The 69310-nt window shown below is 42.1% G+C and overlaps 1 protein-coding gene across 2 annotated transcripts; it reads left to right on the forward strand.

Annotated features, from left to right (window-relative positions):
• Positions 1-10909: 10909 nt before the first annotated feature.
• On the forward strand, positions 10910-54512 carry LOC101401560 (adhesion G protein-coupled receptor E2-like). Of its 2 annotated transcripts, XM_087425294.1 has the most exons (18): positions 10910-10979; positions 13737-13790; positions 14088-14222; positions 16653-16808; positions 20192-20338; positions 20426-20469; positions 20597-20674; positions 21094-21271; positions 30122-30229; positions 30416-30636; positions 30821-31000; positions 31880-32077; positions 32356-32591; positions 47417-47483; positions 47738-47829; positions 48738-48906; positions 48992-49102; positions 53955-54512. In XM_087425294.1, the coding sequence occupies exons 1-18, from the start codon at positions 10949-10951 to the stop codon at positions 53973-53975; spliced, it is 2226 nt and encodes a 741-aa protein (XP_087281420.1). In that variant the 5' UTR covers positions 10910-10948; the 3' UTR covers positions 53976-54512. The 2 variants fall into 2 exon arrangements, with proteins under 2 accessions (XP_087281420.1, XP_087281421.1); XM_087425295.1 differs by lacking the exon at positions 14088-14222.
• Positions 54513-69310: the final 14798 nt, after the last annotated feature.

Below are 69310 nucleotides of genomic sequence, written 5' to 3' on the forward strand. Positions count from 1 at the left end.
AGAAAAGAAAGAAAAACAGGTACAAGTACTTTAAAGAAACACACCAAGCAGTCATTATCTGCAGATGGCATGAATGCATACCAAGAGAACTTCAGAGAGTTCGAGAAATATTGAGAGTTCAGTAAGATACCCATAGCAAGATCAACATTCAAAATCAATGGGTTTTTTATCAAAAGAAAATGCAATTTTACAATACAATAAGAAAAACTGTTTAAAGTTTTGTAAAAACGTCAAAAATACCTAGGAATAATCCTACAAGAGATGCATGAAGTTCACAAGGAGTAAAGTGAAACTGGAAGGAATCATAACCTCCAGAGAGACAGAGTTTACTGGTGGGGTGGGGAATTCTTAATATTATGAGGAAGCCATTACCCCCAAATTCCTCTCCACAGTCCATGCAGTCATACAGTTCTAAGACATTTTTCGTGGAACTTAGGAAACTAACTATAAAGTTTACTGTACATAGGAGAAAAGATGTGAAAGAAGAGGCAGCACAGTTGTAAAGAATAATTAGTGATCAAGTGTTCCCATTTGTCCATTTCCTTCCCTCTGCTTTGTCTTAGCTAAACTTTAACCAGCTTCTCTCGTTCCCACAGGGCCCACAATTCTGCTTACGCTCAAGTTTGAAAAAAAACAAAAGAACTGGAACTTGCCCATCCCCCTTCAGCTTCTTCCGGGAATTGGCTGATGACAGGGAGACGCTCTCCTTGTCAGAAGTCATTGGTCATCTCCTCTTATTTGTCCAGCTTTCCCTCCAGATATTCTGATTTTCTCTGCCTGTCTCCTTCTTTACCCAATAAAAGATAACCCTTGTCTACACGATTATGAGAAGGTCACAGAGTTCAGAGGTCTGAGCATTCTCCCTGTTGCAATAGTCTTTCTGCTTAAAGTGTCTCCTTATCCAACCAGATTTGGTTTTATTTGACATAGACTAGAGAGATGTGCCTCATGAGATTTATAAAATCAACAAAAGTATAGAATTTTAAAAATGTGGAATTTTTCCAGAAATAAAAAGTGGATCAATGAAACACACTAAAGAAGACCTCAAATACAGCAATTTAGTGTTCAAAAGAAATGGAGTCTGAAGTCAATGTATGAAAAGTGTCATATGAAATCAATGTAGAAACGATTTTCTTTCCAATAGATGGTGTCAGGACAACAGGGTCTTCATTTAGGTAAAATTATTTACTAAACAAATTCCAAGTACATTAAAATCTACCAAAATTATAAAAATATTAGAAAATGAAGGACAATATCCTAGGCAAGAACTAAAGGAAAAATCCATACAGTAATTAATGAGAAAACTAGATCAAAATAAAATTAAGTTTATGGTGACACCACCCTCAATTTCCTCATTATCCCAATTGTCATGGGAATGACATTTATCCTACTTACATCAGTGTGAGCACGAACGTGCTGCATCGAGTGAGACTGAGTTCCAAGATACTCCTGTCCACGGCGGTCAGAAACTGTGCAGTGAACAGGGTGTGCACATCTTCCCGGACCCAGTGCCCAGCGTTCGACTCTGACTGGTGGCATACTTAGTATCCATCCTCCCTGACAGCACGGTTACTGCATCCAGTCCCTGGGGGAAGCCCTGGGCTAGGCCAGTCCATTAGCAATCAGATTCCGTTTGGGGGGCAGCTGGATTGTGTGTCTGGTTAGTAACACACATCCTCTTCAGGTTCTTGGGGCTTCTATTAGGGGTGGGAGAAGGGTTGAATCAAGAGAAAACAACTATGATTTGTTAAAGTAGTTTAATGTAAAAATCTGCCTTTGAAAGCAGTACCCTGGCCCTATATTCTGTGTTAAAACTCCAATTGGTGTTTTGGGCTTGTGGTCCTCCATTCTTTTAACCCAGCAAAAGTGGATGATCTTGCTCCAGGGGAATATTTATGTTTCAAACAAGGAAGTGCCAGCATTCCCATATGGATCAGAGGAACCTTAGAGACCTAAAATTGTTGAGACTGTTGTTTCCAGTTTAGCCGCTCCTCAAAGTCAAGTGAATATTTTCTCTTCTCCCCTTACCCTTCCCCAGAAGTAAAGGAGGTGACATGGTTTTCAAGTAGAGAAGTTTGTGACAAAAGACACCATAATCAGACTTTGCAGACATATGATAAGATAAAATGTTTTGCATATTTAACAAAACATGTACAGATATAGATCCATATGACACACACATACATACACGCACATATTGTTTACTCCTTAAAGTCAATAAGAAGAATGAATGAATAAAATAGACAGTGTGCAAGATATATAAGCAGATAATTCACAGAGAGAATCATCAATACAAAAATACATGAAATTTGTTGAAATTTACACTGATCAATGAGAAAAGTACAAATTGATGTGATAATAAGATAAGCTGTTTACCCATCAAATTGGGGAAAAATGAAAACATTTAATAACGTGTAATTTCAAGATTCCAAGACATCTGTAATCCCTAAGACTCCTAATGGTTAACAACTAAGCTGATAGAATCTTAGAATTGTAAAGTTGAAAGGCACTTCACAAATCACCTAGTCTGGTCTTGTCATTCTTTGGAGGAAGGAACCTGCACACCGTCAGAGAGGCTGGTTTATATTCTTGAAGTATCTGACTTTTTCCATCCACAAATATATAATGAACAGAACTTCTTGACATTTTAAAGTCCCTATATCTCTCTTCTTTCATTAATTTTCTTCTAAAAGAGATAAATGATTGACTAGAGCACAGAAACACCTAAGCCACAGGTCAACAAAATTTTTCATGTTAAAAATGAAAAATAGGACTTAAGATTTCTTTAGAGAAAGACGAAGTTAGGATTCCTAGGCTTGTCATTCCAGGAGTCTTTGGTTTACATTAGGTGCTATGATAGTTCAGAATACTATTTTAGGGAGGGGGGAGGTCAAGATGGTGGCGTAGGTAGACTCTGAACTCACCTGCTCCTGCGGACAGAGCCAATTTACAACTACTCATGGAAAAATTACCCCTGAGACAAAACTGAAAACTGGAAAAAAGGAACTCCTAAAACAAAGGACAAACCTGGTTGAGGTGGAAGAGACAGAAACTCCCTTCAGGAGAGAAAAAATGCCGCATTCACAAGCAGCCAGCTGCACGGCTTCCAGGGAGCATCCAACAGGTACACAGCCCTCCCTGGAGGAGGGGACTCTGAGCCAGGAGCACCCCCACTGTGGGCATTTTGTGGACCCAGCAAAACCAAGATGAGTGGCAGAATATCTGACTTTGCCTGCTACGAAAACATTGGGGAATAGCCCCAGAAAAGCTGGTTCACAAAGAAATTAAAACCAGCTCTTAAAGGGCCCACACACAAACTCACCCATTTCAGAAAACAACCAAAAACCACCAGAAAGAAATGTGCATAGTGTTTGGTGGGAAGAGACTCACCTGATAGGACCTGAGTGCATCTTGGTGAGAGGTGAGACCTCTCCAGGGACTGGGACAACGGTGGCAGCAATTGTTCTGGCCTGGTGTGAGCATGCTGACACGGACGCCATTGCAGTTCTCCCTGGGGCCTGCTAGCCCAGGTCTGTCCCACCCACTAGAGCACCGATTTAGTCCAGCTCAGCCAGGGCAGGCAGCCCACTCTAGGGACTGGCCCACCAAACAACAAGTCCTCAGGCAACTTGTGGGCCTGCACAGATTCGTGACTGGATTCTCTGCAGCCTAGCAACTAAGCCCACTTCAGTGAGGCAGGGCGTGCACAAGGAGTGGGTGGAGAGTGTGGGGCGGTTGTGGAGTGTGTGGGGCTACCACTGTGGAGAGACTGGGTCCACTTCAGGAGGTCGGCGTGCACACATGGGGCAGGACTGTGTGGCTGTGTGTGTGGACCTGTGGGCGGCAGGGCTTGTCAGCTGCAGAAGACTTGTGCTTCTCAAAGACCCACATACGGGGTTTGCCCCACCTTCCAAAGCCTGAAACATTTGGGTACTCCTGTGCCTGAGGCCAGCCCCACCCAGCTGCAATCCTCAGAGAGCTGACAAGAGACCTAAAGGCTGGAGGCTTATACCAATTGTAAGCCCCTGAGCCTAACAACCTGCCATGCTCGGGGCCTACTCACTTAAAAGAAATACTGCAACACAAATGTGGTATTAGAACTTACAGCCAACTGTGCTGGGGCTCCCCACACCTGATAAAGAGACTGAAGGGCCCACAACAACTACAAACAGCTGAGCATTACAACAGCTGACCAGGAGCAAAACTCAGCCTCCCTGGGTGCCTACGGGGAGAGCAAACAGGCCACAACAGAAAGACACATGTAGCCCACATAGGGGTCACCCCTGGAACATTGAGAACTGAGGGAAGCACACTGCAGACATTCTAAGGCATCACTTATATAAGGTCACCTATCCAAGAACAGGAGATGTAGCTGACCTACCTAATACATAGACACAAGCACAGGGAAAGAGGCAAAATGAGGTGGCAAAAGAATACATTCCAAGTAAGGGAGGGGGACAAAACCCCAGAAAAGGAACTAAGTGAAACAGAAATGAGCAATCTATCTGATACAGAGTTCAAACTAAGAGTGTGAAGGATGCTCACTGATCTGGGTAGAATAATAGAAGAACTCAGCAAGAATGTCAACAAAGAAATTGAAGATATGAAAAAGAACCAATCAGAAATGAAGAATACAATACTGGAAATGAAAAATTCAGTAGGGACTCAAAAGCAGAGTAGAGGATACAGAATAATGGATCTGCGAGCTGCACAAAAGACTAGAGGAAATTACCCAAGCTGAAGAGGTAAAAGAGAAAAGAATTAAAAAGAGTGAGGACAGTCTAAGGGACCTCTGGGACAACATCAAGGGCACTAACATCCGTGTTATAGGTGTCCCGGAAGTAGAAGAGTGAGACAAAGGGGCAAAGAATCTACTTCAAGAAATAATAACTGAAAACTTCCCTAACCTAAGGAAGGAAACAGACATCCAGGTACGGGAAGCACAGAGAGCCCCAAACAAGGTAAACCCAAAGAGGCCCACACCAAGACACATCATAATCAAAATGTCCAGAATTAAAGATAAAGAGAGAATCCTAAAAGCCGCAAGAGAATGTCAAGTTACATACAAAGGAAACCCCATAAGGCTATCAGCTGATTTCTCAGCAGAAACCTTACAGCCTAGAAGAGAGTGACATGATATATTTAAAGTGCTAAAACGAAAACACCTACAGCCAAGAGTACTCTACTCAGCACGGTTATCATTCAAAATGGAAGGAGAGATCAAAAATTTCCCAGACAAAAAAAAATTAAAGGAGTTTGTCACCAAGAAACCAGTGCTACAAGAAATGTTAAAGGGACTGATTTAAGGGGAAAAGAGAAGACCACAAATAGGAAAAATTATCTATTTCCATGATGAGAGGGTAATGGATACAAATGAACAAAAAAGAGGTTAGATATGTATCAAAAACATAAAATGAGTGAGGAGGGGAGTAAAAGAGTAGAGCTTTCAGACAGAGGTCAAACTAAAGAGACCATCAATTCTGTATAGAAGAAGAAAGGAACAGAGAAGGACTACTAAAACACTGAGAAAAAAAAGTTAAAAAATGGCAGTAAGTACATACTTATAAATAGCTACTTTAAACATCAATGGAATAAATGCTCCAATTAAAAGGCATAGGGTGGCTGATTGGATAAAACAACAACACCCATATATATGCTGCATACAAGAGACACACTTCAGACCTAAAGACACTCATAAACTGAAAGTGAAGGGATGGAAAAAGATACTCCACGCAAATGGCAATGAAAAGAAAGCTGGGGTAGCAGTACTCATATCAGACAAAAGACTTTAAAACAAAAACTGTAAAAAGTGACAAAGAAGGGCATTACATAATGATCAAGGGAACACTCCAACAAGAGGCTATAACACTTGTAAATATCTACGCACCCAAAGTAGGTGCACCTAAATATATAAAGCAATTATTAACAGACATAAAAAGAGAAATAGACAGTAACACAATAATAGTAGGGGACTTGAACACTCCACTTACACCAACGGATAGAACATCCAAACAGAAGATCAATAAGGAAACATTGGCCTTAAACGACACACTAGAACAGATGGACCAAGTAGATATATACAGAGCATTCCATCCAAAAACTGAAGAATGCGTGTTCTTTTCAAATGCACATGGAACATTCTCCAGGATTGATCACATATTAGGCCACAAAACAAGTCTCCATAAATTTCAGAAGATTGAAATAATACCAAGCATCTTTTCTGACCACAACGGTATGAAACTGGAAATCAACTATAGGAAGAAAATCAGAAAAGCCACAAATACGTGGAGATTAAACAAAATGCTACTGAACAACGACTGGGTTAACGAAGAAATCAAAGAAGAAATCAAAAAATACCTGGAGACAAATGAAAATGAAAATACGACATGCCAGAATTTATGGGATACAGCAAAAGCGGTTCTGAGATGGAAGTTTATAGCAATACAGGCCTATCTCAACAAACAACAAAAATCTGAAATAAACAATCAAACAATGCACCTAAAGGAACTGGAAAAGGAAGAACAAACAAAGCCCAAAATCAGTAAAAGAAGGGAAATAATAAAAATCAGAGCAGAAATAAATGAAATAGAGACCAAAAAAAAATAGAAAAAATTAATAAAACCAAGAGCTGGTTCTTTGAAAAGATAAACAAAAGTGACAGACCTTTAGCTAGACTCACCAAGAAAAAAAGAGAGAAGGCTCAAATAAGTAAAATTAGAAAGGAAAGAGGATAAGTTACAACAGACACCTCAGAAATACAAAATATTATAAGAGAATGCTATGAAAAGCTATATGCCAACCAATTCGACAATCTGGAAGAAATGGATAAATTCTTAGAATCATACAACTTTCCAAAACTGGATCAAGAAGAAGTAGAGAATTTGAATAGACCAATCACCAGTAAGGAGATCGAAACAGTAATCAAAAACCTCCCCAAAAATAAAAGTCCAGGACCAGATGGCTTCCCTGGTGAATTCTACCAAACATTCAAAGAAGACTTAATACCTATCCTTCTCAAACTCTTCCAAAAAATTGAGGAGGGGGGGAAGCTCCCTAACTCATTCTACGAAGCTGACATTACCCTGATACCAAAACCAGACAAGGACAACACAAAAAAGAAAATTACAGGCCAATATCACTGATGAACATCGATGCGAAAATCCTCAACAAAATACTAGCAAATCGCATACAACAATACGTTAAAAAGATTATACACCATGATCAAGTGGGATTTATTCCAGGTATGCAGGGATGGTTTAACATTCGCAAATCAATCAACGTAATACACCACATTAATAAAATGAAGAACAGAAATCACATGATCATCTCAATAGATGCAGAGAAAGCATTTGACAAGATCCAGCATCCATTTATGATAAAAACTCTGAATAAAATGGGTATAGAAGGAAAGTACCTCAACATAATAAAGACCATATATGAGAAACCCACAGCTAATATCATCCTTAATGGTGAAAAACTGAAAGCTATCCCTCTAAGAACAGGAACCAGACAAGGATGCTCACTGTCACCACTCCTATTTAACATAGTATTGGAAGTCCTAGCCAGAGCAATCAGGCAAGAGAAAGAAATAAAAGGGATCCAAATTGGAAAGGAAGAAGTGAAACTGTCACTATTTGCAGATGACATGATTTTATATATAGAAAACCCTAAAGAATCCACCAGAAAACTTTTAGAAGTAATAAACGAATATGGTAAAGTTGCAGGATACAAAATCAACATACAAAAATCAGTTGCATTTCTGTACACTAACAACGGAGTAGCAGAAAGAGAAATTAAGAATACCATCCCATTTACAATTGCAACAAAAAGAATAAAATACCTAGGAATACACTTAACCAAAGAGGTGAAAGATCTGTACACCAAAAACTATAAAACATTTCTGAAAGAAATTGAAGAAGACACAAAGAAATGGAAAGATATTCCATGCTCTTGGATTGGAAGAATTAACATAGTTAAGATGTCCATACTTCCTAAAGCCATCTATAGATTCAATGCAATCCCTATCAAAGTTCCAACAACATTTTTCACAGAAATAGAACAAAGAATCCTAAAATTTATATGGAACAACAAAAGACCCCGAATAGCTAAAGGAATCCTGAGAAAAAAGAACAAAGCTGGAGGTATCACACTCCCTGATTTCAAAATATACTACAAAGCTATAGTAACCAAAACAGCATGGTACTGGCACAAAAACAGACACACAGATCAATGGAATAGAATCGAAAGCCCAGAAATAAACCCACACATCTATGGACAGCTAATCTTTGACAAAGGAGCCAAGCACATACAATGGGGAAAAGAAAGTCTCTTCAACAAATGGTGTTGGGAAAACTGGATAGCCATATGCAAAAAAATGAAAGTAGATCCTTACCTTACACCATACACAAAAATTAACTCCAAATGGATTAAAGACTTGAATGTAAGACCTGAAACTGTGAAAGTTGTAGAAGAAAACATAGGCAGTACGCTCTTCGACATCGGTCTTAGCAACATCTTTTCAAACACCACATCTGACCGGGCAAGAGAAACAATAGAAAAAATAAACAAATGGGACTACATCAAACTAAAAAGCTTCTGCACAGCAAAGGAAACCATCAACAAAACGAAAAGACAACCTAACAATTGGGAGAAGATATTTGCAAACCATACATCTGATAAGGGCTTAATCTCCAAAATATATAAAGAACTCATGCATCTCAACAACAAAAGAACTACCAACCCAATTAAAAAATGGGCAAAAGACCTGAACAGACATTTCTCCAAAGAAGATATACAGATGGCCAACAGACACATAAAAAGATGTTCAAAATCACTAACTATCAGGGAAATGCAAATCAAAACTACAATGAGATATCACCTTACGCCCATCAGAATGGCTATAATTAACAAGACAGGAAACAACATGTGTTGGAGAGGATGTGGAGAGAAGGGAACTCTCATACACTGCTGGTGGGAGTGCAAACTGGTGCAGCCACTATGGAAAACAGTATGGAGATTCCTCAAAAAATCAACGATAGAACTACCATATGATCCAGCTATACCACTGTTGGGTATTTATCCAAAGAACTTGAAAACACCAATTTGCAAAGGTACATGCACCCCTTTCATTGTGTTCATTGCAGCCTTATTCACGATAGCCAAGACTTGGAAGCAACCTAAGTGCCCATCAAGGGATGAATGGATAAAGAAGCTGTGGTATATATACACAATGGAATACTACTCAGCCATAAGAAACAACGAAATCCAGCCATTTGTGACAACATGGATGGACATTGAGGGTATAATGCAAAGTGAAATAAGTCAGAGGGAGAAGGTCAAATACCGTATGATTTCCTTCATTAAGTAGTAGATAATAACAACAATAAACAAACACATAGGGACAGAGATCGGATTGGTGATTACCAGAGGGGAAGGGAGGAGGGAGGAGGGTGAAAGGGATAATTTGGTACATGTGTGTGGTGATGGGTTGTAATTAGTATTTTGGTGGTGAACATGATGTAGTCGATGCAGAAATAGAAGTACAATGATGTACACCTGAAATTTTTACAATGTTATAAACCAATAAAAAAAAAAAAGAAAAGATATCCTTCAGTAATTAAGGAGAAATCAAGACAGCTTTTTTTGATAAAATTTACTTTTTCCCAAAATATTAAATAAACATGATATAATGGACTAAGTTGTGTCCCCCTAAAATTTGTATGTGGAAGCCCTGGCCCCCATGGGTTTATGGAGTTAGGGGCTTTTAGGAGTGAATAAGGTTAAATGAGATCATGGGGTGGGGCCCTAAGCTCATAGGACTGATGTCCTTAAAGAAGAGGAAGAGACACCAGAGCTCTCACTCTTCTCATCCACCAACAGAGGAGAGGCCATGTGAGGACACAGTGAGAAGGCAGCCACGTGGAAGCCAGGAGGAGACCTCACCAGAAACCAACCCTGCCATCACCTAGATCTTAGACATCCAGCCTCCAGAACTGTGAGAGAATAAATTTCTTTTGTTTAAGCCACCCAGCCCATGCTATTTTGTTGTGCCAGCCCTAGCCAAATATCACACATGGACACGCAGAAAACAAAGAAAGTGTAGAATATGAAGACAAAGAAAATCACCATAATCGCACCACAGACACTACTGGAAAATTGGGGAAGAATGTTTCTGTCATCTTCTAAAACATATCACGAATATTTTTCTTTATCAATAAATACGAATCAAGGACTGTTTTGACATTGTTGAAGAGTAAAACAACTTAGTTTTAGACCTGCAAGGGTTTAGGGAAGTTGGGGTAGCATGAGGGAGATCTTTGTGGTGATGGAATATTACATATCATGATTGCAGTGACAGTTACAGGAATCTGCACATGTGGAAAAATGACATCGAACTGCAGACACGTTGTCCCGGTGTCAATTTCTTGGTTTAGATATTGGAGTATCATTACCTAAAAAGGTAAACTTTGCAGGAAACGGAGTGAAAGGTACACATGAACTCTTGGTATCGTTTTTGCAACTTCCTGCAAATCTATATTTATTTCAAAAAAGGAACTAAAAATTAAATAAATCTGTTAATAGATAGTAAACAGATAGGTCTTTTCACTTTGAAGCAACGTCCTTGTAGCGGCAAAAAGACCAGCAGCATGATTCTTCACATTTGGGAGGTCTTTTAAACACAGTATCACGCTTCCTATATCAAAAAGGTGTGAAAACCAGCCTCAGGCAGGCTTTCATAACAAATACTAGTGATGCTGTGAAAAAATTAAAAGCAGAACTGTGAGTTTCAGAGAAGTTAATCACTGGGAAGATTAGGAGGAAGACCAGATCAGTGGTTTCCTAAGTCATCCCTTGAAGACAGAAGTCATACTAAAAACTGGAAGTCGTTTTCACACGCACAGACCAAGATCAGACGTCCTCCGTGACTGGGCTTGCTGGCCTCTGCACCATGAGAAACAGATTTCTAAGGTTGCTGCCAGGTAGGAAGAACTATAACAACGGAGAGAGAAGACTAAAGCTATCTGGGAGCTGTCTGTCCAGTTTGAGAATATTCTCTGTTCTTTGCCTGATTTCTGACTTGTTTTTCCACTATCTCTGTAAGGAAGAGCAGGAAAGAAATTTTAGGAAGGATATTACCCAGATTATGTTCAGTGTTCAAAGGAGAAACTTATTCCTAGGGCAGACGTGGGGACCTAGAGATATTTCTCATTTTACCACCTGTATTAGTTCAGGTTCTCCAGAGAAACAGAACCAACAGCATGTATCTCTCTCTCTCTACCTATCTAGATTTATTTTAAAGAAGTGGCTCATGAGATTGTGGAGGTTGGAAAGTCCAAAATCTGCAGGGCAGGCCAGCAGGCGGGAAAGCCAGGGAAGATTTATTGTTGCATCTTAAGTCTGAAGCCAGTCTGGAAGTAGAATTCCCTCTTCCTTGGAGGTTGTCTGTCATTATTCTCTTAAAGCCTTCCACTGATTGGATGAGGCACACCCAGGTTGTGGAGGGTAATCTGCCTTCTCTAAGTCTACTGATTTAAATGTTGATATCGTCTAAAAAATACCTTCACGGCAACGTCGACACTGGTGTTTGATCCAATATCTGGGTACCGTGACCTAGCCAAATGGATACATAAAATTAACCATCACACCACCTATACTATTGTTTTTCAGAAGAGTAGAAAACCAAATGCTCATAAAAATCTAATATGCTAAGAAAAACATAGTCCTTTAGTCTATCAGCTTTGTGCGGGTTGTGGAATGATTTGAAGGACAATAACAGTGAATTAGTAAATACTGATATCAGTGAGGTAGGCTTAATTCTGGTTACTCTGTATTTCCTTCAATGCTTGGGATAGTACCTGTCACCTAGTAGGTTAGGTGTCCCTTGTATGTTGTCCTCATTGGTTGTAATTAGTTTCCAGGTTTTTATGAAAACAGCCACATTTCTTATCATCTGCTTTGTGGAACATGACTTTTTTTAAAAAACTGAGTACATTTTGGAGTAACCATTGTGCAAAATGCTGTGGGTATTTGAAAGCAATGGAGAGCAAAGCTAGTTTCCTCCAGATATTTACATTTTAAGGTGTCTACATATAATGTGCTCAGCAGACAAAATGACCTTATTCATATACATGGGACATTGGGACTCATCTGATCTTACTCTGGTGCCACACTTTAGAAAACAGAGGCGTGGTTGGTGGGGCATCTGAGGCATGGAATGCCTGCACCACTTTCCCAAGGGGCAGCTCCAGGCTGGTTTGGACTCAGGCGGTGTGGCCACGGATCCTGGTGCTCTGCAGCACTGGACAGAGCTGTAGGAGAAAAGGACATTTCGTGGGCAAGGAGGGAAGAGTAGGGATCTAGGACTCTGACCCCTGAGAGGACCAAGGTGAGCGTGTGATTCTTCCTGACCCTGGAGTCTGACATAGACACGGTGGGTCTCAGGTACCAGGAAGGTCATAGAGGAGCCAGAGAGAAACTCTGCTCTACGTTTTCTTCCTTCACTCTTTCCCTTTAGCTGATGTACGTTGTCTGTTTACTCTGTGTTAGCACTGTTTACACCGTGCTAACCCTTTGCTAGTCTTCGCTAATCTACAATCAGAATAAAGCTCCTCCTATTATGCTACCATCTCCCAATATTGCAATGGAGAAAGTGTGGCTCACAGATGGGTGGTGTTCCCAAAGCCACGCAGCCACCATGGGGACGTCTGGGATGCAGACTTGAGCACGTCCATCTCCAGATCCATCCTCCACCAGTGTCCTCTGTCACCTTTCACAGTGTTAACTGCCAGCAAAGCCTTAAGAGGAATTCATCTTTGTCTTTCCCTGGGAGGAAAGATCCTTCAAGACATACAGATCTGAAAAGATTTTCAGAAAGTTTTAAGCCACATGATTGGGATGACAGACCCAATAGGTAAACTGGTTATTGCCTGTAAAGTAGATTTCATTCCTTCAACTCATACTGGTTTTCACACCACAAAGCTTGTTGCTGTCAGTCACTCACTTCTCAGGACTTGACTGGGAGACAAATGGGGAAGGCTGTGCCCTCAGTGCACTACAGGAGGCCAGGAGCTCAGGTGGAGGAAGCACAGAAGCCATGGGCGCTGCACCTGGAGAGTCCACTCACCAGGAGAGGGTGGCTCCACCTGCAGCCTCCTTAGCTCTCACTTGTCACCTGTCACCAGCTCCCCCATCTTGATTTCAGGGCTCCACGCCCTGCTGAAATCACTGTGAGCTAGGGCTCACACTTCAGACTGTCTGACTCCAACCCCATGATCTTCTTGTGTGCCCTGAATCATGTACTCTAAACAGGGGGGTGATCCTGGAAGAGAAATCATTGAAGCAGATTTCTGCCATCTCCAGAGAACAAAGAACCTGGGTCTGGGCAAAGGCACTCCAATATGAGGACTTTCCCCTGCAAGATTTCCTCCCTCCACTGGGAGAGGTTGGAGTTCCTAAGCTGTGTCCCTGTCATCAGCTGTCTGCGTTTATTCTGTCCCCCCTCAGGCTCCACGAGGGCTGTGGCTGTCAGTGACTGATTCCTCGAGGAGTCCTTGAGATGGAGGGGAGAGGCTGAGTCCTCTATTCTGAGTCAAGTACAGCAGCCTCGGGGAGGCTGCTGGAAGGCTATGGGCTGCAGGACCACAGCCACCTCCCCAAGAGGCAACGGCTATCGAACAGGAGTTGAAGTTGAAGCTCGACTCTCCTCTCTTTGTCTTCTCTTGGTCGTTCTGTCACAGGACTCTCGCTCCTGCTGCTGTTGTCATTGGGACCTGCAGCCCGGAACCCTGGAGGTGAGTCTGCCCAGCAGCCCCACTAGTGACATAAGCTGGGAGCCCATGCTGGGGTCTGGGTTCTGTCCCCAACAAGGGGGGTAAGGAGGCTTATTCTGCATATGAGGCTCAGAGATGGTACTCTGAGGACAAGAGAAGCTGTCACTTCCTCCCTAAATGTCCAGTGTTTTCTGAGTTCTCCCTCTTCTGAGGGGAGCCATCCCTCTCTTCCCTCCTCTCTTCTACTCAGGGTCCTCCCAGTTGACAGTTGGCTTCCTCCATTTCTTGGGGTCTCTGACCCTGGTCTTTGTCCCACAGCCTCTGCCCCCACAGTCTGTGCTCGCTGGTGCCCTCGGAACTCCACATGTGTCAGTGCCACCGCCTGTCGCTGTGATCCAGGATTCAGCTCTTTGTCTGGGGAGATCATAACCAGCCCCGCAGAGAGCTGCGATGGTACAGGAACGTGGGTGTTACACAGGGGCATATGGAGATTGTGGGGGGAGAGTGTGGGGCATCCAGATCCCTCAGCCCTGAGAGCAGCACAGAAGCACTTTGTCAAGGATGAGAGAGGAGACAGGGCAGGGGAGGGTTGAGGGAAGTGAGCATCGGGTTTCATGATCAGTAGTGGAGTGTTGAGAGCTTACACAGTGGAGCTGGGCTACGTGGGTTCAAAGCCTAGCTCTGCCACTGGCTGGCTCTCTGACCTTTAGGAAATTATTTCTCCTCTCTGTGCCTCAGTTTGTTTGTCTGTATGTTAGGGGTAATCATTGTACCTGCCCCACACGGATGGTGTGAGATTTAATATTTAGACTAGTACAGAGCAAATTATCAACAAAGGTGAGTTATCATCATTCTTATTGCTGTTATTATTATTATTATTATTATTACTATTGTTCTCATGGCACAAAGAAAGGGGAAGAATAATGGCAGAAACAGGAGGAAGGAAGCACCCAGGGCCTGGAAGCTCAGGCTCTCCTACCAGAGGGAGCTCACCAGGAACTCCTGCCCGGCTCATGATCGTGGTCTCCCACCGCGTCCTCACAGCAGACCCGTGAGGCAAGCAGAGTCAGGACTGTGGGTTAAAGACCAAATTTGGGCTCAAAGAGATTGAGTGGCTTGTCTGAACTCCCACAACTAATAATGTGCTAGAATCTAACTCCAGGTGGAAAACGCAGGTGTTTTTATTATTCAACAATGCAGGATCACAAAAGGAAATTATACAACCTCAAAGTGGTGAAGATGGTAAATTTTATGTTATGTACATGTTACCACAATTTTAAAAAATGGGAAAAAAGGACATTCTATGACTTTTACCAAGAAACTTTCTTCATTGACTTGAAATAATCTTAGATGCATATTTACTGATAAGAAAGGAAAATATTCCTAATATGTTAGAAAATATAAGTAAAAAATACCTCTAAAATTTCCAGTAGTCTGTGTAGTGGACTTATGGGTCCATGATACTATATCGGGGAGATAGTAATTTCATCAGGGGAAAAAATGATGTTGTTTTGACACCTTCCCAGCCCACCCATGACCCTGGAGGTGTTCCTAAAATTTCCCTCGTGCGTTGGCACGTGTATGTCTCATGGAGATTTGTAGGCTGGGTGACCATGGAGAGGACGTCCTGCTGCTAACGTAGCTGGATCCCAGATCCTTTCTGGGAACACAAACATGGGATTGATAATTTCCCATCCTCATGTCTCCTCGCCTATGCACCTCATTCTGAACGGTCCCCCACTCAACTCACCCCATCCCATCAACCTTGAGGACAGGTCTCCAGCCATCGCCACCATCACAGAACAGGAGGGAAGCCCCGTTGCCCAGGTGGGGGCTGAAGACAAATCCCTCAGTGTGTGTCCCTGCTGCTCCTGTCCTGTCCTTGTGCTGACACCCACAGACTGGGTCGGGGGCCTTAGAGGGGAAATCTGCAGGCACAGAGAGGAGAGCTCTGATCTGGGGGAGACCAGTCACCTGTCCTGACTCGTTGTGATGCTGAGAGTCCTCTCAGGCTGTAATGTCTTTGGTCACCTGATGGAACGTACAGGAACCAAACATTTTGGTTACACAACAGTGTACAGACCCTGAGCTGCTCAAAGGGGACCTGTGTCATGGGCATCTTTCTTCTCCTGTTTAGAGAACACAGAGAGACGAGATGCCACAAAACACCCCCAGTGACTCAGCTGTAGCCATTTTGTGCTACTTTCTCATTTCATATCTGACTCAGGCTCTGATAAGGGGGGACTTCCCTCCGGGGTGTAGAGAGCAAGACTCCCCCAGAGGCATCCTGGGACATCTTGACAAGGCCTGATCCTGGGAGCTGGGGGAGTGCCTGATGTGGAGTGTGGGGTGTACTTGGGCCACTGTGAGTAAAGGGGGCTTGAAGCCAGCAGTGGGCAGGCTCCTGACCTCCTGGCTTCTCCCCAGGGGTCAGTGATGAGTGTGACCCTGGACAGGCACCGGCCATGAGTCCCTCCACTTCCTCAGCATCAAAGATGGCCTTCAATGCCAATGTCACCATGACTTCAGCGCACCCCAGGTCCCTGACAGTCCAGAGAACTCCACAGGGGAGGGTCTGGAGCTGAGTCAGTGCCTCAGTCTACCCCTCAAGGAGAGGGGGAGGCAGACGTCTCCCCAGCCCCTGTCATGGCATGGCAGAGTGTCTGAATCTAGGCGCCCTCAGGCTCAGCCAGAGAGCAGAGATTAGCAGAGAAGTAGCAGAATGTCTGGCGTAGATGGCTCCAGCCCAGCCCAGTCCCAGGAGTGCCACCTGGGAGTTGAGTTCAGTCCAGTCCCTGTGTCAGGGTCAGGCTGGAGGCCAGGGTCTCTGCTCTGTGGGTAATCACCAATTGAGAGGTGACCTTTTGTCCTGCTGTGTTCTAGACATCAACGAGTGTGGACCACCCTCAGCAGTGTCCTGTGGGAAATTTGCAGACTGCCAGAACACGGAAGGGAGCTACTACTGCACATGCAGCCCAGGATATGAGCTTGTTTCTGGAGGAAGAATGTTCAGGAACGAGAGTGAGAACACGTGTCAAGGTAAGAACCACCCCGCGTGTTCCATCTCCTCGTCCATGAGGGTTGGGGTCACTTGTACCACTTTCCCCAGGCAGCAGAGAGCCGTCCTGGGCACCTGCTTAGTCACTCACCCCCTCTTAACACCAAGACTCAGAAGCATACATACAGGGTCACTTCAGGGTCTTTGAAACATCGTCCTTGCCCGCCTGGCATCTTATTTTCAGAAAACAAAAGAGAGGGCTGGCATGAAGATACCTCATGTGCTCACAATGTGTTGCGCTCCAGCACAATATCCATCCTCCTCATCAGTCACTGCCAGAAGCCTACACGGGCTCGGCCAAGCCAGGAGCCCTCTCAGATCCCCAGGCCATGATGGACTCAGTATCCCCATCCAGACACATGGGATGGGGGAGATTCGAGGGCAGGTCCAACTTCCCCAGCCAACCTGTCCCTGGTCAACAACCTCACCTGGTGAAGATGCCTCCTGGCCCTGACTTGGCTTCTTGGCTGCTGAACCTCCATGTAATCTCTGAACAAAGCTCTGCTCTGACCCTTCACAATAATTTCAGTTCAAGGGCCTGTGGGCAACTTGGATGACTGGGACCGGGGAGGAAGCTGTTTTGACATGGGTTGACAGGGTGACATGGACCCCATGCACTCACACTCAGAGAGGCAGGTGAACAGAAGAGGCTCCTGTCTGGACCAAATGGCAAGAGAAGGTGCCATCAGGAAACATTTCCCCAGGCTGACCCTTTCCTGAGGCAGTCAACCCGGGCCCCATTTGGATCTGGAGCCCTTGGCAAGAGAAAATGGAGGCTGGACCCCACTCCAAGGGGCCCACAGGTCTGAGTCCCTGGTGGGAGGCCAAGGGCTGAGAAAATGAAACATCTGCCACCCCTCACCCCTCAGAAGCTGCTCCCCTCTCTGGCCACCCAGCCCTCACCCACCACGGGCCTTGCTCAGATGTGATTCTCTCCGCTTCCTGCCAGTCCAGAGGGTGTCTTCATGGGGATCAGAAAAAGGCACCTTCACCATCCCAAGGCCACCTGGCTGGACCTCAGCCTCCACTGGCCACCCAGCCTGGTGCCCGCTGTCTGGGTGGCCCTGGACGTTCAGCATCATCTTCATTCTCCCTTCTGCTGCCAAAAGCCTCCTTCTTGATGGGCCAGGCTCAAGGGAGGGTCTTGGTCCATCTTCATGGAGCTGGATTCTCAGAGTTAGTGTGGATGGGACAGCACTGTCCCGTCAGAACAACCGAGATTCTGAGGAGAACTCAGCGGGCGAGCAGCCACCCTGGGAAATGAGGACAAAGGCCATCCCTGGGAGCCAAGCTGGTCCTGCTCGGGGAATGCAGCATTTCCCCTGCACTCAGGCCCCAGTAAGGCCCAGCCTGGCTGCTGTCCAAATGCGCAGGCTGGGACACAGGTGGCCATGATGTACCCACCACAGCTGGAAGCTGCCCAGGGAGGCTGAGGGAGTCGGAGCTGGCAGACAGGGAAGACTCAGGCCATTTCCAGCCACATCTGGACAACAGAGCGTCTAGGCCACCACATGCACCCACAAGCCTCCACGTGAATAAGAAAAAGCACCCACTCACCCGGGAAGAGACAGTGGCCCCTTCCAGATGCTTCTCTGCTAGGAAACATGCCAGACTCTCAGCCCCGAAGGCTGCTCGCAGATGTAGGCATCCATCACCCTCTCTTCCCCTTGCATACGTGGATGAATGTCAGCAGAAACCCAGAATCTGTAAAGGCCGCAGCATCTGCATCAATACCCAAGGCAGCTACACGTGCAGGTGCCCGCCCGGCTTGGAGCTCAACCTGACGGACCCGAAGTTGTGCACAGGTAGAGGCCCCAGGAAGACACAGCCTGGGCCAGAGCTGGGGAAGGGGCGGAGGAGGTCCTGCAGCCCGAGGAGGAGGGAGAGGATCCTCAGGTTCCTGGAACAGCAAGGGCCTGCAGAGACCCTGCCCAGGGCTCACCTCCCAGAAAGGTCCCACCACAGAGCAAGGAGATGGCAGGGCCTCTGGGCCTGGGGATCCCTTGTGGAGCCCTTGCCCCTGTGAGCACCCCCACTAGACCTCGCCCTTTCCGCATCTGTCATGTGGGAGCAGAGGGAAGTGTCACTTCTGGTTCTGAGAAGGAGAAGCTAGGTCCAGGGCTAAGGAGGAAGTGGATAAGAAGAGCCTTGATCAGGAAGTCCAGCTCTCATGACTCAGTTTCCCTTTTTGCCTCTATTTTTGCCTGAAAAATGGGAACAGGTACCTGCTGATCCCATCTTAAGGGAAGCTGCCAGAGCTAGCTTTCTCAGGAGCATTGCGTCTTCAGCGCAGGTAGTGAGGAGACGGGGGACCTGGGCAGGGAAAGGCTGACCCTCTGGGTTCTGCTCTAACAAGGGAAGAGTTGTGGCACTGGGTGGCAGTGATGCCATAGCCCCACCCCCTGTGTCAACAGGTGCATAGCCATGGTGTCGCAGCCTCCCTGGTTAGAGGCCCGTCACAGGGCCCTGCAGTCCACCCTGCACTGTGTGTGAGGGCCTTGGTGTGTCTGGGCTCACACTTGCACGCACAGTTGTACCCCGCCCACCTCACAGGTGCACATAAGCTCTGAGCTTACGGAGTCTTTACAATGGAAAATGCCGTCACACAGTTGTGTCCTGACAGGCTAGGTGTGGGAAGGTGGGGCATGGGGGTGTCTTCAGTGTGAATTGCTGAGGAACTTGAGAAAAGGGGCAGTGAGAGGTGGGGCAGTGAGAGGAAGGCAGAGCTGACCCTCCGGCTTTGTCCTCAGACATGAACGAATCCACCTTGGCACACAGTCTGTGTCACAATTCCACCCACTGCCTCAATGTCGTGAGTGGCTATGAGTGCCACTGCCACCTTGGGTGGACGCCGGTTCCTGGGTCCCCTGATGGCCCCAACAACACCGTCTGTGAAGGTCCTGAGCTCAGACACTGCCCTCCTGGAGACCCACACTCAGAGCATCTGATCACAGATCAGTGGCACCCACACAAACCAAGCAGATTGAGCATGGGTGGTACCCTGCTGTGCCAGGCGTTAAGCCTTTGGAGACTAGATGTGAACAGATCTGGGTGTCCCGGGGAAGGAGCTGGGGTACCAAGGGGAAGGCTCCCGGAGCCCCCAGGCAGCATTAATCACTGACTGGGGTGAAGGTGTCCCACTGTTTCACAACCTGTACGTGTGTCCCGGCTCACCTGCTGCTGTGTCACCTCTGCACCTCCCATAACCTCAGGTCACCCACTCAGGGGTGTGCCCTCACCAGGTGGCATCACTTCCCACCAAGGGGGCGAGGGGACACAAACACAGAGAAAGGGATGGGGCGTGGAGAGGAGAGGGGCCTGATCCAGGCTGTGACCTGGCCTGACCCCATCTTCGTGTCCACAGATGAGGACGAGTGCAGCTCCGGGCGGCATCAGTGTCACAGCTCCACTGTCTGCGTCAACACCGTGGGCTCCTACAGGTGCCACTGCCTCCCAGGGTGGACGCTGGTTCCTGGGTCCCCCGATGGCCCCAACAGCACCGTCTGCGAAGGTACCTGTCCTGACCTGACCCCAGACTCCACTCCCAGCACACACAGACACGCTCACACCTAGTGACCCGCTGTTCTGTCTCCTGCAGAGATCTTCCCCCCCTGGACTCCACCTCCTGGAAACAAGAGCCAGGTGAGTGGCCCCAGCAGTGACCAGGGGGCAGGAATCCCTCTGTGCAGCCCACTCTGCCCACCCCATTTCCCCAAGCTCCCCGCCCACCCTTGAGGCTCCCTGACCCCCTCATCTCCCCTCTCCCCAGCATCTCTCCCGCTTCTTTGAAAGAGTCCAGCATCTGCGCAGAGACTTCAAGTCAGCTTCGGTCCAGGACACCATCCAGGTGAGGGCAGGACCCAGGGGAGGCAGGGGGAGGCACCCATAGAGGCCAGGGGAAGCTGTGGTCTGGGAGGAGGCAGACCCCAACACAAGGGTGCCCTGCTCAGAGGACCCCCCTCTGCCGGTGGGTGGGACGAGCTGACAGCAGGTATTTGTACTCACTGTTGGACACCCACGAGCACCTGCTGACACCTGCCCTCTTGCTTTCCTGGACTTTGGGTTTGTGTCATGGTTGGCACTCATGAACAGGGTTGAAGTCTGAGTGGCTGGATTCCAGGGGCAAAGACCCTGGGAATCCCATCCAGTACCACCTTTATCCCAAAATAGATAGTCTCTGGAGTCTGTTCTCGGTGCTAAGTGGGCAGGGTCGTCACACAGACCCTAAGGCTCTTGGCCCATTGGTTCTGTATCTCCATCCCCCAGAACCTCATGCAGGAGATGGATGTTCTGCTGGAGACCCCAGGGGACCTGGAGACCCTGCCCCACTCAGAGCAGCACTGTGTGGCCTCTAACCTGCTCTTTGGCCTGGAGGATGTCCTGAGAGGGCTGAGCAAGGCCCTGCCCGATGAGTCATTTACCTTCAATTCATCTGCAGGCACAGGTAAGTACCCGGGTCTTCCCAGGCTCCTGCTCTGCCTGTCCTCCACCTCACTCCTCCCCAACCTCACTGGAGCCGAGTGACCACGCTTGTATCTCAGTGTTACTCTCATTAAAAGAATTAAAATACGAGGTTAAAAAGAAATGAAGAAAAACTGTATTACTAGCCATTCTTATTATGATATAAGTTATCAGCAAATGAAATAATTATAATGAAGAATATAAGATAAAACAGATTTTCTTTGCAAGAAAACAGATTATTAAATTTGCAAGATTGTAAATTTAATATTATTTGATATTTAAGTATCATTTGTTTTATTGAGATAAAATTCACATAACGTAGAATTCACCATGTTAATCAAAGTGTACAAGTCAGTGGCATTTAGTACATTCACAGAGTTGTGAGCCATCGCCTCTATTTCTGAAACATCTTCATCACCCAGAAGTAAGCACTGCACCCACTAGCCAGTCACTCCTCATTCCTCCCCTCCCCCATCCGTGGCAACCATGAATCTGCTTTCTGTCTCTATGGATTTGCATATCCTGGACATGTCACAAACATAAAATCATACAACATATGACCCTATAGTCCAGCTTCTGTCGCCTAGCATAATGTTTTCGAGGTTCATCCATGCAGTAACATGTATCAGTATTTCTTTCCTTTTTATGGTTGAATAATATTCCATTGTAAGGATATACCACTCTGTTTATCCATTCATCCACTGATGGAAATTTGAGTTGTTGCTGCCTTTTGACTATTGTGAGTAGGTTACTATGAATATAGGTGTGCAAGTTTTTGTTTGAATATCTGTTTTCAGTTCTTTGCATACATATGTAAAGTGGAATGACTAAGTGATATGCTAATTCTATGTTCACCAAACTATTTTTTCAAAATGGTTGTACTATTTTCCTTTCCCACCAGCAATGTACAAAGGTTCCACTCTCCTCATCCTCAGAGACACTTGTTACTTCCCTTTTGTTTTTTTATTATAGCCTTTCTAGTGTCTGTGAGGTGATATCTCATTATGGTTGTGACTTGCATTTCCCTGATGATTAATGATATTTAACATCTTTCCATGCAATTGTTGAATATTTCTGTCTGTTTTTTGGAGAAATGTCTACTCAAGTCCTTTGCCCATTTTTTAACGTGGTTGTTTGATGTTTGGTTGTTGAGCTGTAAGAGTACTTTATATATTCTGATAGTAGACCCCATGAGACATGTGATTTGCAAATATGTTCTCCCGTTCCACAGACTGTCTTTTCACTTTCTTCATGGTCTTTTCACTTCAATGAACAGATGTTTCAATTTTGATGAAGTCCTTTTCATTTATTTTTTCTTCAGTTGCCTGTGCATTTGGTGTCCTATCTAAGAATCTATTTCCAAATCCAAGGTCATGAACATTTATCTCCTAATTTTCTCCTAATTTTGTTAGTGTTAGCTCGTAAATTTAGGTCTCTAACCCGTTTTGAGGGTTTTCTTGTGTGTGTCTTGTGTGAGGTAGGGGTCAACTTCCTTCTTTTGCTAGTGGATATCCAGATGTCCCAGCACTATTTGTTGAAGAAACTATTCTTTCTCCATTGAAGAGTCTTGGCATTCCTTGTTGAAAATCAGTGCACCGTAGATGAATGGGTTTATTTCTGGACTCTCAATTGTATTTTGTTGGTCTATATGTCTATTCTAATGCTGGTACCATAGTGTTTTGATTACTGTAGGTTAGTATTAAGTTTGAAATGAGAAGGTCTGAGTACTCCAAATTTGTCTTTCATTTTCAAGATTGTTTTGGGTGTTTGGGCCTCTTGCAATGCCATATAAGTTTCAGGATGAGCTTTTCCATGTCTACAAAAAAATAATAAAATGTTGTTGGGACATTGATTATGTTGCGTTGAATCTGTAGGTCATTTTGAGGGGTATTGCCATCTTAAGAATATTAAGTCTTCCAATTCATGAACAAAGGAGGTCTTTCCATTTATTTAGAGTTTTTCATTTCTTTCAACTATCTTTTGTAGTCTACTGTGTACAAATATTGAGCCTCCTTGGATAAATTTATTCCTAATATTTCATTGAAGATTTTTTTGAATTTACACATTTATCTTTATTTAGTTTTTATTTATTTTATTTTATTGAGGTCATAGTAGTTTATACCATTGTGAAATTTCAGTTGTACATTATTATTCGTCAGTCACCATATAAATGTGCCCTTTACCCCTTAGGCCCACCCCCACAACCAGATTCCCATCTGGCAACCACTAATCTGTTCTCTTTGTCAATGAGTTAATTTATCTCCTCATATGAATAAAATCATGTGATGTTTGTCTTTCCCTGTCTGGTGTATTTCGCTTAATTAATACCCTAAGGATCCATCAATATTGTTGTGAATGGACCAATTTTGCCTTTTTTATGGCTATTATTCCATTGTGTGTGTGTGTGTGTGTATATATATATATATACACCATGCCTTCTTTATCCAATCATCAGTCGATGGGCACTTGGGTTGCTTCCATGTCTTTGCTATTGTGAATAATGCTGCAATGAACATAGGGGTGCATAAGACTCTTTGAATTGTCGATTTCAAGATCTTTGGATAAATACCCAGTAGTAGGATAGCTGGGTCATATGGTATTTCTATTTTTATTTTTTTTGAGAAATATCCATACTGTTTTCCACAGTGGCTGGACTAGTTTGCATTCCCAACAGCAAGTGTATGAGGGTTCCCTTTCCTCCACATCCTCTCCAACATTTGTTATTTTTTGTCTTGGTGATAATAGCCATTCTAATGGGTGTGAGATGATATCTTAGTGAAGTTTTGATTTGCATTTCCCTGATGATTAGTGATGTTGAACATCTTTTCATGTGCCTGTTGGCAATCTGTATCTCTTCTTTGGAAAAATGTCTGTTCATATCCTCTGCCCATTTTTTTATTGGGTTGTTTGTTTCTTAGTTTTTGAGTTGTGTGTGGTCTTTATATATTTTGGGGGTTAATCCCTTGTTGGATGTATGATTTGCAAATATTTACTCCCAGTTGATGGGTTGTCTTTTTGTTTTGTTCCTGGTTTCCTTTTCCTTGCAGAAGCTCATTAATCTGATGAAGCTTCATGAGTTTATTTTTTTCTTTTGTTTCCCTTGCCCGTGTAGATATGGTATTTTAAAAGATCCTTCTGAGGCCGATGTCAAAGAATGTACTGCCTATATTTTCTTCTAGCAGTTTTATGGTTTCATGTCTTACCTTCAAGTCTTTGATCCATTTTGAGTTAATTTTTAGGTATGGTAAAAGATAATGGTCAACTTTCATTCTTTTGTATGTGGCTGTCCACTTTTCCCAACACCATTTATCAAAGAGACTTTCCTTTCTCCATTGTATGTTCTTAGCTCCTTTGTCGAAGATTAGCTGTCCATAACTGTGTAGTTTTGTTTCTTGACTTTCAATTCTATTCCATTGATCTGTGTGTCTGTTTTTGTACCAGTACAATGCTGTTTTGATTACTATCGCTTTGTAGTATGCTTTGAAGTCAGAGACTGTGATGCCTCCAGCTTTGTTCTTTTTTCTCAAGATTGCTTTGGCTATTCCAGGGCCTTTTGTTGCCCCATATGAATTTCAGGATTCTTTGTTCTATTTCCATGAAGAACGTCATTGGGATTCTGATTGGGATTGCATTGACTCTGTAGATTGCTTTAGGTAGTATGAGCATTTTAACATTATTTATTTTTCTAATCCATGTGCATGGAATACCTCTCCATTTCTTTATGCCATCATCGGTTTCTTTCAATAGATTCTTAGAGTTTTCATTGAATAGGTCTTTCACCTCCTTGGTAAATTTATTTCTAGATATTTTATTCTTTTTGTTGTGATTGTAAATGGGATTGTATTCTCGAGTTCTCTTTTTGTTAGTTCATTATTAGATTATCGAAATGCAACTGATTTTTGTAAGTTGATTTTGTACCCTGCAACTTTCCTGCTGTTCTTGATGATTTCTAATAGTTTCTGATGGATTTTTTAGCATTTTCTACATATAAGATCACGTGATCTTCAAACAGCAAGACTTTCACTTCTTCCTTGCCTGGTTGGATTCCTTTTTCTTGCCTAATTGCTCCGGTCAAAATCTCTAGTACTATGTTGAATAAGAGTGGCAAGAGTGGGTACGCTTGTCTTGTTCCTGTTCTCAGAGGGATGGATTTCAGTTTTATCCCCATTGAGTATGATGTTGGCTGTGAGTTTGTAATATATGGCCTTTATTATGTAGAGGTGCTTTCCGTCTATATCCATTTTATTGAGAGTTTTTAATCATAAATGGATGTTGGATCTTGTCAAATGCTTTCTCTGCATCTATTGAGATGATCATGCGGTATTTATTCCTCATTTTGTTAATATGGTGTATCACATTGATTGATTTGTAGATGTTGAACTAGCCTTGCGTCCCTGCTAAAAATCCCACTTGATCATGGTGTATGATCCTTTTAATGTATTGCTGTATTTGGTTTGCCTATATTTTGTTGAGGATTTTGGCTTCTATGTTCATCAGTGATATTGGCCTGTAATTTTCCTTCTTTGTGTTGTCCTTGTCTGGCTTTGGGATCAGGGTGATGTTGGCCTCATAAAATGTGTCAGGAAGTTTTCTGTATTCTCCAATTTTTTGGAATAGTTTGAGAAGGATAGGCATTAAATCTTCTTTGAAAGTTTCACAGAATTCTCTAGAGAAGCCTTCTGGTCTTGGACTTTTACTTTTTGGGAGGTTTTTGATTACTGCTTCAATCTCTTTACTTGTGATTGGTCTATTCCGATTCTCTATTTCTTCTGGATTCAGTTTTGGGAGGTTGTATGAGTCTAAGAATTTATTCATTTCTTCTAGATTGTCCAATTTGTTGGCATATAGTTTTTCATAGCATTCTCTTATAATCCTTTGTATTTCTGTGGTGTCTGTCGTAATTTATCCTCTTTCATTTCTAATTTTATTTATTTGAGCCTTCTTTTTTTTTCTTAGTGAGTCTGATTATGGGTTTGTCAATTTTATTTATCTTCTCAAGGACCACCTCTTAGTTTCATTGATACTTTTCTTTTTTGTTTTAATTTCATTTATTTCTGCTTTAATTTTATTATTTCCCTCCTTCTGCTGACTTTGCAAGCTGGCGCTGTTTGTTCTTCTTTTTCTAATTCTGTTAGGTGTAGTGTAAGATTGCTTATTTGAGAGTTTTTTCAGTTGTTAAGGTGGGCCTGTGTTGCTATGATTTTCCCTCTTAGGATCACTTCTGCTGCATCCTTTATGAGTCGGTATGGTGTATTTTCATTCTCATTTGTCTCTAGATATTTTTTGATTTCTCTTTTAATTTCTTCAATGATCCATTGGTTGTGTAGTAGCATTTTCTTTAGTCTCTACATATTTGTAACATTCCCAGCTTTTTTCTTCTTGTTGATTTCTAGTTTCATATCCTTATGGTCAGAAAAGATGCTTGGTATGATTTGAATCTTCTTAAGTTTATTCAGGCTTCCCTTGTTTCCCAATATGGCCTATCCTGAAGAATGTTCCATAGGCACTTGAGAAGAATGTGTATTCTGCTGTTTGGGGATGGAATCTTCTATATATATCTATTAAGTCCATCTGGTCTAGTGTTTTGTTTAATTCCACTATTTCCTTGTTGACACTCTGTTCGGATGATCTATCCATTGATGTAAGTGGGTCCCCTACCACTATTAATTCCCCCTACTATTATTGTGTTGTTGTTAATATCTCCTTTTAGGTTTGTTATTAGTTGCTTTATGTACTTTGGTGCTCCTGTGTTAGGTGCATATATATTTATAAGTGTTATGTCTTCTTGGTGGGGTGTCCCTTTTATCATTATATACTGCCCCTCTTTGTCTCTCATTGCCTGTTTTATCTTGAAGTCTACTTTGTCTGATATAAGTATGGCAACAGCTGCTTTCTTTTGTTTGCCATTAGCTTGGAGTATCACCTTCCCCCCCCTTCACTCTGAGCCTGTATTTGTCTTTAGAGCTGAGATGTGTTTCCTGGGGGCATCATATTGTTGGGTCTTGTTTTTTCATCCATCCTGCCAGTCTCTGTGTTTTTATTGGAGAATTCAATCCATTTACATTTAGAGTCATTATTGATATATGAAGGCTTAAAGCTGCCATTGTATCACTCATTTTCTGATTGTTCTGTATTTCCTTTGTTTCTCATCCCATGTATTTTGGACTGCCTATTCATTTTGGTGATTGTCTATGACGGTTTTCTCAGATTTCTATGTATTTATCATTTGTGTTTCTGTTCAGATTATTTGTTTAGTGGTGACCATAAGGTTTCTATAAAAAATATCATAGATGAGATAGTCCATTTTCTGATAGCCTCTTATTTCCTTATTCTAAGCTGATTCCATCCCTTTCCTCTTCCCTTTCTAAGTTATTGTTGTCACAACTTATTCCATCTTGTGTGGTGAGTTTGTGGTTAAAATGAGGAGATTATAGTTATTTTTGAAATTTTCCTTCCCTTTAGCTTTAGTGTTATAATTAAGTGTTTGCTAACCTGTTCTGACAGAGAGCTACGATTTTCAGATTTCATCTGCCTATTTATCTTCTTGCTCAAAGCTTTGTAAACTCTTTCTTTTTTTCTTCATTTCTTGTATGAGGGGTCTTGTGGCAATGGACTCTCTCCTCTTTTCTTTATCTGGGAAAGATTTTATTTCTCCATCATATCTGAAGGATAGTTTCACTGGATAGAGTATTCTTGGCTGAAACTTTTTGTCTTTCAGAATTTTGAATATATCATCCCACTGTCTCATAGCCTGTAAGGTTTCTGCTGAGAAATCTGCTGAACTCCTGATAGGGGTTCCTTAGTAAGTTATTTTCTTCTCCCTTGCTGCCCTTAATATTGTTTTCTTTGTCTTTGACTTTGCCAGTTTTACAATTATATGCCTTGGTGAAGGACTTTTTACATTGATGTAATTAAGAGTTCTATTAGCTTCTTTTGCTTTTAATTCCAGCTCCTTCCCAAGGTTTGGGAAGTTCTCAGCTATTATTTCTTTGAACAAGCTTTCTGCTCCATTCTCCCTCTGTTCTCCCATGGAATACCTATAGTGCTTATGTTGCATTTCCTAATTGAATTGGCTATTTCTCAGAGAATTTCTATATTTCTTTTTCATCTTAGTTCTCTCTCCTTATCCCTCTGAAGCATTTCTATATTTCTGTCCTCTGGATTGCTAATTCTACCCACCATATTATCAGCTCTGGTACTCAAGGAGTCCAGATTTTTCTTTCTCTCATTATTAGAGTTTTTCATCTCCTACATTTCTGATTGGTTTTTCTTTATAGTTTCAACCTATTTTGTGGAGAATTCCCTCCATTCATTAATTTTTTCTTGATTTCATTGAACTATCTGAATTTTCTTGTAACTCGAGTTTCATGATAGCTATTTTGAATTCTCTGTCATTTAGATTGTAAATTTCTATGCCGTCAGGATTGAATTCTGAGTGCTTGTCACTTTCCTTCTGGTCTGGAGTATTAATATTTTTCTTCATACTATTTGATCGAGTGGATTTGTGCCTTCACATAGTGATAGTATCTGGTTGCATTTCCACCTGCCGCCACTGGGGGTGGTGTCAGGAGCTGTGTATTCTGAGCCTGCCATGATCCCTGCCATCTGTGCTTGTCCTTTGGAATCTATGCTGACAGGTCCTGTCTGCAATTTCCACCCCCAGCTGCTGCTTTTCTGACACACCGCTGGATGCTTTGGTGGGGATCCTGTGTCCTGGTCCGCCAGGCAAGCTGATGTGCCGGGCCGTGGCAGGGCCTCTTTCTTTTGCATGCACAATCCCGGGGGCATTCTGGCTCTGTCCTCGTTATCTGCCCTCCTGGGGTGCTGGCTTGATGAAGATACTCCTGCAATAGCTCAGTGCCCTCGGTGTGGAGCTTTCCCTTTGGGTGTGAGGGAACTTGAGAGCAAAGGAATTCCCATACAGAGCTGTCCCTCTCCCCTCTTTTCTCAGAGCTGCACGTGGTGCTTCACCCTAGACTGCTGTGGGAGAGGGAGAGAAGGTCCCCTTACCTCCTTACACTTCCTCTGGGGGTCCAGCACCTCCACCTTCTGACATATGCCTGCCTGGGTCTCTCCAACGTAATTTCTGCTGTGCGAATGTCCTCTGTTGGTTTGTAAATGTCCTTTTCATTGTCTCTTGGGGTAAAGTCTAAGGGGAGAGCTCACTCCACCATAATGCTTGTGCCACTCTCATTGAAGATTTTTGCGTCTATGTTCATAAGGGATATTGGTTTACAGTTTTGTTTTCCTGTGATGTCTTTCTCTGGTTTTGTTTTCAGGGTAATGGTGGCCTCATAAAATTATTTAGGTAATGCTCCATCCTCTTCTGTTCTATGGAGGAGTTTACAAAAGATTCATGTTAATTCTTCCTTAAATGGTTGGCAGAATTCACTAGTGAAGCCATCTGGTCTGAGCTTTTCATTTGGGTAGTTTGTGATTACTGATTCAATCTCTTTACCTGTTGTAGGCCTGTTCAGACTGTTTATTACTTCTTCAGTCACTTTTGTAGTTTGTGTGTCTCTAGGAATTTGTCCATTTCATCTAGGTTATCTAATTTGTTGTTGAAAAATTACTCATAGTTTCTGCTACAAGCCTTTGTAAATTCAGATGATATGCATATATATATACCATTATTATTTATACCAAATATTATATGCAATATTATAGTATATATAAAATAGTGGTTTTGTATGGGACAAAAATTAATAGTGTTACACATAATTTTGGTGTATATATATGTATATATATATATATATATACATGCATATGTGAAATAATGGTATTATATCAACCACTGCAGCACAATTACTAAGCTAACTCCCACAACTCATAGAACTGTCCATGGAGGTGCTGGAGCAAGGAGACAGGAATGTCATCTTGAGTCAGAATCAGGCAAAGATGCTGCTGAACTGGGATGTGGTGCAGAAATCTGGTGACTCAGGTAACAGCTGAGATGGGGAGAAGGTCACTGAGGCTTCATAGTATAAGTGCCCAGGGATTTGACAAATGGAGCATTAAATGTTAAAAGGATGTTTGGGATCTGGTGGAGACACAAGGAAAGAGTTCATCAGAAGAGAGGCGGTCCTGTTGAGGATGCCAAGACATCAACCTTAGCCTTCTCCTGCAGGTCGTTCTCTGGTGGGCCTTGTCTCCACGCCAGGGATGGGTAAGTTGCTGGCTGAGGCCCCCCTGGTCCTGGAGCCTGAGAAGCGGGTAGTTGGACATGAGACACACAAGCAATTGCTGCAGGTAGTCTCCCCTGTCCTGCTGTCAGATGTCTTCACTGCCTTTATGAGCAGCAAGGACACCCAGAACCTTAGCACCCCAGTCACCTTCATCTTTAACCACGTGAGTCCAGGTGGGATGGGCTGTGGGTGTGAAAGAGGCCTGAGTCCTGGGCACAGCCTTGGGGTTCAGGGAGGCTCCCCTACGGGTGCATCAACTCCCCAGGAAAGCCCTCCATGAGCTAGCTTTGGGTCATTCTTTCTGAGAACCAGAACCACCAGCTCACATCTTCACCCTGTTCCTACAGTCAGTGAACACTGGACAAAGGCAGAGGGAGTTCTGTGTCTTCTTGGAGCGTAGCCCAAATGGATGTGGTCATTGGGCCACCACAGGCTGCAGGGTGGTGAGCACCAGAGACACCAGCACCACCTGCCAGTGCACCCACCTCAGCAGCTTCGCCGTCCTCATGGCCCACTATGACATGCAGGTGAGGGCCCTGAGAGGGCTGCATTCAGTGTGCATCTCACTGTAACATATTCCCACAACATAGCAGTTAAATGGAACCACAAATATATTATCTCCCAGTTTCTGCAGGTCAGCAGTCCTGCATGGTATAGCTGATTTTTCTGCTCAGGATCTTACAAGTCTTACAAGCCTCTCCTCTGAGGCTTTTTGTCCACCTCTAAGCTCACTGGTCACTGGAAGAATTCAGTTCCTTGCAGCTGTAGGACTCAGGGCCCACTTTCTTGCTACCTGACAGCAGTGGACCATGCTCAGCATCTATGGGCTATCTGCGTTCCTTCTCACGTGGCCCTCTCATAGGCTGTGTCACAAGGTATCTGTGTTCCTGTTGGAAGGCAGGCAGCAGAAGCTCCCTCACATCAAAACTCTCTCTAAGTTTGAATCTTATTCTCCAGTAAGAGCCAAGATCTTAAAGGGTTCAGCTGATTAGATCGGGTCCACTCAGATAAACTCTTTTCTTAAATTCATTTCATATAGGACCTCCATCTGCAAAATCCCTTCACAGCAGCACGTAGATTGGCTTTTGCTTAAAAATCTGGAAGAAGTTGTGTGTACACCGGGTGACCTGCTTACTTTCTTTGTGTCTCAAAAGCCAGAGACTCAATCAGGTGACCCCTAAAGAAAAATAAGCCCTTGTGAGTTCCAAGGCTTTGTCCAGGGTCTGAGTTAATCAATTCAGAATCCCATAAAATTCTAACATTGTGAACCTGTAGGTACTTAGCCATAAACATCACAAATTTACCTGGCTCCTCCATTCCTAATATTTCTATTACTAAAAATAAAAATAAAAATGGTGGAAGCAGGAGCAGGAAGGCGTGACTGTGGTCTCTTTGCCGGGTCCCAGGAGGAGGACCCTGTGCTGGCTGTGATCTCCTACGTGGGGCTGGGCCTCTCTCTGCTGTGCCTCCTCCTGGCGGCCCTCACCTTCCTGCTGTGCAGAGCCATCCAGAACACCAGCACCTCGCTCCACCTGCAGCTCTCCCTCTGTCTCCTCCTGGCCCACCTCCTCTTCCTCACGGCCATCGACCAAACCGAGATCAAGGTACTGACTCTGGCCCAGTGGGCCCTCTGCACTGCCCCTGGGGTGCTGAGTCCACGGAGCCACGCTGCATTGGATACTGTAATAAAATGATCTTGTGTCTTTGGGAAGGTGAGGGGTGAGTAGCCAGTTTCACACTCACTGATGCAACTGGAAGAAAAACCCTCTCGGACAACTCCTACATGCTCCTCAGAGTCCTCCCCAGGGGCAAGGTGCAGGAGAGGTCCTGGGCCACCCTCCACCCTGACCTTCCCTCCTGCTGACACCTCCTCCACCCCCAGGTGCTGTGCGCCCTCATCGCGGGTGCCTTACACTATCTTTACCTGGCCTCCTTCACCTGGATGCTGCTGGAGGGCCTGCACCTCTTCCTCACTGCTCACAACCTGACGGTGGTCAACTACTCCAGCGCGAGCAGGTTCATGAAGAAGCTCATGTTCCCTGTGGGCTACGGGGTCCCGGCTGTGATTGTGGCCATTTCTGCAGCATCCAGACCTCACCTTTATGGAACACCCACCCGGTAAATGCAAATTTCCTCTGTCCTTGTCTTCCCCAGCACGACCATGGCCATCGTAGAACCAACAGAGCACTTTGATCATGCCAGAGCATAATATGGAGAGAGACACTAAGTAATAATCCACAGGGCATTTTTCTGGGTGGAAGATATTAATAGTTAGGGAGAATGTTTTTAGATCTCTGTCCTTGAAATTGCAAAGATTAAATCAAAAGAAGTAGTTAGGGGGCCGGCCCTGTGGCTTAGTGGTTAAGTGCTTGTGCTCCGCTACTGGCGGCCCGGGTTCTGATCCCGGGTGCGCACCGAGGCACTGCTTCTCCGGCCATGCTGAGGCCGCGTCCCACATACAGCAACTAGAAAGATGTGCAACTATGACACACAACTATCTACTGGGGCTTTGGGGGGAAAAAGGGAGAAGGATTGGCAATAGATGTTAGCTCAGAGCTGGTCTTCCTCAGCAAAAAGAGGGGGATTAGCATGGATGTTAGCTCACGGCTGATCTTCCTCAAACAAAAGCAAATAAAATAAAATAAAAAATTTTAAAAAGAAGTAGTTAGGACATCATTTAAAAAATTCTAACCTGCTTCTTTATCTAAATACAAAGGACATTCCAATTTTTCATTTATAATAGTAGAGCTGATCTGAATAATCAAAATAATAGACTCTATCATAGGTAAGGTTTACAAGGTGCTTGTTGTGGGCCAGGCACATTTCTAACCATTTTTATATGTGTTAATTAATCAACCCTCACACCAATACTGTGAAGCAGATGCATACTGTCATTTGCCCCATTTTACAGAGGGGTAGACTGAGGCACAGATAGTTTAAGTAAATGCCCAAAGGTGCACAGATAGAAACTAGCAGAGCTGGCATTTGAATCCAGGCAGTCAAACTCCCGAGCTTGCAATCTTTTATTTCCATCTTTTACTACCACGTTGACTGTTTTCACATTTTTATTGAAATATATTTCACATACCTAAAATTTACCCCTTTAAAGTGTCCAGATCAGTGGTTTTCAGAATAACCAGAGTTGTGCAGCCATCACCACAATCTAAGTTTAGAACATGTTCAATTCACCAAAGAATTGTACAAAGAATTGTTTCTTTGTACACCAAAGAAACCTGGTGTACACTAACCTTCACTCCCCATTCCTGCCACCCACGCCTCCACCCAGCCTGTGACAGTAACTCATCTGCTCTGTGTCTCTGTGGATCTGCCTATCCTGGATATTTCACTGAAGGAACTCATGCATGTGGTCTTTGTGACTGGATTCTTTCACTTAGCATGATGTTTTCATGGATTGTCCATGTTGTAGCAAGTTTCATGACCCCATTCTTTGTTGTTGTTGCTGGTGGTGTTGCTTTGTAAGTAATATTCCACTATAAGAATATACCACATTTTATTTATCCACCCATCGGTTGATAAACATTTAGATTATTTCCATTTTTTTCCAAATATGAATGATGCCACTATAAACATACATGTACAAGTTTTTGTGTGAGTATATATGTTTTCATTTGTCTTGGGTATATATCTACAAGTAGAACTACTGGGTCATATGGCAAATCTATGTTGAGCATTCTGACAAACTGCTGCCTGTTTTCCAAGGTGTCTGTACCACTTTACATGTCCACCAGGACTATATGAGGGTTTCAATTTCTCCACATCATTGTCAACAGTTATTGTCTACATTTTTATTCTAGCCATCCTATTGAGTGTGCAGTGATATTTTATAAGGGTTTATATTTGCATTGCCCTAGTGACTAATGACGTTTTGCATCTTTTCATGTGCTTATTGACCATTGGCATGTCTTCTTTGGAGAAATACTCGTTCAAAATTTTTGCCCATTTTTAATTGGGATTTTGTCCTTTTATTGTTGAGTTGTAAGAGTTCTTAATATATTCTGGATGCTAGGCCATTATCACTACATGATTAAATATATTCTTCCAATCTGTGTCTTTTCATTTTCTTCATAATGTGCTTTAAAGCAGAAAAGTTTTTCATTTTAAGGATGTCAAATTTACCTATTTTTTCTTTTGTTTTAGTGCTTAGGATATCATATCTAAGAAACCATTGCCTAACTCAAGGACACAAAGACTTATTCCAATTTTTTTCTTCTAGAAATTTTATGGTTTTAGCTATTACAATTATGTCTAACATAGCTCTTGAGTTAATTGTTGTGTATTGTGTGAGGTAGGGGCTTAATTTTATCATTTTGCATGTGGATACCCAGTTTTCAAAACACCATTTGTTGGAAAGGATATTCTTTCTCCATTGAATTGTCTAGATATCCCTATTGAAATTCAATGGACCATACCTATAGGTTATTTGGAAGCATTTTTAATTACTATGTATTTATGAAATTCAAATTTTCTTCTGTTGTGGATTTCTAATTTCATTCATTTGTGGTCAGAAAAAATACTTTGTATGATTCTAATTTTTAAAATTTTATGAGGCTTCTTTTAACCTCTGACTTATGGTCTGTCCTATCAAAAAGATCGGTCCTCATGCACTAGAGAGGAATATGCATTTTCTGTTGTTGAATTGAATTTCTCTCAATGTCTGTTAGATCTCATCGGTTATTGTGTTGTTCATATATTCCATTTCTTTGTTGATCTTATGCCTCATTATTCATCCATTTTTCAAGGTGACATTGTATGAGCTCCTAAGGATGTGTTAACAAAGCACTGCAAACTTGGTGGCTTAAAATAACAGAAATATATTCTCTCACAGTTGTGGAGGCCAGAAATCCAAAATCAAGGCAGGTTGGTAGGGCTGCAATCCCGCTGAAGGCCCAGGGGAGAATCCTCCCTTGCCTGTTCCAGCTTCTGGTGGTTCCAGTCATTCCCCAGCTGGGGGCAGCATAACTCTGATCTCTGCCTCTGTCTTCCAGTGGCCTGCTCCTCTGTGCCTCTGCCTCTGAAATATCCCTCTTCTTTCTCTTACAAGGACAATACGTATTGGAAGTAGGATCCACTCTAAATTGAGGATGATCTCATCTTGAGATCCTTAATTACATCTGGGAAGACCGTATTTCTGAGTAAGGTCGCCATCACAGGTACCAGTGGTTAGGACTTGGACACATATTTTGGGGGGTCACTATCAAACCCACTATAGAGGTGTTGAAGTCTTCAACTATTGTTGTTGAATTGTCTATTTCTCCCTTCAATCTCGGGTTTTGCGTCATGTATTAGGGACTCTGTTGTTTGGTGCGTGTATGTTTACAGTTGTTATATCTTCCTGATGGATTGACCCTCTTATTATTTTAAAATGTCCTATTTGTCTTTAACAATTTTATCTTAAAGTCTACTTTGTCTAATATTAATATATCCACCCCAGCTCTCATTTCGTTACTCCTTCTGTCCTTTTACTTTCAACCTATTTTTGTCTTTGAATCCAAAGTGTGACTTCCAGTAGATAGAATAAAAATTTTTAATCCATACTACCATTCTCTGACTTTTGATTGGGGTGTCTAATGCATTGATTTATAATGTAATTACTGATAATGCAGAGTGTGTATGCCATTTGACATTTCTTACTTGTATATCTTATAGCTTTTTTAATTCTCCTATTCCTCATTTTCTGTGTTCTTTTGTGTTAAATAGACATTTCCTAGTGTACATTTTCAATTCCATTGTTTCTTTTACTATGTTTTTTGAGTTTTCTGAGGATTGCAATTAGCATCTAACTTAGTTTCAGTACTATACAAAACTTTCTTCCAATGTTTCTCTATTCCCTTCCTCTTCTTTTGTACTATTATTGTCATAAACCATTGACGCAGTTTGATAAGTATTGCTTTGTGCAGTTGTCTTTTAAAACAGGAGAAAAAAACAGTTACAAACAAGAAAAAGTTTATAGTGCCTTTCCTGATACCCATGTAGTTACCTTTACTGGCACTCTTTAGTCCTTTGTGTGGATTCAAGTTACTGCCTAATTTCCTTTCCTATCAGTTTGAAGGTCTCATTTAGTATTTCTTGTAGGACAGCTATGCTAGCAAGACTTATCTTATTTTTGTCTATCTTGAAATGACTGAATTTCTTTTTTTCAAGGACAATTTAGCTAGATACGGAAGGCTTGGTTGACTAACTCTTTTTGACTCTTTGAAGGTGTTATCCCACTGCCTTCTGACTGCCAGGATTTCAGACAAGAAATCATTTGTTGATCTTATTGAGGACCTTTTGTACGTGAAAAATTGGTTTTCTCTCCACTCTATAGATTTCATCTTTGACTCTTGTTACTAGGTCTCTGATGTCCTGAGGTGTGGCTCTCTTTGAGTTTATTCCACTTGTAGTTCACTGAGCTTCTTGGATGTGTAGATAATTATTGTTCTTCAAATTTAGGGAGTTTTCAGCCATTGATTCTTTAAGTAGTTTTCTGCCCTTTTGCTTTGTCTTTTTCTGGGATGTCAATTATGTACATGTTGGTGCACTTGGTCCTGTGCCACACGTCTCTGAGGTGCTGTCCATTTTTCTTCATTCATTTTCTTCCTCTCCCTGAGACTGCATAATCTCTATAGACCTATATTCAACTTCATTAATTCTCTCTTTTTGTTGTTTCCGAGGAAGATTTGCCCTGAGCTAACATCTGTTGCCAATCTTCCTCTATTTTGTCTGTGGGTTGCCACCCTAGCACAGCCACAAGTGGTGTAGGTCTGTGCCCAGGATCCAAACCCGGGCCATTGAGGTGGAGTATGCCAAACTGAACCACTATGCCACTGGGGCTGGACCTATAAAGTCTTTCTTTTGCCTGCTCAATTCTGTTGTCCAGCCCCTTGGAATAATTTTTCATTTCAATTATTGTACTTTTCAACTCCAAAACTTCTATTTTGTTCCATTCATAATTCTTTCATATTCTTTATTTGGGGAAATTGTTTTCATACTTGCCTTTAATTTTCCAGACATGGTTTATTTTAGTTCTTTTAATATATTTATAGTAACTCATTTAAGACTTTGTGTACTAAGCCCAAAACCTGTGCCTCCTCAGGGACATTTTCTTATGACTGATTTTTTTCCATGTGTGTGAGGCATACTTTTTGGTTTTTTTGTGTATATCATAAATTTTAATTTAACCAAGTGTTTTAGACCATATATAGTAACACTCCTGTTATAAGATTCCTCAAAGTCTGGTTCTTATTTCTAGCTTGTTGTTGTTTGTTTGTTACTGACTTTCCTGAACTAATCCTGTGCATTGATCATTCTCTGTAGTATGCGGCCTCTGAGTTTTCTGCTAGCTTTTTGAAGTTCTTGTTTTTATTTTTAATCCTGGGTGCCCAGGAGGTCATACCTGGTTCAGGACAATTTAGTGGCCACTCAATCTTTGGGCAGAAGATTTCCTTACATGCCTTGCCTATATGTTTTCAACTCTTTTACAAGATATGTGTGTGAGAAGGCACACCTGCAAACTTCAGGAAGCTTGTATAACAGACTGAGCTCTCATTTTCTGGTGGCACAAAGCCTCAAGGTCAGCCAGAGAGGAGAGACTGGTGCCTTCTTTGTCCCCAGTCCTTTCCTGAGCATGGGCACAGCCTTGTGCATCCTTAGGTTTCCAGGAAGATTTCAGAGCTTTTCAAGATTCCCTGTGGTCCTTTAGTGCTCCAGTATTTCCTTTTAAATTCCCAGACAAGTTCTTGTTGGCCCAACCTGAAGTCACAGCCTTAGACAGCTAGTGGTGTGACAGTAGTTTGCTATTGTTTTGCTATTGCCCAGGAAGTAGGCCTTTTTGTCCCCCACTGAGATGAGCTCTCAGTTGAATCAAATAGCCACCAAATTTGGAGAATAAAATCTTCCCAGGGAGTCAAAGGGTCAGAACAAAATACCAGCTGTGCTCTGGGGATGATGATGACGCCTTTAACAGATCTCTAATAGTCAGATCTCTCTGTTGTCTGAAAGGCTAGCAAGTCTTTGCTGCTGAACCACTAAGCTGGGGAGAGAAGAAATGGAAATGACTCCACGTTAAAACATCACAGACTCCTTCCTCTCCATTCTCATCGAGCTTCTGTAGTTGCTTTTGGATAGACTACTTCTAGTTTGATCTGTGGCTTTGGATAATTGCTAGAGTCTTGAAATTGTTCTTTTAGTTGTTTTGCTTATATTTTTGTTGTTTTAGGAGAGCACGTTTACCCAGGTCCTCACTCCTCTCTTCAGGAATTCAGTCCCGCAGGACGTGCACTCTTAACCAGGACGTGCTGCTAAAATTCATGTTCACCTGCGTCAGCTGAGCTCTTTCCAGGTGTCCTCCTTGGACACTTCAGTTCTTTCCTGATTACATTCCTCTCAGTGTGTGCTTTGCTGTCCTTCCACACTCTCCTTGTCCTCAGGTGTCTGCCCCGCTCTCCACTTTACCCTCCTGTGGGATCAAGAGTGGATTCTCTCACTGTCTGACAGTAAAACCTTGAGCAACAGACATAAGCTCTCTATGCCTCAGTAACCAATTTTGAACATAAGAGAACTTTTGTTTTGCACTGTTGTTAAAATTAAATTGAGTAACTCAACAGCAAAAGACAAATAATTCAGTTTAAAAATTGACAGATTTGAATAGACATTACTTTAAAGATATAAATGACCAATAAGTGCATGAAAAGATGCTCAACATCATTTGTCATTATTAAAATGAAAATCAAAAACTACAAAATGCGGTATCACTTCATACACTTTAGGTTAAATGGCTAAAGTTTTTAAAAAGACAGACAGGAAGAAAATGTTTGCAAGGATGTGGAAAAATTAGAACCCTCATACATTGCTGACTAGAATGTAAAATAGTGCAGCCACTTTGGAAAACCGTTTGACAGTTTCTCAAAGGTGGGACATATAGCTGCCACATGACCCAGCAATTCCACTCCTAGGTACATACCCAAAACAAGTGAAAACATATGTCCACACAAAAACTTGTACATGAATGCTCATAACAACATTATTCAAAATACCCAAAAACTGGAAACCAACTAAATGCCCACCAACTGATGAATGGATAAATAAAATGTGACATATCCATAGAAGGGAATATTACTGAGCCATTAAAATGACTAAAACATATTATTCAGACATGAAGACATGCTGCAACATGAATGAGCCTTGAAAACACTGTGCTAAATGAAAGAATCCAGTCATAACAGATCACATATTTTATGATTCTGTTTATGGGAAGTGTGGAATATATACAAAAATATAGAGACAGAAAGAAGATTAATGGTGCACTGCGGCTAGAGTCTGGGGTAGGGTGCCTGAAAGTCACTATGAGGTCTGACTGCTACTGTAAGTGAAGTTTCCTTTTTTTCTATCAAAAGCATTTTATTAATATCAAATCACATATTTTTTAAAAATATATCTTCAGTACCAATGGGTGCATACCATACACATTGTTCTCCACTTTGATTTTTTTCATGTAACAATGAATCTTGAAGATTCTTCAGCTATACTTACAGAGCTTCTTCATTCCTTTTTTATAGGAGCATAATATTTTATTATATAAATGTTTTGTAATTTCAATAACTAGCCCTATATTGATGTACATTTAGATTGTTTTCAGTCCTTTAGTTTTACAAACAGGTAGAAATTCCTGGGGTGGCATCTGCAATTTGTTAAAAATTATTTTATTGAGGCCATATTGGCTTATAACATTGTGTAAATTTCAGGCGTACATTATTATATCTCACCTTCTGTGTAGACCGCAACGTGTTCACCACCAATAGTCTAGTTTTTGTCCATCACCATACATGTGTGCCTCTTTACCCTCTCCTGCCCAGACTCCCTTCCCCTCTAGTAGCCACCACTCTGTTCTCCTTGTCTATGTCTTTATCTTCCATGTATGAATGAAATAATACAGTATTTCTCTTTCTCTGTCTGACTTATTTTGTTTAGCATAATACCATCAAGGTCCATCCATGCTGTTGCAAATGGCATGATTTTAGGGTTTTTTATGGCTGCGTAGTATTCCATTGTATATATATACCACATCTTCTTTATCCATCCAGCATTGATGGGCACTTAGGTTACTTCCATCTCTTGGCTATTGTGAATAATGCTGTGATGACATAGGGCTGCATATATCTTTTTGAATTATTGATTTCATGTTGTTTGGATAAATACCCAGTAGTCGAAGCTGGATCATATAGTATTTCTATTTTTAATTTCTTGAGAAATCTCCATACTGTTTCCCATAGTGGCTGCACCACTGTGCACTCCCACCAGCAGTGTATGAGGGGTCCTTTTTCTCCATATCCTCTCCAACATTTGTTATTTCTTGTCTTTTTAATTATAACCTTTCTGAAAGGCATGAGGTGATATCTCACTGTAGTTTTGATTTGCGTTGCCCTAACAATTAGTGATGTTGAACAACTTTTCATGTGCTTGTTGGCCATCTGTATATCTTCTTTGGGAAAATGTCTGTTCATATCCTCTGCCCATTTATTGATTGGGTTCTTCATTTTTTTATTGCTGACTTATATGTGTTCTTTATCTATTTTGGAAATTAACCCTTTGTTGGATATATGATTTGCAAATATATTCTCCCAGTTGGTGGGTTGTCTTCTCGTTTCATTGATGGTTTCCATTGCTGTGCCTAAGCTTTTTAGTCTGATTTAGTCCCATTTCTTCATTTTTAAATTTGTTTCCCTTGCCTGAGTAGATATGGTATTCAAAAAGACACTGACAAGGTCGATGTTGAAGAGCATATTGCCTATGTTTTCTTCTAGGAGTTTTATGGTTTTAGGTCTTACATCTGAGTCTTTAATCCATTTTGAGTTAATTTTTGTGTATAACGTAAGATAATGGTCTACTTTCATTCTTTTGCATGTGGCAGTCTGGTTTTCCCAACACCATTTATTGAAGAGACTGTCCTTTCTCCACTGTATGTTCTTGGCTCCTTTGTCAAACATTTGCTGTCTGTAGATGTCTGGCTTTATTTCTGGGCTCTCAATTCTGTTCCATTGATCTGTGTGTCTGTTTTTCTGCAAACACCATCCTGTTTTGATTATTATAGCTTTGTAGGACATTTTGCAGACAGAGAGTGTGAGACCTCCAGCTTTGTTCTTTTTTCTCAGGATTGCTTGGCTATTCCAGGTCTTTTGTTATTCCACATAAATTATAGGATTCTTTGTTCTATGTCTGTGAATTATGTTCTGTGTGTTCAATATGTTCTATGTTCTATGTCTGGGATTCTGACTGGGATTGCATTGAATCTGTAGATTGCTTTAGGTAATATGGACATTTTAACTATGTTTACTCTTCCAACCCATGAATTTGGAATATCGATCCATTTCTTTATGTTTTCTTCCATTTCTTTCAATAATGTCTTATAGATTTAAGTATATAGATCTTTCACCTCCTTGGTTAAATTTATTCTTAGGTATTTTATTCTTTTTGTTCTGTTTGTAAATGGGATTGTGTTCTTGATTTCCTTTGCTGCTAGTTTGTTATTAGTGTATAGAAATGCAGCTGATTTTTGTAAGTCGATTTTGCACCCTGAAACTATACTGTATTTGTTGATTGTTTGTTCTAGTCTTTTTGCATTCTTTAGGGTTTTCTATATGTAGAATCAAGTCCTCTGCAATTAGTGACAGTTTTACTTCTTGCTTTCCAATTTGTTTGCCTTTTATTTCTTTTTCTTGCGTAATTGCTCTGGCTAAAACCTCCAGTACTATGTTGAATAAGAGCGGTGAGAGTGGGAATCCTTGCCTTGTTTCTGTTCTTAGAGAAATGGCTTTCAGGTTTTTAACTGTTTAGTAGGACGTTGGCTGTGGGTTTGTCAAAAATGGCCTCTATTATGTTGAACTACTTTCCTTCTATTCCGATTTTCTTGAGAGTTTTTATCATAAATAGGTGTTGGATTTTGACAAATGCTTTCTCTGCATCCATTGAGGTCATCATGTGATTTTTATTCTCCATTTTTAAATGTGCTGTATCATGTTGATTGATCTGTGGATGTTGACCCATCCCTGCATCCCTGGAATAAATCCAACCTTGTTCATCAGCGATATTGTTCTGTATTTTCCTTTTTTGTCTCATCCTTAACTTGGTTTGGTATTGTGCAATTTTGGCCTGGTGGAATGAGTTAGGGAGTGTCCCATCCTCTTCCATATTTGGGAATCTTTCAAGAAGGATAGGTATTAAGTCTTCTTTGAATGTTTGGTAGAATTCTCCAGAGAAGCCATCTGGTCCTGGACTTCTGTTTTGGGGGAGTGTTTTGATTAACTCTTTAATGTCTTTACTTGTGATTGATCTGTTCAGATTCCCTATTTCTTCTTGATTCAGTTTTGGGAGGTTGTATGATTGTAAGAATTTATCCATTTCTTCTAGGTTATCCAATTTGTTGGTGTATAGCTTTTCATAGTATGTTTTTAATAATCCTTTGTTTTTCTGTGTTGTCGTAATTTCTCCTTTTTTATTTCTGATTTTATTTACTTGAATCTTCTCTCTTTTTGTCTTAGTGAGTCTGGCTAAGGGATTATCAATTTTGGTTATCTCTTCAAAGAACCAGCTCTTGGTTTCATTTATCCTTCTATTGTTTGTTTAGTCTTTGTTTCATTCATTTCTGCTCTGATATTTATTATGTACTTCTTTCTACTGACTTTAGGCTTTGTTTCTTCTGGTTTTCCTAGGTCTGTTATGTATAGCATAAGATTGTTTATTTGAGATTTTTCTTGTTTGTTCAGGTGGGCCTGCATTGCTATAAACTTCCCTCTTAGTATCACTTTTGCTGCACCCCATAAATTTTATTACATTTTATTTTCATTTTCATTTGATCGAGGTATTTTTTGATTTCTCTTTTGATATCTTCATTGATCCAAAGGTTTTCCACTAGCATGTTGATTAGTCTCCACATATTTTTGACTCTTCCATCTTTTTTGTTGTAGCTGATTTCTAGTTTCATAGCATTGTGGTTGGAAAACATGTTTGATTTCAATCTACTTAAATTTATTGAGGCTTGCTTTGTTTCCCAACATATGTTCTATCTTTGAGAATGTTCCATGTTCACTTATGAGGAGTGTGTGTTCTGCTGTTTTTGCATGGAATGTTCTATATATATCTGTTAAGGCCATCTGCTCTAGTGTTTCATTTAAGGCCACTGTTTCCTTGTTGACTTTCTGTCTGGATGATCTATCCATTGATGCAAGTGGGGTTTTAAAGTCTCCTGATATCATGGTGTTGCCATGAATTTCTCCCTTTAGGTATGCTAATGGTTGCTTTATATGCTTTCATGCTCCTCTGTTTGGTGCATATATATTAATATGTGTTAAATCTTTTTGATGGAATGTCTCTTTTCTCATTAAATAATGCCTATCTTGGCCCCTTGTTAACTTTTTTTCTTGAAGTCTGTTTTGCTGATATAAATATGGCTACACCCACTTTCTTTGGTTGCCATTTCCTTCAGATATCATCTTCCATCTCTTCACTCTGAGCCTATGTTTGTCTTTAGAGCTGAGATGTGTTTGCTGGAGATAGAATATTGTTATGTCTTGTTTTTTAATCCATCCAGCCACTCTGTCTTTTGATTGGTGAATTCAATCCATTTACATTTAGAGTGACTATTGATAAAGGAGGGCTTAGTACTGCCATTTTGTCCCTTGTTTTCTGGTTGTTCTGTATTTCCTTTGTTTCTTTTCCCTTGTATTTATGACTGCCATTTCAGTTTGGTAGTCTTCTGTGATGGTTTTCTCAGTTTTCTTTTTATTTTTCCTTTGTGACTCTGCTCTGATTCTTTGTTTTGTGGTTACCATGAGGTTTGTATAAAAGGTCTCATGGATTAGATAGTCCTTTTTCTGATAGCGTCTTACCTTCATTAGCCTATGCAGGCTCCATCACCTTCCTCTGCCCCTTCTATGTTGTCACAAATTATTCTCTTATGTGTTTTGAGTTTGTGACCAAATTGAAGTGGGGATTTGAGTGTGTGACCAAATTGAAGTTCTTTTTGATGCTTTCCTTCTCTTTATCCTTTATGTTATAATTAAGTGTTTGCTCACCTGTTCTGGTATACAGCTGAAATTTTCTGATTTTGTCATTTAGCAATTTGCTCCAAGCTTTGTAAACCTTTGCCTTTTTGTTTCAGGTAGGAGGTCTCCCTTCATCATTTCTTGTAAGGCAGGTCTAGTGGCAATGAACTCCTTCAGCTTTTGTTTGTCTGCATATAGTATTCTTGGCTTATAGTTTTTGTCTATCAGTATTTTGAATATATCATTTCAGTCTCTCCTAGTATGTAATGTTTCCACTGAGAAATTTACTGAAATTCTCATGGGAGTTCCTTTGTAGGTCATTTTCTTCTCTCTTGCTACCCTTACTATTCTCTTTCTCATGGACTTTTGACTGTTTTAATATTATGTGCCTTTGAGAAGGTCTCATTGCATTGAGGGATTAGGAGTTCTATTGGCTTCATATGTCCAGTTCCTGCCCCAGGTTTGGGAAATTCTCAGCTAATATTTTTTTAAATAAGCTCTTTGCTCCTTTCTCCCTCTGTTCTCCTTTTGGGATACCTATTATCCTTGTGTTACTTTTCCTAATTGTGTCCAATATTTCTCATAGAATTTCTTCATGTTTTAAAAATCTTAGTTCTTTCTCTCTTCCTCCACCTGAATCATTTCTAAATTTCTATCTTCAAGCTCACTAATTCTCTCTTGCTTATTGTCTGCTCTATTTTTAAAGCTTGCTCTTTTTCATTCATTAATTGTGCTCTTCATTACCCCAATTTCTTTGTTTTGTTTTCTTTATTTTTTGTTTGTTTGTTTGCTTGAGTTTCACTCTTTTTGGTGTTGTACTCCTTCTGTTCCTTAATTTTATTCTTGAGCTCATTGAACTGTCTTTCCGTGCTTTCCTGTAACTTCTTGAGTGTATTCGTGACAGCTATTTTGAATACTCTGTCAGTTAGATTGTAATTTTCTGTGACTTCAGGTTTGGTTTCTAGAGGGTTGTCACTCTCTTTCTGTTCTGCCATGTTACTGTACATCTTCATGGTATTTGATGAACTGATCTTCTGCCACTGCATTTGTGGTAATAACTACCTTTCTTATTTGGGTATAGCTTTGGTTACTTTGGTTCTGAGCTGCTTATGGTTGTATTTGAGAGCCTGCCATTTCCACCCTCCACTGCCTCTGCTAGAGGTGTTGCCAGTGCCCTCTTTGTGCCGTTTGTGCCTCTGAAGTTGCTGGTGCCTTGCTGCTTATGATGTTGCAGCAGTCTCCAGGTGATGCCCTGGGGCTCACCAGACTGTGAGCACTTCTGCTGCTTATGGGGTCACCTGGGTCATGTGTTCCTCCACTGGCTCTCCATGGCATCTCCACGGCCTGAGATGCTGTTGCGCTGTGCCCTACCTGTGCTGCTGCTCCTCATTCGTCTGAGTTTGCTGCCTGCACTGCTGCCAGGTGCACTGGGCTCACAGGTGTTGCTGTCAGTGCTGGTGGCCCAGGGACCGGGGGATTTGTATGCAGACCCTGCTGCTGATGGAGCCAGTGTTGTGGGTGCTGCCACTGGGGCTGGGTCACTACTTCTGCTGTGACTCCTGAGGCCTCTGGTCACAGTTTCCCTCTGCCACTACTGGGAGGGAGCAGAAAGGCTATGCAGAGAGCGGTTGTGGTTGCTGCTTGCTGCACAGCCTCTGGTCTCTGGCGCTCGCTGGTATGTTTTGAAAACTCATATCAGGGCGACCTGCCCAATGCAGTAAAATCCAAATTTTGCATACTTTCCCCATGATGGAAAGTGTGGGCCATTACTGGGGGTGGGAAAGGGGGCTGGGTCACTGGATCCCCTCTGTCCTGAATTCTCAGCACGTGTGCACCACCAGCCAGTGCTGGATGGCGGTGCAGGGGCTAAGGCACACTTGGTGTTTCAGCTCCCAAAGTCTCTGTTGACAGGTGCATGTGCTGGATCCATGAGGGATGGGCAAAGATCAAGCCATGCTTCTCGATTCTGACTGCACAGCATCAGACTGGTATGGGCACACCTGGCCTGAGCCATGGCTGCCAGTGGAGGGAGTGGGGGCTGCTCCTCTGGTTCCACTGCCTCCTTGCGATCCAGTCCACCTACCTTCAAATGTATAGATGCATGGATGTCTTAGGTGTCCTGTTGTGCTGTGTAGGGTGTCTTCTGTTGTCAGTGGATTTCCAATTGTTTGTAACTTAAAGCGGTGAGACAAAGGAAATAACTCATTCCATCATGCTGCTGACATCACACTGACGTTTCTTCCTGAGGAGTTGAAAATTTTCTGAAGGTAGATTGTAGTGATGGTTGCACAGGTCTGATATTCTAAAGATCGTTGAGCTGTACAGTTTAAGTGGGTGAATTTTATGGTATGTGAAATATATCTCAATAAAGCCAGAAAAATTATTTTAAACTCAGTGGATGAGTTTTGCAGCAGATGAAAAATCAATAAATTGAATAGTGTAGGAAGGGCCCTTTAGAACCACGTTATGTTCACAAGATTCTTGAAAACTTGAGTCCTGTGAACCTAAAAATTTAAACTTCTCCCCTGTTTCAACACTGTTTGCTCAAAGACATCCACTCATTGTTCATATCTCAAATGACCTATTATTTCATTAGGAATCTTCCCTAAAAATCCTAAACTCTTAGACCCCGAACTAAGCATGACATCTAGGGTACATTCTCATAGCCTCTTGTTGTTGTTTTATTGTCACAGTGTGTCTAATTGAGTGTCTCCTACCTGATGAGAGATTTGGGGACATAAAACGATGTTTACTTTCTTCAACACAGTATGTTCAGAGCCAACCACAAACCCTATCACAGAGAAGGCACTCAATATTTAACGTAGAATGAATAAATGAATTAATTTACATAATTGTTCTATATCCCTAAGGACCAATGCATTTTTTATTCTCTCTCTTGCTCAGCTGCTGGCTCCACTCAGAAAAGGGATTCATATGGGGCTTCCTTGGACCAGTCTGTGCCATCTTCTCTGTGAGTGATGACATCAGAGCATCCTTAATGCTCAGCTGAGGGCAATTAGAAGAGCAGAATTATAAGTGAGGGGACAGGAGCAGGAATGTCCTTGGCGTCTCATGGAGTTGGTTTTGTTTTCTAAACTCCTCCAAAAACTAGAAACACTGTTACAAAATATTAAAATTTCTTAATTGTGGAATTGATGTTACACAGGCTAGGATACAGAAACAGATGGAAATTCTACTCAATAAACCTTCTGTGGTTTTCTGAAGGTCAATGTATCTTTCTTTCTGGTGACCCTCTGGATTTTGAAAAGCAAACTCTCTTCCCTCAACAGTGATGTGTCCACCCTCCAGAACAAAAGGTAAGATGGAGAAGAGAGTGACAACCCCACAGACACGTGTGGTCCCAAGAGCAAAGCCATGTGCCTCAGCAGCCCCTGGTGTCCCTTCTCAGGGTCTTCTGAGGGAACTTGAGTACAATACCCAGTTATGCTTCAAAGGCGGCCAAATCAGATTCAGTGGTGTGTGTCTGACACCCAGTCAAAATGTTCAGTCCATCTCTAATCCCAGCTTGTAACTCCCTCAGCAACAGGAAGGATTGTCATTGATTGATAAACATTCTTTGGACTTTTGTCAGCAAGCCTATGACGAAAGTACAAAGAACATTTAAGTGCCCCTGAAGCACTTAGAAAAATCTGTGCTTGCTCCCAGATCCCAGGCTACAATTTCATACCTCACTGTCGGTTAAGGCTCCTTCTCTTCCCTCATCCATTCCTCTCTCTGGAAAAACTCCTAGTCACCATCAAATCTAGGAGACTTGGGCAGTCCTTTGCTCCAGGAACCCTTGTGCAAATTTAATGCTTTTTCTTCTATGTCCTATCATTATCCTTTCCCAATGAAAATAGAAATCTTGCCTTTGTTATTTTTAATGCCCAGGCCCCAGCACATAGCCTAAGGTGCAGTACCTCCTCATTAGTGTTGGTTGAATGAAATTAAGGATCTCTATGGAGCATAAAAATATTTTTTTTTTTTGAAATTTACATTTTGAAGTATCACTATCCTCCTCACTCCAAATCAGAATACTGCCCTGGACCTGAGTGACACGTCTACTGTGGGGAATCATTGACAGTAAAGGTCAAAGCTGATCACAATGCAGTCTGAGAATTCATTACCAACAGGGGAATGCAGGAGCATCCATGGGGTGGAGATGAGAATTGTTTGATTGTGTTGCTCTGTGTGCATCACCGGCCTCCTTCCTCCTTCTCCCCAGGATGCTGACATTTAAAGCCACAACTCAGCTCTTCATCTTGGGCTGCACGTGGTGTCTGGGAATCCTGCAGGTGGGTCCAGCTGCCCACGTCATGGCCTACCTCTTCACCATCATCAACAGCCTGCAGGGCATCTTCATCTTCCTGGTGTACTGCCTCCTCAGCCAGCAGGTACCACTGCCTGACTCCCACTCAGGACTCTTCGCATCCTCACTCCTCTCAGTCATCTGACCCAGAGTATACTGTGCCTCTGCAGGTTCGGGAGCAATATGGGAAATGGTTTAAAAGGGTCAGAAAAATCAAAGGCGAGTCTGAGACGTACACGCTCTCCAGCAGGGCCATGTCTGATGCCTCCAAACCCAACATGGTAAGATCATGAAGTGCTCCCAGAATACTCCACTGACTGATCTGCTTGAGTAGCACGTGCCTCCCACACTGGGCAACCTGTGTATGCAGCAGGGGATGCCCTGGGTTTGCCCACACTTGGTTTACTGCTGGACTCGTTAACCATTAGCAATTGGCTCAGTTTAAAATCTTATTTAAAAAAACATATTTTGCTCTTACGTCTTAGAGAACGGTGTTTGTCTAGACTTTTATACATCACACTCTTACTGAACACCTGCTATGTGCCGTTCATCTTACCTAGACAAGCAAGAATCAGTGATCTAAAGTGGTGATGCACATTTCCTCAGACCCGCATTGCTCTGTCCTTTTCCTCTACACCCACTGCTACCTGACAGTCACTCATCAGTACCCCCAAAAAGGCAGAAATGGAGGGAAATGATGTACACATTTATGAATTAAACAGAAATAAGTGGTAGCTAGCATTTTAGGCTTTCTAAAAAACACTGCCTGATATTTCAGCACCCTCTACCCACTGCAAAACCAGCAAGGAAAAGCAGGAAGGGCATGGGGTGATTCATGGCAGTGATTAGTAAGAAGCAACACTTACTGGCTTAAACTTACAAAGTTCTTTTGCCTACATTTTCTCACCTCTTCCATCTATTAAATCCCTTGAGTCGTCGTTCCCATTTAAAAGACACTACTATGCTTCCAGGTAGTCCTTCTCCCTTCTCTTGTTACCTTGTTCACCCAGCAGTGGTTCCGCTGCTGAATCTTCTGTCTCCTCCCTTTCTCAGCAAATGGTCTCATCACATATTTCACAGAGAAAGTCAGTCATTACCATGATACTTTGCATACCTCATGCCATCAGCCATACCAACCAAACACCACGTGCATCTTCTCCATATCGCTGTGTCTGACTCAATTTCCCTTCTCCTCTCTGAAGACAATGCTTCCACCTCCACTTTGGATCCCATCCTTCATGCCTTATCAATTATCCTTACATTATTGTTCACACATCCCCTCTCTCTCTCTTTCCTTTCCTCCCTCCCTCCCTCTTTCCTTCCCTCACCTTCTCAACTATGTTCCTCCCATAGTCATGGAAACACGTTTGCTTCTTTTCTATCTTACAAACATGTACTACTTGGCCCCCTTCTAGCTACCAGCCAAGAGCTGACTTTTCTCTATGTCTTCATTTCCTTGCCTTGAACTCACTCCCTCAACCCATGCAAACATGGTTTCTTTCCCCCATTATTCCACCAAAACATATACCTCTTAGACCTACAATGATCTTCATGTCCCTGAAAGTCCTCTCAGAAACTTCTGCCACTATTTGCCCGTCCTTTCTCATGAAACTCTCCATCCTTATCCCCTCTATATGCTCCTTATACACCACCCCATTTCTTTCTTCCTCTTTCTCTACCTTTTCTCTCTTTCTCCTTTATAGCTCGTCCAATGCATTGTTTCAACAACTTCGATCCTCATGAAATTCTTTCCTCCTAGACAATAGTAATCTGTTCCTTAGACCAGTCACCATCTAGATGCAAATGATGGCCATGTATGTTTCTCTAGCTCTGACCTCTCCTCTGAGATTTCTAGGGGTATTTCCACTTGCTTATTTGACATTTTTTGGTATCTCAAAGACACCTTCAACTCAGCCTTCCAATATAAGACTTGCAATCTTTATCCTAATCCAATCCTTTCCCATGGTGTCTTTCTCTCTGAGTGGCACTGCATCCATCCTGTGGCACAAGTTTGGAACCTGAAATTTTCTCTCAAACAATTATCTTATTTCCCACCACAATCTGTCCATTATACACTCCTGTTGCTCCTGTCTTCTCAACATGTCCCCAGTATGTCCAGCTGGCTCCACCCTCATCAGCCCCTGCTTGCCCAGGCTGCCATCTTTACTTGCTTGAGCAATTGCACTATCCTCCCAACTGACCAGCCCTTTATACTCTTGTCATCTTCCCATGCATCGTTTATGTCAGAGGGATCTTTTCAAAACACAAATAAAATCATGTCACTTCTTTTAAATCCATTACATGTAGGATCAAACCCCAATTCCATAACTCAACGAGAATTTGCTTGGGTTGTCTCCTGCTTACCTCTCCAGCTTCATCTACCACGTGCTCACCCTTATTCCTGCCTCAGCAGATTTCTTTCAATTTTTTAAATGCACTGTGCCTCTTTGGATCAAGGCTTTGCACATATTCCCTCTTCTTGAAACACTGTTTTGACTTTCTGGACTCAAATACAGGTAAGCCTTCAGATCTCAACTCATATGTTAGTTCCTCCAAAACACCTTCTCTCCCTGCTCAGAATAGGCCAAACTCTCTTGTTTTCCACTCTGATAGCCACTGTATCTTTCTGGCAGAGCATTTGTCCAAGTCATTTTACTCTTCATTTTTACTATTTGATTAATGTCTGTCTTCCCTCTACATTTCAGCCCAATCAGGCACCTTGTGGCTTTTCTTTCCTCTTGTTCCCTAACACTTCACACAGGGCCAGACATGTAGACATGTTAAATAAATGATTGCTGCATGATTGATTAAATTAATGAATGAACAAATTGCAGCTGCAAAATGTGGCAGGAAGTGTCTTGTTCATCAATCTCTCTCCAGCGTCTAACACTTCCCAAGTGCTCAACAATTGTCTACTGAACAAATAAAATTATTGATCAATTTATGGTGCCTCTTTCTCTCGGGAATTTCAAGATAATTCTCTGCCTTAGTTACTGCTTTATTATTAACCCTCGTGTCTACCTATTAACACCCAAATATTTTCTTATGATCTTGAGGTTAGAGTAGATCTTAGTTCCCAGACTGAAACAGATCTGGAATGAAATATCAGCTCTACCAAGTGCTTGCTACGTGAACTTGATCCAATTGCTAAACATTTAAATCCTCCATTGCATACCTCCTCTCCTCCCTTCAAATGAGACAGTCTTCTTAGACTCAGAACTAATTACTTTGCATCCCTTTTCTGGTTTTCAAGTGGATTGTGCTTTGGTGGGAGGGGCGGAACATCCCTCCCAACACTGTTAATGTTGATTCACCCAAGGATGCACAATATAATGGAGCAGGAGCTTATGCAGCATCCCACAGTATAGCTGATGTCGTCCACACAAGGGAGGGTCCCACAGATCCCAGAGGCTCCATTCTTGCTGCATCACAGCCCTGTCCCGCTCAGGACTTGCACTCATTCAGAAAGAAAATAACAAATAATCCACACCTTTCTGTTTAAGGGAATGCTAACAGACCCTCCACGTTCTTGAGTGAGCTCAGCCTCAGCAAGGCCATATCCTCTTCCCTGGGAGCTAGTTTCTAGGAGTCCCTGAACCAAATCGAAGCTTCCCTCACTCCAGAATCCTAGAAAACTGATACTTTCACCTCTATACTTTGATTGTATTTGTTCCCTACTGCTGTTGTAACAAATTACATCAGACTTACTGCTGAAAAGAACACAAATTTATCTTATAGTTCTAGAAGTAGAAAGTCAAAATGGTCTCATGGGACTAAAATCAAGGTATCTTCAGAGCTGTGCTCCTTCTGGAGATTCTAGAGGAATATCCATTTCCTCACCTTTCCCAGCTTCTAGGGGCTGCCTGAATTTCTGGTCTAGTGGCACCTTGATCCACTCAATCTTCAAAGCCTGCAGTGTAGCATCTTCAAATGTGTCTGTGTCTCTCTCCTGTGCTTCTGTCATTATGTCTCCTTTCCCATGTTTGACTCTTTTGCCTCCTTCTTTCCCTTTTAAAAACCCTAGTCATTACATTGGCTCACCTGGAAAATCCTCGAAAATTTTTCCACCTCATCCTCATCTTAATCCATGTTCCATGTAAAGTAACATACTCATAGGTTTCAGAGATTAGGATGTGGGCATCTTTGGGGATCATTATTCTGTCTACTACACCTGGTACATAGGTTTCGTCTACCTATTGTAGAGCCACCGAAATCTCCATGATATTATAGATATTTGAAGAAATATTTACCACCACTCCCACGTTGACATACATATGAAGAAAGGAAACATACTTTCTGTGAGAGAAATACAGTAATGGCATCAGAGAGCCAACGAAGTCTCCTAAATTCAAGTAATCTCAACTATTTCTACTATCTATGGGAAAAGGACCAAGAAAATGCGTTGCTTAGTGTAATATTATTTTCTGCTGTCTCCTAAAATTTGTTGTCTGTGTTGTGTAAAGATGTGAGGATGTCTAACCCCCATTCTGGCATCTCCTCTGTGGCTTCCTGCAGTCTCCTTCAAGAATAACACAATATTTTCTCTTATGTTCAGGTCTGAATAATTTCCTGAAGTACAGTATTTATAAACTTCTGGAGTATACATAAGCATGTGTAGTTGCCCATCTCAAACACAAGAAATTACACTGAGCTTCCTGTATACCTAGGAATAAATGACTCATATTGCAGATAGAAAGGTTAGGGGGAAAAAGAGAATTTAATGCTTCTTCCTTTCTATCTTAAGCGAATAACAAGAGACAATATTTCCCACGCTTCATTAATTTCACACCTGCCCTCTTTTATGACTCCATGCATAAAGCAACATATCACAAACTCTGAAGCAGAGGGATCAGAAATCACACTTTGAAACTGATTATTTTCTGTAGCAGATATAATTGCTTTTAGCTTCTGTAACTTGGGGGTTAGGAAATGCAGGGAGATGGGACTTCTGAAAAATACCAGGGTCAAGCAGAATGCAATCTGATAAGGTCTATTCACCTTACCCTGAAAAATGCATCTGACAAGGAAATTTTGTGATTAAAGGTTTCTTAAATTTCTTATTTTCTTCAAAGGAAACTTTTAAGTTATCTTTCTGTAGTCCTAAAAATAGTGTCTGAAATATTATCTTTCCAGGTTTATTCAAATATCTTTTGAACTATATCCTCTTATTCCATGGAAAAATCAGAAGAGAGGATAAAAGAATACTTTGTGGCTTGTGTTTCAAGAAATCCTTCATGTCAGCAATGTGAAGGAAGTCATGTGGACATGCTCGACACTCAGTTCCTGTGAAATCTGGAATGTTCCTGTGCTCTACAGTGTGCTCAGAAAACATTCAACATATAAAAGACCAGGTGTGGTCCAGTTCTTTGGGTTCTGAAGCCTCTCCTTCCTAAAAAGACTCTTCCAGATGCTGAAAATCTATGAGCAGGGAAACCAGCCTCACTGGATTTTCACACCGATAACATGCAAAAGAACGGGGATATTCACACCGTAGCCTGGATTTCTTAATTCCTTTGTTCTGTTTTCTATGTGTTTAATTATTCACTCATTCAAAAATATTGACTATTCAACGTGTCCAAGGCAGAGATCAGGAGAGACACAGGTCCTGCCTTCATGGAGCTTTCAGGGGGAAAGGAAGTGATTTTCCATCTAGAGTTGACACAGGCTGAAAGATTTCTATAAACCAAGTCACACAGCTGGACAATTGAGTATAAACTATTTCACAGACACCATCTCATTTCATCCTCACACCAGGATGCAGATAGTTTGAAAGCTCAAGTCATGATATGTATATTTTAGGCTTTCTGGGCCAGTGTATTAGTCAGGGTTCTCCAGAGAAATAGAACCTATATATACATATATATATCTATATCTATTTATCATTATATATATATACACACACACACACACATATACATACAGACACATACCCACTCACTTACATTTATATGTATATATGAAAAGATTTATGTATTATGAGGTAGTGACTCACATGATAATGGAGATTGAGAAGTCTCACAATCTGCCACCTGCCATTTGAAAACCCAGGAAAGCCTGTGGTATAGTTTGAAGTTCTGAGAGCTAGAAAGCCATAGATTCTGGTCTGGGTCTGAAATCCTGAGTACCAGGAGCACCAAGGGCAGAAGACTGATGTCCCAGCTCAAACAGTCCAGCTGAGTTCATTCAAACTTCCTCTAGCTTTTTCTTCTCTCCAGACCTCAATGGATTGGATGATGCCCATCCACACTGGAGAGGGCCATCTACTTTACACAGTCTACCAGTTCAAATGCTAATCTCTTCTGGAAACACCCTCACAGATACACCCTGAAATCATGCTTAACCAGCTGTCTGGGCATCCTGTGGCTCAGTCAAGTTGCCACATAAAATTAACCATCACAGCCAGATATCTATAGCAAGAACTCAACTCTGCCATTGTAGCAGGAAAACTGCCATAGACACTCACAGATGAATGATCATAGCTGTGTTTTCATAAAATGTTATTTATGGACATAATATGGATATTCAGGGGAGCTCTTCATCCTACACCAATTTATTCATTTACTCTTCAAATATTTAATGAGTACCTACTCCTTTGAAAGGCATCATGATAAACTGAAAGAAACGAAAATGAACAAGGCAGACATGATCCCCATGCCCAGGGATCTTGAGGACCTGTGTATTAGTCAGCTCAGCCTGCCACAAAAAAATACCATAGACTGGGTGGCTTGAACAACAGACATTTATTTTCTCATAGTTCTGGAGGCTGGGAAGGCCAAGATCAAGGTTTGACAGGGTTTGGCTTCTGGTGACAGCTCTCTTCCTGGCTTGCACATGGCCATCTTCTCACTGTGTCCTCACATGGCATTTTCTTCCTGCTCTAGCGTGGAGAGAGAAAAAATCAAACTTTCTTGTTTCTCTTCTTATAAGGGCACTAATCCTACTATCAGGGTCACACTCTCATCTAACCATAATTATCTCCCAATGCCCCATCACCATACCATCACATTAAGGGTTAGAGCTTCAACATACGAATTTTGTGGGGGACACAGACATTCAGTCCATAGCAATCTGTAAGATGGAAAAACAAGAGAAGGAGAAAATGCAGTATAGTAGATGCTGTGGTCTATGGGTCACATAGCCAATGTTGGGATACAGCTGAAGTGGAAAACAGCCCTGGTTGTAGAGGGTAGCTGGGAGGGAGCTCTTGGGTCCACGGATGCAGCATTCCCAGATGATTATCGTTTGGGAGGCAGATCTCAGCATTTGCCTCCATATCTTCACCATTTAAAATATATTGAAGCTTTTCTCCTAATTTATAATGAGAATAACAGTATTAATTTCCTCATGTGTCATTTTTGAATGTCAAATGGGAAAGTAAAGATTAAGCTCCTGTGTGAAAACCAAATATGAACAAGAGTTAACCAGGGCAAGTGAGCATGGGGGTTTCCCAATTCATTTCTCCAGAATTCAGTCATCATGTTAGAAACAGCCATGAGAGAAGGCACTGCAGTGGGCTTCCACTTCTCATGATAGACTTCCACTGCAAGACTACGCCCATCAATGAGAGCTGGTGGGAAGAGAGGCTAAGATACAAGATTGAAGAGATCTTTCCCTTCAGCTCTCCACTTTGGGGGGTCTGCTGTGAGAGGCTCCACTCACTGGTTGTTCCTTTTCCTGGATCTGATGGTCACTGTGTGGATTAGGAAAGAGGGACTCATTCAGGATTTAGCCCCCTGGTGGAAAACATAGAATCTGGACACCAGAAGTGTGTAACAATAGGGTCTCAGAAGCCGGAAGTTAAGGAGTCCATGTGTCACGGAACTGGAAGTTCAAAAGTCAGGGAAATCAAAACTACAAACAACAGAATCTCCAGAGTTGGATTCCTCAAATCTCAGGGATGACGTTGATATCCAGAAGCTGGGCACTTGGGTCCTAGTGATCTAAGCATGCAACAGGGACAGTCCAGGATACGAAAGTTCCTCGGGATTAGAGGGGTGGCCTAAGGGGTGAAATGGAAGGAAGGGTATTGGGGGAAGGAGAAGAAAAGTGGAGTGAATGGAGGGGACCATTGGGGCTGCTCGGGACTGCAGGAACCGGCAAGACAGCGAGCTAGACCAGCCAGTCTTCCTTGGGGGCATTATGTGCTGAGAGTTGGAAAGACTGACAGTGAGAGAGGGACAGAGGCCTGGGAGTAAGTGGGTGGGAAATTTTGTGAATGAAGATGGGAAGATTGGGGAGATGGTGAGAGGATCCATCAGGATGGGTTTTATTGGAACATACTGGAATTGGGGGTCCTGTGGAGGCACTAGTTGCTGTGGAAGGGCTGGGGAGTAAGTGGGAGCCACAAGGAGTGGGAGAGAGACTGCACGAGGGGTAACTGCAGTCACAGAGAGGGGTAGGAGATAGGCGGGACAGAGGATACAGGGAGACACGCGGGAATGGAGGGCTCCGGGGGCTGGTGGGGAGTCAGTGTGGTGGGCTGAATAGGTCTGAGGTGGTTCAGCAACTGGAGGAACAGGAGGGGAGGGATTGATGTATTCGGGAGGTCTGGGGGCCTGAGGGAAAACGAGGAGAGCTGCCTGGACTGGGAAAACTCGACACATTCTGAGAACTGTGGACTCAGCAATCTGAGATGGACAGAAGTCCTAGGGTTGTCAGGTGGCTGGGACTACTGAGGACAAACAGAGTGAGGGACGGGGAGAACTATGAGAAACTGGAATGTGTGGGTGACAAAGAAGGGAGCTAAGTATGAGGGTCCCAGAAGAATGAACAGGAGTGAGGATTAGGAGAGGGATTAGAGTGACTTGGATATAGGGTGCAGCTTTGGGGGGAGACAGGAAGACTTCAGGCAAATGGATACCTGGTAGGGCTCAGGTGGCCAGGTGAGGGGCTGAGAGGTGGCTGCTGGAATGGGGATGTGGGAGAGCACAGAGAGTATGAGTGGAATGGGGCAGATATGTGAGGCCAGGTAGGGAAGTAAGAGATGGGCTTTTGGAAGGAATCAGAGTGTTCCCAGAGCCCTTAGGCAGCTGGGCGCTGGGTGATTCTGGGCTTGGTGCAGATGACTGGACTCGGGAGCTTTGAATGGGAGAGAATATGGGACAATGAGGGGATGGGTAAGGGGCTTAGATAGGATGGGGGTTTGCAGACTTAAGGAGGACTAGAGAGACAAAGATAAGAGAATACAGTGATGGCTGCAAGAAAGAGCAGGGAGGGCGGTGGAGAAAAGGACTGAGAAGTGGTGTGAAGAGGGGAGAACTGGAGGAGCCAGGGGAAGAGACCAGTCTTAGGAGTTCCTCCAAGAAACGACAAGGAAAAGGACTATCTGTCCCCACACCTCTCTTCTCTGCTCCCTCATCCACCGGCAGATGTGCCATATAACACATTTGAGCAACTACTGTTTGGATTATAAATAGAGTATTGACTCCTTATTCAGAGAGAACATAGGATGGTTTTCTCATTTCACAAAGAATGCAGGGAAAATGCAGAACATTTGGAACTGTTTGAAAAGCACGAGAAAAACTAAATGCCAGGAACCTCACACTGAAAACATCACTGTTGATTCCTGGAGTGCATTTTTCTCTGTTTCTATCTCTAGTCCTTGGATTTCCTTGTCATCCGCACTGAAGTGGGTAATGCCCCTCAGGGCATGCTTGATTCTCATCCACTCCATGTTGTTCTGCAGCCAAAGACCATGGCTTGGAGCTGGTCCAGGAGGCTTCCACTAATGACAACCACCACTCACTGAGAAGTGACCACTGGGGTGTGAAGCCCTTTGGGTTAAGTCAACGTTCTCCAACTTCAGGCACTCCTCTGACTGAATCATGATTTTCTATACATGATGTCCTCTGTCACCTGCCTTTATCTTTACCCTGATTCTCAGGGTTTTTTTTTTTAACTTATCTTCCTAAGCAATCATGAATTTTCTTCCTCAACATACATTAAAAGAAATTCAAATTTATAAAAACTGAAAAAACATCCATCTATATATTAACTAACGTCTCAAGCATTACATCCTGGAAAGAAGTTTTAAAGGGTGCGCGTTTTACTCATAGCACTGGCACAATTAGTGCTGAGGTCCCCTCATTTGTGCAATTACTAACTCACAGGTGTCTCTTTCACCAGATTTCCGGCTCTGCAGGAGGGAGAACCATGTTTATTTTTCCTCCCCATTGGATATCCAGTGCCAAGCATGTAGCATAGTGCCAGACTCGTGATAAGGGCTCAACTGCTATTTGTTAAGTGACCAAAGAGATTATTTATACATCAAACAACTCTATAAGGAAAGTATTGTTTACTCTCATTTTAGGGTGAAGAAAGTGAGACTTATGGATGTGAACTAATTTCTCCATGGTCTCACAGCTGGCAAGTAGTCAGCCAGGATGTGTTCCCAGTTGTAGAGAAACTGTAGATAAACACAAATGCTCAAAAAGCTACTATACTAGATACTGCCTGGAAGGGCGTTGATAGGAGATGAACTTGGAAAGTCTGCTTGGAGTGGTGTTTGGAAGGAGTCTGCATGTAGGGAAAGGAGGAATATGGAGTTTCTGCATCTGCCTTAGAAAGCAATCTGAAGCTTTAAGACAAGAAAGTGACATCTCTCCTCCCCCAAAATATTTATCCTTCTGGAGGATTATTGTTTTTGTGGAGAAAAATGAGTAAAATAAAGACTCTGGGAAATATTGAAATATTTTTCTATTCCCAAATCCCGGAGATGAAGGCATCATCTAGGGTGAGAATCAGAATAGTCAAGGTTTGCGTATCACCAGCCCTAAGCAGAAGTTATTTTTGTCCATTATCCACCTACATAGGTTTCTTTCTTTCTTTTTAGTAACTTAAGGGTTTAACATTTTAATTTTCATTGCACAGAAATGTATAAATTTTTCCTTGTTGTCAATCATTTAAACAGCACAGAAATCTATAAATTGAAAGTTTCCACTCACATCCCCTTGCTGACCCATCTCTCACTCCAGACATACACACAGTCGTTCTTCCTACAGGCCTGTACTCTTTACAACTTTATATCTGTCCTTCTAGTCATTATTTCTATACTTGCACATATGTATTGACATATCTGTATGAATCTTATAGAAATGGGTTCATACTATGTGTAGGATTGTGGAATTTATTTATCCCATATTGCTTTTACACAGTGTAGAGTATTCCCTAGTAAGGCTGTACCGTGTTTAACTACCTCCTATTAATGAAGATGTGGGTCACCTCCCAGCAGTGAAAATTCTGCATACAGAAGTTGCATATTTGACCTTTTGATGGACCTTTGAGTCAGAGACTAATGTTCTGGGTGTGCTCATCATGATGGAAGGGGATGAGGCCAGTCTCTGAGGTTCTTCACCTACTACACCAGAGGTCAGCAAAGCTTCTGTAAGGGCCGAGACAGGAAATGTTTTCACTTTTGTGAGCTGTCTGGTCTCTGTCACAATGTCAACTCTGTGGCCGTAGCAGGAAAGCAGCCATGGACAATACATAGGCAAATGGGCATGTCTGTGTGTCAATAAAACTTTATTTACAAACATGGGCAGCCAGCCCATGAGCTGTGGTCAATTGGGGAAAAGAATAATCTTTTCAATAAATGATGATGGGACAACTGGAGATCCATATGCAAAAGAATGCGGACCTCACACCATATTAAAAATTTAATTCTGGATGGATCATGTACCTAAGTGTAATGACCAAGACTGTAAAAGTCTTGGAAGAAAACATACGTGTAATACATTGTGACCTTGCTTAGGCAATTCTTTTTTAGATATGACACCTAAATAAGCCATGCCTTTCTGTAAGGGAATGTTGACAGTACCTGACCCTCCGTGTTTGGACTCAACTGGCCTCAGCAAAGCCATATCCTCATCTCTGGGAGACATGACCTTGGGGATATCCTTTGCTTTCCTCAACTTTGCACAGAATTAATGGCCTCTATTCTGAGAAGAAGATGCTCTGGGTCAGTTCATGGAGAAGGTGAGGATGGGAACAGTATTGGATGGGACAAGGGCAGACTACGTTGCACTCCACAAATGTTATAAGTGACCATTTGTTTTTGTCCAACCACTACACTGCAAGGTCTGAGAAAACAGAAGTCTTGTCTTTGTTGTTGTTAATGCCCAGGCCCCAGCACTGGGCCAGGTGCACGGAGGGTCCTCAGTACTGTTGGTTGAATGGAATTAGGGATCTCCATGAAGCATCATGATGTTTCTGAAACCCACGTGATGAGGTGTCACTACCATTCTCAGTCCAAGTCAAAATGCCATCCTAGACCCAAATATCAAGTCTTTTTAGGGAATCATGGAGAGTAAAGGACAAAGTTGATCACACTCAATCAGAGGATGCGTGGGGTGGAGATGAGAATGGCCTTGGTTTTGTTGCTCTGGGTGCATCACGAGCCTCCTTTCTCCTCCTCCCCAGGATGCTGACATTTAAAGCCACAGCTCAGCTCTTCATCTTGGGCTGCACGTTGTGTCTAGGAATCCTGCAGGTGGGTCCAGCTGCCCACGTCATGGCCTACCTCTTCACCATCATCAACAGCCTGCAGGGCGTCGTCATCTTCCTGGTGCACTGCCTCCTCAGCCAGCAGGTACCAATGTGTGACTCCCACTCAGGACTCTGCCCATCTCACTCCTCTCAGTGAGTTGACCCAGAGCCTCCTTTGCCTCTGCTGGTCCGGGAGCAATACTGGAAATGGTGAAAAGGGGTCAGGAATACCAAAGGCGAGTCTGAGAAGTACACGATCTCCAGCAGGGCCATGTCTGAGGCTTCCAGACACAGTGTGGTAAGATCATGCACTGCTCCCAGAGCACTTGACTAACAGATCCGCTTGATCAGCACATGCCTCCCACATGGGACCACCTGGGTATACAGCAAGCAATACCCTAGGATGGCCCACACTTGGTTCACTCCTTGACTCATTGAAGACACTGCCTGTCATGAAAGGAGGTCTTCCTGCACTTTTGTACTGTGTTTCTACGCTCACCTTGACTGTTGCACACAACAATCTTATTTCCCACATGGGTGGAGTACCCATTTTGCGTCACATGGTCCGTGTGCTTTTTAATTTTCCTTGGTGAGAAGATAGAAAATACTTACACATAAGCAGAGAAAGATGCTACAGTGAGCTCTATAGGCAGGAACTAATGATCTGAAGCAGTGATGCAGGAGCTGCACAGGGTCACAGCACCATCCTTTATCCCAAGTCATTCCATGCTACCCCTCTATAAACAATAATAAGTACATGGTATCTATGTCATAGAAGTAAAGCGAAATAAGTATTAAGTTGGTTTTGAGACTTTCCTTAAAAGTCTGCAATCAGTCCTGCTATTCTCAAAACACACAAACAATGCGAAACCAGGAAGGAGAATCACAGAAGCATAGGGGAGATCCGAGCAATGTGAATTGTATCAAGCATTTGTCTTTTGGGGTTTATGAAACCTCATCTCACATTTTTGTTCACGTGATCTTCACATCAGCACTTGGAGCTAAGTTTAATATATTCCCACTTGGTAGGTGAAGAAAGTGAGACTCATGGGGTCTGTATGGGTTGTGCAAAGACTTGAGCCAATTCATTCTTTCTCCCAACTTTCATGAGCCCCCACTCTGCCTCACAAGCCTTCTGCATTTCTCTCACCTATGTACTTGCCCACCCTCCACAACTGCCCCTTCCCAAATTCTCCACTCCTCAGAGGTCTCATTCTTCTAACTCTTTCCTCTTCCCAGCAGATGTTCCTACCAACTTATTCACAGGGAAAATCAACTCAGTAGATGAAACAGGGTTAACTTTGTGCTCTCAAAAACACCAGGCATTTGGCATCTGGTTCATTCTCTCCTCATTCCATCTTGTTCCCACAGACAGACAAAACATGCTTCGTACTTTTTAAGGCTAATCCCTCTGTCTGTATTTGGTTCCCGACACTCTTGACTTCTCAATAACTTTACATTGTTGCTCACGCGTTCTCTCTCTGGACCTGCACAGTCTCACCATCTCAACAGCATCCTTTCCGCCTTCATTGCAACAGGCTAAGTCTCTCTCTCATTCAAAAGTGTGAATGTTATACATTTGATCCCTCCCTCCTCTTCCTCTACACACTCAAACGTGGCTTTTGCCTCCATCATGCCACCAAAACAGCTCTATATTAAGACTCCACTGACCTTCATATCACTGGATAAAATAAATATCTTTTGGTCCTCTCAGCAGTATTGGATGCTATGGTTACTGCCTCCATCATGAATCTTCTCTTTTGTCCCTCACTTCATGTCTCATCACCTCTTGGAATTCTTCCTATCTCTCTAGATGAGCTTTCTGGATCTTCTTTAGATTTCATGTACCCTACCTGACTTAGTTCTAGAAACACTTCTATTCTCACATTATACCCACCTCATAGACAATCCTGTCCATGGACTCAGTGAGCCATGTAGGAAATGATGGTCAAATATACTTCTCCGATCCTGAATTACCTATAAGCCCCAGATCATTAATTCCAATTGCCTACTCGATAGCTCCACTTAGGTATCTCAGAAGCAGCTCAACATGGTCATAGAAATTATCATCTTTTTCACCAATTTATTCCTCTTCAGGGGTTCTCATCTCTTTGAGTGGCACCTTCATCCATCTTTTTGCACCAGTCAGGACCTGGGAACATCCTTGACATTATCCTCTTCCCTACCCTGCTCCACCCCAAACCAATCCATGGTTAAATTGTGCTAATATTTCCTCTTCAGTAGCTTACAAATCTGTCTTGTTGACGCTGTCTCCATCACCTTCTCCCTAATTCCAGCAGCCATCTTCCCTTGGCTAGATTGCAATATCCTCCTCACTGGTCTCTCCTCTCTACTCTTCTCCTTCTCCCAATTAGTTTTCCACATAAAATTCAGAGTCATCTTCTCAAAACAAAAGCTTGATCATGTACCACCTTGCAAAATGTCCTCCTAATAGTTCCCCATTGCCACTAGGAGCAAGACCAAAATGTATGAGGGTTCCAACTTCCCCCACATCCTCACCAACACTTGTTACACTTGTTTTCTTTGGCACTTTAGTGGGTGGTAAGTGGTTTTTCCTTATAGTTTTGATTTCATTTCCCTAATATCTAGTGACGTTGAGCATCTTTTCATGGCCTTATTAGCCATTTGCACATTATCTTTTAGGAAATATCTATTCAACTCATTTCTCTGTTTTTAATTGAGTCATTTCTCTTTTATTGATAAGTTGTAAGAATTATATATATTTTCTGGATACAAGTATCTGGTCAATAGGATTTGCAATTGTTTTCTCCCATCCCATGGGTTGACGTTGCCCTCTCTTGATAATGTCCATAGATGCACAAAAGTTTTTAATTTTGATGAAGTCCAAATTATCTATTTTTTTCTTCACTTGTGCTTTGGGTGTCAGCCCTAAAATAGAATTGTCTAATCCAAGGTCACAATGATTTACAGGTATATTATCTTCCAAGACTTTTATAGTCTCAGTCATTACATTTAGGTATATGATCTATTTGGAATTAACTTCTTAAAATGATGTGAACTTTTAATATGGTGTGATGTCCACATTCTTTTGCATGTGGATAGCCAGTTGTTCCACAATAATTTATTGAAAATACTACTCTTTCTCCCAAGAAATTGTCTGACATCATTGTCAAAATAAATTCACCATACATGTTTGGCTTTATTTCTGGATTCAACTCTATTCCATTCATCTCTCTTGATTACTGTAGCTCTGTAGTAGGTTTGAAATGGGGAATTTTTTCTTCTTTTTATACAAAGAAGTGCCTCAAGTTGAAGATATATAACAAGGAAAATGAGCCTCAAATGATTTTCTTAAAACAGCATAAGAGGGGAAAGTAATGTTCAAATTGCTGCATGTAGTGTAAACAAGTAACCCAGTTGCCCAACTTTCCTGGTTTTAGTACCAAATGTCCTATGTCCCATGAAACGCTTGGGCTACAGGCAAAAAAGGATGGTTTGTATCCTTACATACATGCTTCAACTTCTTCACTCTCTATTTCTAAAGACACACTGATTTATTCGTTCAAAAGTATATTTTTATTACTCACCATGTGCTGCACACAGATCAAGCCAGATTTAATTCCTGATTTCACAGAGCTCACACCTTAAAAATAATGTTTCTTCAGTTAGTGTAAAATGAGACCCCTATGAATATAGTCTCTCCATCCTTACATTTTATAAACAGAACTGTGGAAAAAGTGTATTTTAATACCGTGTATTATGTAAGATGTATTTATAGATAATATTATTTCATCTTCAGCATGCAATGTAGGCAAAACCTAAATCCATAGCAGTTACACGTACAAAAGATTCCCTGACCAAATCTGCATGCATTTGAACGTTAAGGAAAATAACTGTAAATGATTATAACATATTAAATAAAAAATATCCATGAGTCCATAGTGATACCTAAAATATCAGCCAATAAATGTGGAAGAGATCATAAAATTAGAATGTCGAATTTTTTTTCAACATCCAGTAAAAGGTCACTAAAAGCATTGGGTGGAAGGCTGCTGGAGGCCAGGCCAGGCCAGGCCCACAGTGCCAAAGAATCACCTCACAGATTACTGCTTCATTACAAGAGCCAAGGTCTACATCTACAATGTGAAAACCTGACAGTCACCATCTGAGCTTAATGCTCAGGCTTATCGTCATCAATAGTGGGCAACCTGACATTAGATATCTCCTGATAAGACGTGAAGTTACAACATCCCATTTGTGGTAAATAAAGAATTATTTAAAAATCAGTCTAACCTAAACCTAATCCAGCCTTTAGACCACGGGTTGGCAAACTGTAACATGCAGGACAAATGCAAGCAGCTGTCTGCTTTTGTAAATAAATTTTTATTTGAACACAGCCACACCCATTCATTGATGTATTGTCTATGGCTGCTTTCTTGCTACAGTGTAAGAGTTGAGTAGTTGTGACAGAGAAGGTAAGGACACCGAGCTGAAAAAGCATACTGCCTGGCTCCTTATAGTAAAGCTTGGTGGTAGCTGTTCTTTCAGACCTAACCTTCAGTATTCACGAAATACAGGGGACAGAAGAACAAGTTAATGACATCAAGAGGAAACAATCAGGAAAATCCAGAACTTGGGGCATTCAACAAGCCAATGGGCCTGGACTCTTCTAAAGTCAATATCATTTTAGAAAGTGACTAGAAGCTACTCTAGATTAAAAGAGACAAAAACAACCCAACAGTCAAATCAATGTCAGTTTTAGTGGGACCCTGATTCAGGTATACAGCCATAAAAGACATTTTGGAGGCAATTGGGATAATTTAAATATGTCTTGGACATGTAAATTATGAAATTGTTGTTAACATTGTTGGATGTGATACTAGTATTGTGGCTATAAAGAGAATATTCTTTGAAATTGTCAACATTTGTTGAAGAAATATTGAAGAATGGAGTGTTGTGGTGTCTGCCTCCAACCATGAAATGTTTTAGCAAGAAAATGGATTCAAGTGTGTATATAAATTGAGAAAGATTTTTTAATGTGGCACTATGGTAATAACTATTGAATCTAGATGGAGGGTATGAGTGTTTATTGCATCATTCTTCCAAATTCTCTCTATGCTTCAGAAGTACTGTAAATAAAAGGTGTCAGAAAAGTAAATAAATATGTTAATTAGTTATTCATTCATTAAAGATATAGTTTCATAAATTCCAGGTCAAGTGCCTCTTCCTCTGCACAAAACTAATTTTGGGAAGAGATATTTTCTTAAACTATGAATTTGCACGGTTATATGGTGATGGATTTAAAATCTAAAAAATATAATAAAATAATGAAAATATTAAAAGAAGATAGAGGGGATCTCCACTTCTGCCTAGGAAACAGACATAGGAAATTAGTATTGTTCCCAAACTAACAATAATAAAAATCCATATAAACTATAAAATCTTTCATCCTCTTGCACCCCTAGAGAGCTGAAGTAATGGCTAACCAAGTAGCCAAAAATCTAAGGAAAGACAGGGTTGTCCCAGGACATACTGTCAGGAACACTGGCCTCCCTATGGCAGAGCACAAGAGGCAGTGATTTGGGTGGCATACAAATGGTCAAGAAGAATTCACCCACATCTTTTAATGAATTGCTAAGGGCCAAGGTTGGGCCATTGTGAGAGTGTAGACTCTCTGAGGCAGAGGCAAGAGTGTGCAGAGACCCTCTCTGAGATGCAGCCACACTGGGAAGATCTTCAGCTGAAGGTGGAGGAAAACCCTCTGGCAAAGCAGCCCCTCTGCGAGCACAGGATCACAAGGTAACACAAGAGTAAACTGAAGCCCAGGGTGCAAGGACTCCTGAGCAGATGGACTCAAGCTCCTTCAAAACAAGCCTAGAAGAGGAACAGTGGGCACATTTCCAGTAATAAGTAATATACACCTCGGTGTCCACAGTGTCCTACACACACTGTCCAGCATTCAATCAAAAATTATGAGACACAACCAAAAGTTAAATTAAAAAAATGAAGAAATCAACAGAACCTGAATTAAAGATAAGCTAACAGACAGTGAATTTTAAATAACCACGATTAATATGCTAAAGGATCTAGTGCAGTAGTTCTCACCTGGGGGACAACTTTGCTCCAAGGTGCACCTTGCAACTTCTGGAGACATCTTTGGTTTCACAGCCAGAGGGGGACCTACTGGCATTTAGTGAGTGAAGGCTAGAGACTCTGTTCAACATTCCACAAAGCACAGGACAGTGCCAGCCACAAAGAATTATCCAGCCCCAAGTGTCAACAATGCTGAAGTTGAGAAACTCTGCCATAAATCCTTATGTTATACAGAAGCTAAAATCTGATGATTCCCCTTTCTCCATTAGACACAGGAAAAGTTCTAGAGCAACATGTATGGTGCAAAGAGAAAGTAACTTTTAGCATCCATCAATGCACAATGGCAAAATAAATGGGTATATCTATACAAAGAAAAAAATAGTAAAACACATCCATCTATAGTATAGCTTCTATATTGATGTGAAAATATCTCCAATACACATAGTTGAGTGTGAAAAAGCAACTTGAAATACAGTATGCACAGTACTACTGAGTTAATTCTTATAAATAGTAAAATATTATAGTTTTCAGGGCTACAAAGTAAAGAGCCTAAGTTTGGGATTAAAGATTATGATAAGTTCTGTAATGTCTGAGATGCTCCAACATGAATATATTATTACTAACGTGATGGAAAGGTTATAAGTTTTGCCTTAGGTTTATAAGGAAGAGTATACATTTTAAACATAATGGATGAGGTTTCTGCTGAGGGAACTAGCATCGGGACAGGGTTGAAGAAGAGATCTGGCAGAATCTCCAGTTTGTGAGTGGTTATTTAAAGTCACAACATAAGCATGTAGTCTGCTGTTTTGTGTCATCAAGTCGGCTCCGACTCCTGGCGACCCTGTGAGTGAGTGATGTCTGCAATGTCTGCCCTCTACACCTGCACTCAGTTTCCGTAGACTCCTGCCTATGGCTTCCTTTATGAAGGCAGCTCAACTCATACTTGATCTTACTCTTTTCCTGCTGTCTTTTACTTTTCCACCAGCACGATTATCTTTTCCAAAGAATCCTGCCTTCTCATGATGTGCCCAAAGAAGGACAGCCTCAGTTTTATGGTTTTGGCTTTCAGCAGTAGTTCAGGCTTAATTCATTCCAGGACCCTCTTTGAGACTGATGACAGAGGAAGCACTAAAAATTGTTAAGGGCAGGCGAGGAGCAAAAGTAATAGGTGACAAAAGTAGGGTTAGAATCCTGAGCACAGTTCTTCACTGACTATCACATAAAGAAAACTACTATAACGGCCAATGTAGAGAGACAGAAGAAAACAACAATAAAGGAAGAAAAAGAGGTCTCTTCCAGAAGACTCGAGAAATCAAAGGAAAATTTAAACCTAGATTAGGAACGTTGAACAACCTACAGAGAAGCACACTGTCGCATCAGGAGAAAACCAAGGGAAGGTGGGAACAGTACACTGAAGATCTACACAAAAGAGACAAACAGATAACAGATTCTTGTGAAGATGATGTCTATGAGAAAAAACCGGTAATTCTAGAAAGTGAAGTGAAAGCTGCCCTGAAAGTACTGGGAAGAAATAAGTCATCAGAGTACATGAGATATTGGTATAACTATTTCAAGTCACAGAGACTGAATCTGTTAAAATCCTAACAAGAATATGCCAAAAATATGGAAAACAAAACAATGGCCTGCAGACTGAAGACACTCAATACATATCCCAGACCCCAAGAAAAGACATGACAAGGAGTGCAGTAACTATAGGACTACTGCTCTAATTTCTCACGCAGGTAACGTGATGCTCAGAGTGCTTCAAGAAAGGCATTTACCTTATATGGAGCAAGACATGTCTGATGTCTTTGTTGGCGACAGGAGTGCTCCAAAGAATTTTAAAAGAGGGTTATTCTACATTTTATAGACTACAGTAAAGCCTTAGACTGAGCTGGATCATGAAAAGCTATGGGTTGCTGTGAAGGAAA

This window comes from Ceratotherium simum, chromosome 39, assembly GCF_057802395.1.
Source record: "Ceratotherium simum simum isolate JZ-2026a chromosome 39, ASM5780239v1, whole genome shotgun sequence".
Lineage (NCBI taxonomy): Eukaryota > Metazoa > Chordata > Mammalia > Perissodactyla > Rhinocerotidae > Ceratotherium > Ceratotherium simum.

What these genes read in the sequence shown, in the direction of transcription:
- LOC101401560 (XM_087425294.1), top strand. Translation starts at nt 10,949, where the DNA reads ATGAGAAACAGATTTCTAAGGTTGCTGCCAG. An exon ending in TGCAGCCCGGAACCCTGGAG is followed by an intron (nt 13,791 to 14,087) that starts GTGAGTCTGCCC and finishes TTTGTCCCACAG; the next exon opens with CCTCTGCCCCCACAGTCTGT. An exon ending in TCACCTTCATCTTTAACCAC is followed by an intron (nt 30,637 to 30,820) that starts GTGAGTCCAGGT and finishes CTGTTCCTACAG; the next exon opens with TCAGTGAACACTGGACAAAG.